At 38.9% G+C, this 61,822-nt stretch overlaps 4 protein-coding genes and 1 pseudogene across 10 annotated transcripts in view; 3 read left to right on the top strand and 2 right to left on the bottom strand.

Moving 5' to 3' along the window:
* The window catches only part of LOC127942606 (hepatocyte nuclear factor 6-like), a 14,577-nt gene extending 14,387 nt beyond the window's left edge, over positions 1 to 190 (bottom strand). Inside the window, exon 1 of the mRNA XM_052538431.1 lies at positions 1 to 190. This exon is cut by the window's left edge and continues 1,064 nt beyond it. The gene's annotated coding sequence lies outside the window, so the exon portion shown is untranslated.
* Positions 191 to 18,842: 18,652 nt separating this feature from the next.
* LOC127942591 (hepatocyte nuclear factor 3-beta-like) lies at positions 18,843 to 20,236 on the bottom strand (annotated as a pseudogene).
* Positions 20,237 to 23,636: 3,400 nt separating this feature from the next.
* On the top strand, positions 23,637 to 31,738 carry LOC127943248 (E3 SUMO-protein ligase PIAS4-A-like). Of its 3 annotated transcripts, none has more exons than XM_052539568.1 (11): positions 23,637 to 23,770; positions 25,152 to 25,533; positions 25,640 to 25,724; positions 26,583 to 26,624; positions 26,713 to 26,803; positions 27,392 to 27,520; positions 27,628 to 27,733; positions 27,992 to 28,065; positions 28,158 to 28,318; positions 28,393 to 28,544; positions 28,652 to 31,738. In XM_052539568.1, exons 1-11 carry the CDS (start codon positions 23,717 to 23,719, stop codon positions 28,918 to 28,920), a joined length of 1,545 nt encoding a protein of 514 aa, XP_052395528.1. In that variant the 5' UTR covers positions 23,637 to 23,716; the 3' UTR covers positions 28,921 to 31,738. The 3 variants fall into 3 exon arrangements, with proteins under 3 accessions (XP_052395528.1, XP_052395529.1, XP_052395527.1); XM_052539569.1 differs by lacking the exon at positions 23,637 to 23,770 and adding an exon at positions 23,822 to 23,910; XM_052539567.1 differs by lacking the exon at positions 23,637 to 23,770 and adding an exon at positions 24,852 to 24,986.
* Positions 31,739 to 32,810: 1,072 nt separating this feature from the next.
* Positions 32,811 to 41,045, top strand: LOC127942667 (dual specificity mitogen-activated protein kinase kinase 2). The gene is made up of 11 exons (XM_052538535.1): positions 32,811 to 33,354; positions 33,478 to 33,688; positions 33,783 to 33,929; positions 34,002 to 34,079; positions 35,081 to 35,132; positions 36,507 to 36,631; positions 36,828 to 37,041; positions 37,159 to 37,223; positions 37,343 to 37,404; positions 38,905 to 38,950; positions 39,406 to 41,045. The coding sequence occupies exons 1-11, from the start codon at positions 33,272 to 33,274 to the stop codon at positions 39,514 to 39,516; spliced, it is 1,194 nt and encodes a 397-aa protein (XP_052394495.1). The 5' UTR covers positions 32,811 to 33,271; the 3' UTR covers positions 39,517 to 41,045.
* A 147-nt stretch (positions 41,046 to 41,192) lies between these two features.
* LOC127942665 (zinc finger and BTB domain-containing protein 7A) lies at positions 41,193 to 61,233 on the top strand. 5 transcript variants are annotated; one of them, XM_052538531.1, is made up of 4 exons: positions 41,193 to 41,784; positions 49,707 to 50,243; positions 50,319 to 51,172; positions 54,669 to 61,233. In XM_052538531.1, exons 1-4 carry the CDS (start codon positions 41,776 to 41,778, stop codon positions 55,114 to 55,116), a joined length of 1,848 nt encoding a protein of 615 aa, XP_052394491.1. In that variant the 5' UTR covers positions 41,193 to 41,775; the 3' UTR covers positions 55,117 to 61,233. The 5 variants fall into 5 exon arrangements, with proteins under 5 accessions (XP_052394491.1, XP_052394492.1, XP_052394493.1 ...); XM_052538532.1 differs by lacking the exon at positions 41,193 to 41,784 and adding an exon at positions 42,319 to 42,491; XM_052538533.1 differs by lacking the exon at positions 41,193 to 41,784 and adding an exon at positions 42,521 to 43,658.
* Positions 61,234 to 61,822: the final 589 nt, after the last annotated feature.

The raw sequence follows: 61,822 nt of genomic DNA, 5'->3' as shown, positions 1-61,822 counted from the left end.
CCCTCTCTCTCTCTCTTTCCTTTCTCTCTCACACTCTCCTTTCCAATAAATTTTAAACGATCTCAAAGCCGCGCGCCATTGATCCCCGAGATCTTCAGTGTTAGTCAATCCAGCATTTCACCACGCACATGTACGTACGCCTGGTGTCTAAACGCTTGTATCTGTCGCTGTGGCGCGCGTCTTACTACTGACAGTCGAAGCTGACCGAGTGAGAGTGTTTGCCTCGTGACCGCGCAAATATATTAAGATGTGCTGTGCCTGTTTGCACGGGTGCGCGCACCGCACAGAATAAAGGTTCTTCGGTGATTCCTATAGGTTCAGCCAATAGCCTTTTCTTTCTATTCAGAAAAAATGCTTATTTATGGATTATGGGGTAATTTTATAAATAAATACATTTATATATCTATAAATGTTTCATTATACAAGTTCTTCAGCCTATTGGTTTTCTGGTGTGTTTCAAGCAGGCTATAGTTGTTTTCTAAAGAATAAAAATATCCTAGTGAAACTTCATCAACATGTAAAAGCCTTTTTAAAGGGTGTACACTCACTCTGCTTCACACTAGGGCTGACGTCACCAATACTTCTAATATTGGTGATTCACTTCTCACAATTCGTCCCTCTGCTGTAGTTAAGAGGCTGAATTCGAGTCTTTTACTTTCATGGGGTGACACCTGCACACTTTGACACTAGTGTTATTGTGAATTATTGGGGATTCCTTTATGGACATGATTCATCGGTTTCTCCTGATAAAGTTGCTTAACTTGGCGCCAGCGCGCGACATCTTAATGGTTAAATATTAATGGATTTCCCAAACCCAAAGTAGATAAGATAGTCAAATTCCTTTTGGACAACATGACATCACATGGGGTTAATCATATCATGTGTGTTAAACGTTTGAAAGTTTAACAAATGTAATTATCTGAACAAATAGCTATTTGCAGTTTTATTAGGCTTTATGTTGTGGCAGAAACGTATGTGATTTAATTATCGGCACCTTGAATAGCAGAAACAAAATGAACTTATAAAAACAGAAAGAAAAAAAAGGAAAAGGTCAGATTTCATATTCACTCAAGTTTAGGCTGCATACACTTCCATTAGACAAGTTTTGAGGAGATATTTCTGTTACCATGATGCTGCATGGATGAGGACAACATGGAAATGTATCACATTCCTTTTTTTACTTAGTTGTTCCATTTACATACAGGCCTAGCTTTGTGATTCACTAGACTTGAGCATGTATGTCTTTTCAGCCATTTAAATACTATAGGCCTGTTCCGTTTATAAAAACACATTCGGTTACTGCAAAAGTCGTGGGCTTTTGAAAATATACAGCCTATATATTTAATTGTTTCTTATTTTCGATATAATAGTTAACACTGCTAAAATTAATTTGATTAAATGGATACGACAATGCTTAGTTGTTATTGTTTTCCCCCCGACGATAACTTCCGGTTTACGCCTGTGATTAAATGCACTCAGTCATAGATCAATAAATTGATTATTCAAAATGGATTGGGCAATAAATGTAATATACGCCTATTTTCTCCCTCTCTTTCTTTCTCTCTCTAAGAATGGACTCGCAAAAGGAGAATCCCTATTGTCATTGACTATCATAGCATCACTCATTTATTTGACCATATTTATTGGCACCAATAAATAAAACGGAAGAAAAACATCGATATAGGCCTATTTTCGGTCGAATTTCATTGAATCTTATCGCTGGATGAGGAACAGCAAAATAGTTATATGTGTGTGTATACTAGAACCAAAACAACACTGCAACTAAATAAACTACTTTTATTAGTTTAACTTAGCTTAACTTCACTAGCTTCATTGCAAATATCCAGATAGACTGCTGTTTTATTATTGATCCTTGCAATCAGTGTTATTTAAAATAAATTTGGCCTCTCACAAATGCTGCAGCCTTGCAGATTTTTACTCATGATGCCTTCGTTATTTCTATTCTCATGAACTTAGAATGTGCTTTTATGTAAGCAGCTAGTTGGTATCTGACCATATGCAACATAATCCTTAATTTCAATGTTCATTGCATGCTATTTTTGGAGGCTATATTAATTCCAAACATCTAAATTAACTCAAGGGTCAATGATAGTATGGTATGTGGTGCCCGTTCATAGGCCTGCACGACAAAAAGGGTTCAGATATTTCTGGCTCATATATCAGGACACAACCACAATTGATTATTGCATTGATTTGTTCCTTGCTATTTACAAAATCATGCTCTGCTATGACAACATAATTGAATGCGGTTTAATGTAGAGATGAACGGTAACAGCTGATGCGTTTCCTAGTAAAAACATCGTACAGTCAGTATTATAATAAGTTTCCTGTATATCGTTACATTTAAGATACTGACAAAGTATACAATAGCCTATGGTATAAGCATAAGGTAAAAAAGGCTGTAATAATAAAGTTAGGAAAAAATGTCTATGTGGGGTTATCAGATTTAATTATACAAACGTGCCATACACATTGTGAGTGAGAATGAGCTACTTTTGATCATTTGATCCAAACTTTTTTCTTTATAAATATAAGGGGGAAAAGTATTTCAGTGATATTTCAGTAAGTGGACTATTTAAACTGTAAAAATGGTTTGACCAAATGCTGCACCTAGAAACACATTTGCCTTTGTTTTAAAATTACACGTTTTTATACTGTTTTTCTAATTGTAATTATTTGTGTGGGACTGCGTAGGTTGAGAGGTTGCTCATACTGCATATTTAAAATCTACCCAACAGATATGTAATTCTTTAGGGGATAAAGTTTTGCACTACTCTATAATAACAGTGTTTTGATTTTCTGAATAATGTCTAGGAGCCTATAATGTAACATTGTACTTGCTGCATAAATTATTAGAGAGCAGACCCTGATTTAATTTTCGCTCGAATATTCAAATGAGCTAGACGTACCCTGTGGCTCACATAGTATGAAATATTAAAGCTGTCGATATCCAAATAGAGACTAGGAAAAGCCATAGAGACTCAATATTTTATTTTGCATTTCTAAGGGTGTGAGTCTACAAACACAATTGCTTAATAATAAGTGTGTCCACTGGTTGCATTATAATGATGCATCTGTACATTTCATATCATAAAATCAACAAAAGCAATTTACACATTACATTTATGATGGAAAATTTGGTCAGAAATAAACTCTTGAAAATTAGTTATCACGGCCATAATGGCAAATTATTGTGATATTAATTTAAATTGCAGTAAGCCTTCCAATAATCATGACTATTTTTTTTTTTTAAATCGAATGACACCTATATTCAAAGAGCACACTTAACAAATAAAAGTACAACAGAAATGTTTACTCTCCGAACTTCAAACGAACACTTTATTTTTTTTTTCTGGAAGTTTTTTATTTATTTATTTATTTTATAATAAATTTCTTTAAATGAATTATGTGTATTGAATCAATTTATTTCCTTAAGTTTTGCATTTCAAACCTGTCATTCGATTGGGAAGCTGTTCATTTAATAGTGTGTACTGCTGATTAAATGGCTTAGGTTTAGTGTGCTTTAAAGGTTTAGGTAATCTTTCTATGGGTTTGATCAGTTTCTATCACAAAGTGTGACAAAGATAGACTCAAATTTGCTTGACTGCATTATTATTATCACTTAGCTGATCGATCACACCCTAAAGTAAATTTACTTGAATCGGTTTATTGGCAGAATTCAAGCAGTCCTGCTGAAACTGACCACTGCAGCATGGAGTTAGGTGAGACTTGAAATTTAGTTTCTTATCGGACAATAAAGTCTTCAAGATTTGGCTCTGTAATACCTCAAATCACTCCATCTTAAAACTTTGTTTTAAAAAATAATTGACGTTTTGATAGAATCATCGTTGAGGAAACACTTATATTACCTTAATACTTAAAACATGGAGCACAAAAGTAGAACTCAAGGACAAAATATTTAGTTGCAATGTCGTTTTAACTTAAATTATAAACAAGTTCTTTGGAACGTCATATTTTCTTGTAGTTTTATTTATTCTTAAAAAGATTATAATTTCTGTCCGAACAACTATTGCCTACGATATAGATATCACATATCTCTTGACATGATATATTCAGAAGCTGAATATATCGAATACATTATTTCAAATAAAAAAAACTATAGATTCTGCAGAATATATTAATAATTAGCTGTTTAGATAGGCTATATGAAAGTTCTTGTTGTTTGGAAATATATAGATTTCTATGTCTTTAAACCACCAAAACAAATGTTTTTGTAAAGAATTATAAATGAACATTTTTAAACGAACGTTAAATACATTCTGCGGTAAGATGAGTCTGTGAAGTCTCTCTTGCGATGATAAGAATATCCTCTTCTCAGACTGAGCCCTGCTCTGCACGTGGAACGGATTTTCAGTGTGTTCCGTGTATTTAGAGACCTGTGTATTTGAAAATGCTCTGAGAAAGAGGGCATGTGATCTATGGCTCTGGTCTCTGATCGATATATCCGCATTCTGATCGATTAGTATGGCAGAAATCTCAGGGACCCATATAAAGATTTCCATCAGAAAAACACTCCATTTCAGCCAAACGCGGCATTTAAAACCGTTTGTTATTAAACTTATATAGGCTATTTTAATCCACATTTTAGAAATGTGCTTTCTTTAACTATGTTTGTAATCATTTAAATAATGAATAATAAATATACTAAATAGTTTAGTTTAGAGTATTTATAAAAAACATTATTTATAGGCTATCTTACGTTTTGCTTTTACTGAGTTTCAGCTCCGAAAAGTCTGTTGTGGGCCAAATCCTCATCATAAGATCACTATTATAAGACTTCACGCACTCTTATTTTTTTTTATAAAATAGGTCACTTTACACTCACTTTGTGTTTTCCATATTAACAGAAATAAACTATTATTATTTTGTTATTGTTTTATTTCGCTTGTTCTTTTCCCATTAATATGGCTATATTATTTTAATATATAATATATAGGCTAGCTGCACACTGAATAATACAGATTCTAAAACACCCATGTCTTTGCTTTCTCAGTCTCACGGATAGCCAGCATCATTTAAATATGATCGATTTGCCTATCGATTATTGTAGGCTGTTTCACAGATGTCATATACTTTCCTTTTTTATCTGACCTCTAATTTTTCCGAATGAAAACTATTTTTACATTGTCCTAAGTCGGTAAACGCTGCAAGAAAAAAAGTAGTTCATATGCAACAAGTCTTTATGGTTGCACTGTATATTAATATTTATGCTACATTTTATTTGCAGTAATTTTTCATTTTTGCCACAGTAAGGTGTGTTGACAAATAATGTAATGTAATTTTGTATTAGACTTTTGCAACTGCTAAGGCCATGAAAAGAAACATCTCTCAGCGCAATTTATCTAATTTGATGGACGGTTGTAGCTCACTGAGTGAATGTCGACAATCCACAACACCACGCAATGCTGTCAAACACCTCAGCTCACTGCTTTTCACCTTAGTAGGTCTGTTTTAGTAACGATGAACTCTTCAACCAGAATTAATAATTAAGAAATTATAATTTTTATTGGCTATCATCAGTAATCGATCCTTAAAGTTAAATTAATTGAAACTGATAACTGCGACTGAAAATGTTTTAGTAGGGGCCTAGGCCTATTGATTGTTTATTAATATTTCACATTCTTGTCTGCACTTAAGATTTAAAATTACATTTTGCAGTCTCCATGCACCTGTTTGCGTTAGAAATGTAGGTAGTCTAACTTTGAAACAAGCTTGCTTGAACTATTTCATAATTTATAAATAAATATCCAAATTGAATTTCGGATCATCAAAAGCCGTATATCAATAAAAACAACACGTAGGCCTATATAGTTTTGTGGTTTTAAAATAATCCTATTCAATTATGCAAAGTCAACATACTGTATGTGTTGTGAATTGTTTTCATTTATAGCATGTAATAGCTATATTACTGCTGGTAGAGCAGTGAGTTTACAGTCATCAATATATGTGTAGCTACGTGTGTGTATTCGCGCACCTTCGGCTTTCAGTACAAGGCTTTAGAGAGAAATAGAGAGGGAAAAAACATTCCCAGCCTCCACAGCCGAGAAAGCACCGGTTGCTAGGCGACAGGCGAAGAAGAGATGGATTGAAAAGGCATACTCGATCAATTCCGGTGAGAGTGAGGGGGGAAAGGAGAAAGGAGAGAGTGACCCAGAGAAAGAGAGGGGGAGAAAGCAATTGCGGCCAAATTCATACTGCAATCTTTAAGCTGTCTCCGTTACTCCGTTAGCTACCTGCCGCCGCTAAAAACATTTACCGCCTCTATTTTCTGACTGACCTTAAAACTGTCCGTGCACCTGCCTCGAATAGGTTCCAACTGAGTTTTTTTTTTTTTTTTTTTTTTTTTACGTGCAATTCACAATTCACAGCCCGATTGGTCAGGTCCACACAGATGCCCGCTCCACCCCGCCGCACGCGCGCACGCGCTCACACCCGCAGTGTGTCTGCACAGAGCAGTGTTGAGTGTATCGACTCTGTATTGATCCTTCCACTCACCTCCCTGCAGTCAGCTCTTGTCCTACATAGCAGGGCCTGTCTGATTTCTCCATTAATGGCCCTTATCCAGCGCCAATCTTTATTTAAACTGAAAAGTAGGAATCAGCACCCTCCACCCCTACCCGTTGTCCAGTCTTTTTCTTTCTTTCTTTCTTTCTTTCTTTCTTTCTTTCTTTCTTTCTTTCTTATTGCTTTTTTTGCATTTTAGATTGCTCTAAAAAAAAATTTTCCGGCGGTTGCATTGAAGTTAAGGTCGAAGCGGTTTGCATGAGTTGAGTTTGAGTTGAAAAGCGATGACTTTCCTTATCCTTATCTTCCTCATGCAGAAACAAGCCATAAGCAATAAGACACTGGTTTCTATCTGTCCTGGCACACACAATTGGGATTAATTGATCTCCTAATACCGCAGATAAATCAATGTCTTCACCCACTCCCTTTATTTGTCCAATCATAGCAGGTGTCATTGGATCAACGGACCTCTTTAGCCAATAGGAGGTGGACTGAGCGCTGATTGACAGCGCTCAACGTTGGAAGTAGTCAATCAAATTGGCATTGGCAAGGGAGTTATATGGACTTAGCGCCCAAAATACTCTTCCTTGACACAAACTGTAGGCCTACCGGCAAATTATATGAAAACGTGAAGGAAAATCTATAGCCTAAAGACATACAATGTTAGACCAAATCAAAATGTTGAAAATAAAAAGTAGAGATTTTACCTGGTGCGGTTTTGAAGTGTTGCGTGAAAGAAAAAGCTGTTAGAAATTGTGTTTTTCTTGGTATTATTAAAGGCCAATATTTGGCTGAATCTTTTTTGGATAGTTAACACAGAATAAAAATTTGTCATTTCACACCCACATGTAGTTCCATCCAGGTTTTCGTTCTTTTTCAGAACACCAAAGAAGATATTTGAAGAATGTTTTAGTTTTGCTTATATGTTGTAAGTCAATGGGGTCCAAAAGTTTCATGCTACAAAAAAGATAAGTTTAAGTTTAATAAATTCATAAATATAAATTCTCAATCTTGCTCCTAAACCCCTATCATTTCTGTTCCTGGCCTATTTATCAGCATTAATATATGTAAATATATATTTTCAACATTTAGTTTTGCTTGGTTTTCATTGGCATCAATTTATATAGCCCATCTACCCCAAGGTCTGCACATCAACATGTACATACTGTGTATAATAGAGCTGTGCCCTGCATGATGTCCCAGTGACCCTCAAAGCTGACCAGCCGAAATCTCCAGTTTCTATTCTAGGGATCTTCTAGATGCTCTCTATCTCTTTGTTTTGCATCCTTTATTTTTTCCACTTCAGATTCCCTTCGTTTACCACAGTCATGATTTATCCAAACATTTTGTATCAAACACGGCTAAAAATATTCCCTTTCTTTCTCTAAATATTGATTTTGCCTGTAGCATTGTCTGTGCTGTGTGTGAGTGAGTGAGTCTTTGGATGTGTTTTATGGGGGTAAGGAAGGGGGGTGCCGACATTAAAGCAGAAAAGTGTGTTAAAATACAGTGTTTTTTCCATTTTTAATAAAATCCTTGAATCGCCAGACACCACACAGTCATCTTCATCAGCTTTGCTCCTCATGGCGTCCTCAATTCCTTGGAGTGATTTGACATGTGCTGAACTTTTACCAGACAATCCCATTCAAGTACACCATGAATTTAGCAAGTTAGTCATTTGCAAAAGCATATAATTTTTCTGCAACAATCGCAGGCTCTTTTGTCGTCAGGGCATAATGGAAATGGAGGGAACTGATCAATAGGTTATTGATTTTCATTGGATGCAGTTGGGGGAATTGAGAGAAAGCGAACGAGGTATAAAGAGAAAAGTGGTGGGGGCTGACTGTGAAATGCAGGTTTTTGAAATCTTCTCTTTAGAAGATGAATGCTTCTACTGGAAGCAGGTGATCTTGTTTGTTTCCTCATGCTTGCCTGTTTTGAAACCGCTCTGTTGCATTGTGGGATTGCCTGACTCACAGGACATAGTTTGCCTACTTAAACCGTGTTGCCAAAACAATCTGTTGGGTCTGCTGGGGCACCATGTCAAAGTCTACCAATATGAAATAATTTTTACATTTACATTTAGTCATTTAGCAGACACTTTTATCCAAAGCAACTTAAAAATGAGGACAATGGAAGCATTCAAAATCAACAAAAGCGCAATGATACAAAGTGCTATAACAAGTCTCCATTAGCTTAACACAGTACACGTAGCAAGGTTTTTTTTTAATAATATAATAATAAAAAAATCTGATAGAATAGAAAAACAATAGAGAAAGCTAGTGTCAGAGGTGTTTTTGCCTTTGTTAATTGTTTAATAAATGAAAAGAAAACAGAATGGAAAAAGATTAGAAAGGTAGTTTTAGTTTTTTTTTTTGTTGTTGTTGTTTAAGAAAACAAGCAGCAAATAAATAGAGTGCAAGACTAAAAGGGACAAGTGTTTTTTTTTTTTTTTTTTTTTTAAAGAATAGAATAAGAATAGTGAGTGCTAAAGTTAAAGGGTCAAATAAAGATGGAAGATATGTGTTTTTATATTCTTGAAGATGGCTAAGGACTCAGCTGCTTGGATTGAGTTGGGCAGGTCATTCCACCAGGAGGGACCATTTCATTTAAAAGTCCGTAAAAGTGATTTTGTGTTTCTTTGGGATGGCACAATCAAGCGATGTTCAGAGGGCACATAAGTCTGAAGTAATTAATTTAGGTAAAAGGGTGCAGAGCCAGTGGTGGTTTTATAAGTAAACATTACTGAATCAAGTTGTGTCGTGCATTCTTTTTGGCTCATTAAAGATGTATCTTGTTGCTGTGTGAAGCATGTTCCCGAAAGAAATGGCCTGATCTTCTTGATGTTGAATAAAGCAAATCTGCAGGACCGGACACTTTTAGAAATTTGGTCTGATAAACTCAGCTGACCATCAATCATAGCTCCAAGGTTTCTGTCTGTTTTTGAAGGAATTATGGTTGATGTGCTGGATGGTAAAAAAAATTCTGTCTTGGCAAGGTTGAGTTGAAGGTGATGGTCCTTAATCAAGCAAGAAATGTCTGTTAGACAAGCTGAGATGCGAGCAGCTATCATCGGAACATCAGGATGGAATGAGAGGTAGAGTTGAGTGTCATCAGCATAGCAGTGGTATGAAAAGCCATGTTTCTGAATGACAGAACCTTCTGATGCCACAGAAAGAGAAGAGAAGTGGTCCAAGAACTGAGCCCTGAGGCATCCCAGTAGTTAGATGTTACGGCTTGGATACCTCACCTCTCCAAAAGACTTTGAAGGACCTATCTGATAGGTAAGACTCAACCCACTGGAGTGCCTGGTTTCTGAGATGCCCTTTGCCAGTAGGGTTGACAGTAGGATCTGGTGGTTAACTGTGTCAAAAGCAGCGGACAGATCCAGCAAGATAAGTATTGAAGATTTGGAATACACTTTTGCAAATCTTAGGAATTCAACAACTGAGAGCAAGGCCGTCTCGGTTGAATGTCCACTTCTGAAACCAGACTGGTTGCTGTCAAGGAGGTTGTCTTGTGTGAGAAAGGTAGAGACTTGGTTGAACACAGTTCAAGAGTTTTTGCAATGAAAGAAAGAAAGGAAACCAGTCTATAGTTTGCTAAAAGAGATGGGTTAAGAGTGGGTTTCTTAAGTACTGGGGTTATACAATCCTGTCTAAATGTTGAGGGAAAAACACTAGTGTGAAGGTATATGTTAATGATGTGAGAGTTAGTGTAGGTACAACTGCAGGAGAAATGGGTTGAAGGAGATGACACGGCATAGGATAAAGCGGACAAGTAGTAGGATTATAAGAAAGGATGAGTTTGGAGACTTCTGCCTCAGAAAGTGAAGAGGATGTGAATGAGTTATGTCTGATGGTAAGATGTGCTTGACAGATTGTGGTGTGGAAAATTGTTCTCTGATGTTTTTAATTTTATTATTAAAAACGTGGCAAAGTCGTCAGCTAATAGAGTTGATGCAGGAAGGGGTAGGGGAGGACAGAGGAGCGAGGAAAATGTTTTACAAACCATACGAGTGAGATAAATTGTTAATTTTGTTATGGTAGTATGTCCTTTTAGTAGTGGACACATTAGCACAGAAGGAAGAGAGGAGTGACTGATACACATTAAGATCAGTAGGATTTCTGGATTTGCGCTTGGATTTTTCATGGAGAACATCATAACCAGGGGGCATCAAAATATGCAAACAGTTTAGGAGGAAGGCAGTGAAGATGATCATAGGAGAGCATAGCTTATGTCCAAAGATGACATGTGAAGGTGTATGTGTTGTGTCAGGAACCATGTTGAGGTTAAGAGTGAGGATGAAATGATCTTAGGTGTGCAGTGAAGTAACCAGTACATGATCAGTGGAGCGTCAGTTTTTGCTTGGAATTGCTCTGTTTAATTCTTCATTCTTCTTTCTAGACCATTAAAGGGTCGAATCACCCACAAAGGAACATTCACTAGCTCTTATGTTGTTTTCAACCTGTATGAATTACTACACAAAATAAGTTATTCTGAAAAATGCCTCTTTTTTTTCTTCTTCGTACAATAGGGACAATGGTGTCCAGTGTTGTTTTGGACCCCACTGACTTTCTTTTTTATAGACAAAACAGTCCTTTGATGTCTTTTGTTTTCCACATAAGAAAGAAATTCATACAGGCTTTGAACAACACGAAGGTGTGTAAATGTAGAGACGATATTCATTTTTATGTAAAATATCCTATATCCTATATCCAAGTATTTTTTTAGTCTAACTCATTGTAGGAAATGTGTCCACCTCACCAACTAACTCTAAAAAAATCATAAACACCTAAAATATAAAATCACAATCATTATTACACCTTTATCTCCGCATTTGATGGGGAGTTCCAACTGATTTTTCCTTGACTGCACTTTGCAGTGTTTGGGGTGCAGGCTATGTTATCTGAGCCGGTATCGCAGGCGGATGTGTGGTGATACGTGTGTATGGCGTGTTAATGCGTGAAGCTGGACTTGCATTGATCTCTGCACAGGATGTCAAACATTTTAGCAGCGATCTCGTCCTTGTTATTGCTCTCCACCGCCAGGCTGTTAATGCATAAAAAAATCATTTGTCCCAATGTTTTCCTCCCCATCTCAATTGGACGCCCAGAGCAACAGAAGAATACCTCGTTGTTGTACTCCACAAGCACTCCTCCCCCTCCCTTCTTTCTGTTCTCCTCATCCCTCATCCTTCCAATTTTGTGTCCATCTATCTTTATGACACCTGGTTTCATCTCCTTAATGTTTCCGGACTTGACAGTCTCCCTGGTCAAAAATTCTTAATTAAGCCTGCTGTGTGTATTTGCAGTTAGGCAAACTGCAACCTAACAGGGCTAATAAAAACATTTTTGAGAGAGGGAAAGCGAAGGAACCGAGCGAAGGTGTCGAGAACCGTCATCCACACCCCAACAACCCTATCTGTTCCTTCCTCTCTTTATCACTGTCAACCATTCCCTGCATCCTCGGATTTTCTACATCACAGCCCAGAGGAAGGAGGATTGATAAATATTGCGGGTCTACTTTTGCAGGTCTTTAATCTCGCTCCCTTTTTGTTTTGGCCTGCGGGACTCATCGATTAAAACATTGAATCAAAAATCCTGGAGACATAGATATGAAAGTTTTGTTTGCAAGCTTTTCACTCCTCCACGGTTGGTACTTACCCAGTCATTAGTCTCAGGTCGAGGAAGGGGGTTTCTTCAAATAAGTGTCCAGGACGTAGCCAGTATAGCTTTGCTGAAGTACTTGCTAAAAGATGAAGGTACCAGTATCTCAGTATATTAAAATGTTTTGGGCTCCAGCTACTCACCTAGAAGGCCATAGATGTTGACCTTTCAGAATAACTGGCTACATGGATCCGTAAATGCCACATTATCTCCAATGATATTTGACACATTAATTCCTTGTATCGCTTTTCAAAGCTTTCAAATTATTTTTGTCATAACCTTGAAAGACCACATTCTTTGAAGGAATTACACTGAAAAAAAAAGGTTTCGATCCATTTAACTTGGCACAATAATTCATGCTATTTCTCCTCAATTGAATCTTTATTTTCTTCATCAGTAATTGAAAGTGGCCAGAAAACTTAGTGACATTTCATTCTTTCAACCTAAAACAAATGACATAATTTTGTTTTTAATTTGACAGAATTAGTTATTCGTTTTAGTCTGTGACTTGTTTTAAATATACATGTTTTAGAATATTTGTATTTTAGAAAACTGCTAGAGGAAAGCATATAGTGTGAATCACAGCTGTACATGAGCTGACACCTTGTTGTCCATATGCCCATCACTTCTCTGAAGTGTGAGAAATCCATTTCTGTAGCATCAGACCTTTCTATGAGAGACCACCGGGCTCCTCACACCACTAGTAATAGTGTATGAGATCCATACCTTCAGCTGAACACCTCGTGGTATTGCTCGCTCATGTGAGAGAGTCGGCATTGGCCTTTACGGTCACAGCTTTCTCGACAGAGTGAGGAAGAACAAGAAACAGAGGTGTCACAGTGTCATATCGCAATGTCTAGGAAAAAGGGCTCTTGTGTGCCACGGCATGTCGTATTGCCATCGTGTTGAATGTGTGTGTGATTGCATGAGCCTCTTTAGTTGAGGGCACTGCAGCTAATCAGCCAAGAGGTCCTGTAGGGTGTTAGTCCTTGTGTTGGAGAGTCCTTCTTTCCTCTACAAGAGTCTTGACATCTCTTAACCTCTTAACCTGTTTCCCAGTTCATTCTTACCGAAATGGTGAACTGTTGTTGGTTAACTCTTCAGGCTGTGCAAAAGTGCCTTATTTTTAACAGCACAGTCCTTCGGTGTCATGTTTCCCAGTTATTTTACCTGTATGAAAGCAAAACAATATTTTGATTTGCTATAACATTGTTTTTATTTATTATTTTATTACTTGTTAAAAAGAATAAATAAAAACGATCAAAAATGAACCAAATGGAAACTGGGATAACAGACAACCACCGAATAACAATAGCAATAAACACAGCCGTTTTAATTAGATGGAGAGAATGATGAACAGGAAGTGGAAGGAAGGAAGTGAAGTGTCTATAAGTGGGGTCAGGAGCTTAGGGTTAGTGCTCCTATTAAAATTCCTTTTAAGAGTCCTTCAGAGATCTTATGTAATAACAGTGGGTTGACCTGAAGTTGTTAACCTGTATATGAGGGATGCTTCCTTTGAATATATATTTGACCTATGGTAATGAGAATGTAGAAATGCTGGTCAAGTTAAAGCTCTTTCTATGTCTTTTAGCGTGCAATAGAAATTCACCTTATTCACCAATTTACATAAAATATGATATAAATATTAAGTTCAGTTTTAAAGTATAAATAATTGCATAACTGCGAAAATGTAATCAGTTATTAAACAGCAAAAAAAAAATTGTTTCATGTTTTTGAAATGTTTTCAAATGTTTTTGTTTCTAAATCACCTGTTTTTATTCAAGTAAAAAAAAATCATATGACTAAATGAGCCTATCTATATTAGATTCAGCTGTTGTTTGCTACCTTTCACCTAAAATGTGTAGATGATGTTATGAAATGTTGAACTTATTATTATTGACTGTACCTCAAAAGGTGTTTTCAGCTCATATCTAACAGTATTAAATTTAAAACAAAAAAAGAGCAAGTAATACTAAGCAATACTAAAGCACAACATGTAAATTGCACTGCTGCCTTGCACTGTCATTGCTTTTATAATTAATTACAGCTGTAATAGGTGCAACAATGACACTGTAATGCAAAATAATTCAGAATATTCTTTAATAACTGTATTAACAGCAGATACCTGCATTAAATACTAACCATCGCCCAGGAACCTGGTGTCTTTGTTAGGGATACATCATTCTTTCTTCTCCTCCGGATCTACAAGCACTCAGCGTCCACCTTCACCTCTGCACCCCCTTTATCCTCCTCTATCTCTTTCTCTCCATCTTCTCTTAACTCATCTTCCCCCATCCTACCCTTCTATCAGTCCACGACCATTACGCTCATGAATCAATATTGACGACCCATCATTCGAAGGATGAATTACGGGACTGTGGATGGCTATTGTCATGTGACTGCCAGGTTTTACATTATGTTTCGGCCATTTAGTTCACGCCATTATTGCACGCCGACTTGAAATGAAGTCCTTTCAGTGTGAGGCTGAGGAAGGAGACGCATTACTATCTTTAAAAGCACTTCATTGCCGTTACTCTTCATCTGATAAAGAATGAGGTGTGAAAGAAATGAATAGGCCAGTTGGTGATACAAAGCAGATATCGTAGCTCTTAACAAGAAGTTTCATACAAACACTCACCCACAGGGAATATGATCGATGCTACGGTATCTGCATTCATGCATCCATCCTCCACACATTGTGAGTAATCAAATGCTCACAATGTTCGAATGAGATTTGTGTATTTGTAGGAAATAAAGGACAGTCTTCTAGTTGGATTTTCTGCAGAATTGAGGGAAAGTCTAAAAATGAAAAAATATGTGGGCTGGTAAGAGAGCCAATCACAGAAGTGCCTCCTTCGCCCTCTGGCCACTCCTGACCTCTTGACCCTGGCCATGACCCCTTAGGCCAAAGGTTACCCTTAGGGGTCAAAAAGGATCGCTGGCAGGCAGAACCAAATGTTTTCACCATGGAAACCACTGGAGATAGATGAAGATAGGGAGGTAGAGGTGCTTGCAGAGGTCCTCTTTGTTTCATTGTCCTGTGGTTTTGTTGGTTTGGGACCCGCCTGCTGGACAAAATAGTGGGGTTGAGGTTGAAAACTAAATCAGAAGGTCATTCGTTGCTGTTATAGGTTATAGGTTGCTGCTATAGGTAAATAACAAGAACAACAAAGTGCAGCAAAACGAACCTCTTTTTGGTAAAGCTGACACCGAAAGACTCGAAGTCAAACATATCCGCGACCACATTTCAGGTAAAAATAAGGTGAAGAAATGAATCCTGTGAGTAAAGGGTAAGTGAGATTATTGTGCCACCTAGTGGTTAGATTGTGTATAGATTGCTACAATAGTCTTCTCACATTTCTCCTGTCTTCCTCCACTAAAACTAGGCTAGGTGCCAACAACAGCACACACAAAGATACTTTCACCACAACTGTTATCTTTACATTTACATTTACATATAATCATTTAGCTGACGCTTTTATCCAAAGCGACTTGAAAACAATAGAAGCAGTCAGGTCAACAAGAGAACAACCAACAGTATACAAGTGCCATGACAAGTCTCAGTTAGTCTAGTACAGAACGCATTGCCAGGTGTTTATATATATATATATATATATATATATATATGAAAGATAAGACAATTCCTAGTATTAGTTGGTTAAGTGCTAGCGAAAAAGGTGAGTCTTCAGATGTTTCTTGAAAATGAGTAAAGACTGAGCTGTAAGAATTGAGATTGGCACAGTCCAGGAAAAGGTCCGTGAGAGTGATTTTGAACCTCTTTGGGATGACACCACGAGGCGTAATTCACTTGCAGAGCGCACTGGAGGGCACATAAGATTTAACCAGTGAGTTTAGGTAAGTTGGTGCCGTGCCAGTGGTCGTCTTTTAGTCAAGCATCAGCACCTTGAATTTGATGTGAGCGGGCTACTGGTAGCCAGTGCTACCTCATGAGGAGAGGAGTAACGTGAGCTTTTTTTAGCTCATTGAAGACAACCCTCGCTGCTGCAATCTGGATCAATTGCAGAGGATTGACAGTACATGCAGGAAGGCCTGGCAGGAGAGCATTACAATAGTCCAGTCTGGAGAGAACAAGAGCTTGGACAATAAGTTGGGTTGCTTGTTCAATCAAGAAGGGTCTAATCTTCCTAATGTTGTATAAGGCAAATCTGCAGGACCGGGTCGTTGTAGCAATATGGTCTGTGAAGCTTAACTGATGCTCCATCACAACTCCTAGGTTTCTAGCTGTCCTGGAAGGAGTTATGGCTGACGAGCCCAGCTGTATAGAGAAGTTGTGATGAATCAATGGGTTAGCTGGAACCACCAGGAGTTCTGTCTTAGTAAGGTTAAGCTGAAGGTGATGGCCGTTCATCCAGCTAAGGTCACTCAGACAGGCTGAAATGCGAGCAGCTACCGTCGGGTCATCTGGTTGGAATGAGAAGTAGAGTTGGGTGTCATCAGCATAGCAGTGATAAGAAAAGCCATGCCTCTGAATGACAGATCCTAATGACGTCATGTAGATGAAGAAGAAAAGTTGTCCAAGTACTGAGCCTTGAGGAACCCCAGTAGCAAGTTGTTGTGTTAGAAACATCACCCCTCCAAGACACACTGAAGGATCTATCGGAGAGGTAGGCCTTAACCCACAGGAGTGCGGTTCCAGAGATGCCCATCTTTCTGAGGGTGGACAGGAGAATCTGGTGATTAACGGTGTCAAAAGCTACATTTTCCCAACAATGATGTTTGTCAACATTCTGTTGTAATAAGTCTGGTATTCAAAAAAATAAATAAATAAGGGCATCAACACACCAAACACTGCTTCACAGCTTAATGCAGTTGAGGCTTTTTATTCCAATAAGAAAATGAAGTCAGTAACACATGCACATGGGACTTTATCAGAGATACAGTGTGTTGAGATGGGAATCAAACTGTGACAGCATTTGCACTGTAAACGTCATTGCCATTATGATGAAATGCAATCATTATAGCAATGATGATTTATCTTAATCATTTGTCAATACCGATTTGAAAAAGAGCAATGAAAACAGACGGATATTCACTCAAATCTTTGTGCATGTGTATAAAGTGGATGAAGAGAGAGAGAGAGAGAGAGTGCAAACTGCAACCTGTTCAAAAGCTTTTTTCTTATAAGCATAAGGCACACATATGCAAGAGAATTAATGTCCTAAAGCTGTCAAAGTGTCGATTCATGGGAATTACGCAAATTAATGCAACGAAAAGAAAGATTTTGTTCAGTAAATTTAATTAGATGGCTTTGTAAGGGTGATAATTGCTTAAAACTTAGCTTTTTTGGCTAGGTTCCCACTCCTGTCTTCTATAATTATGCTTAAAAACAATCATGCCTGTGTTTTTTTTTTGTTGACAAAAAATATTCTCATGGTATTTTTCCAGTAAAATATATAAAACCTTGATTTATAAATATAATAAATATATAATTGTATTAAATAATCGACAATTTATGACAAGTTTAAATAATATTGAAAAACAAATCTAAATATTTGAATATTTTATACATTTATAAGTTCTACATTTAATATATAAATATTTGTATTCTATATTTAAATATTATAATCTGTCAATATTTTATATATATATATATATATATATATATATATATATATATATATATATATATATATATATATATATATATATATATATATGTATGTATTTACAGCAACTTTCAGATAAATGTGCATACATTTTTTTCCAAGTGGGTCAGGGTTATATGAATGGCTACATACATAGTGGCTTCATTTCATCTTTTCGAAAGTGAAGTGGAACAAGACTGCTGTCTTCCTTATGCTGGTAGGAGTCAGAGACCGATTTTCAGAGGTGTCAAAAAGAATGTAAACTGAAATCATATTTTAGCCACTAATTATTCTGTCCAGATGACTCACATTAGCTCATGAGTGGCCACAGCCTTGAGGAATCTGTTCACTTTTTTACACTATGGGCAATGTGCTCCCAAAGAGATGCTTGCATGTTAACACACTAGGTGAGAAATTAATTGCAGTCTAAGATTTCACACTTTTTCTATATCTGTAACTCTCTGGTATTGTTCAATTGGGAGTCAAACTTGTGTTGTTCATGGTCAAAATTGACCTGACACCTCAAATGTCACTTTTTTCATTTTCATTTAAATTATATTGTTGCTATATTATAGTGTTCATGTAGCTCGACTGGTAGAGCGTTGCGTTAGCAAGCAAGCAAGCTAGTGCAAGGTTGGGGGTTCGATTCCCCGGGAACTCATAGGTAAAAATTGATAGCCTGAATGCACTGTAAGTCACTTTTTTTAAATAAAAGCATCTGCTAAATGCATACATTTAATATATGTATATATACAAAATTATTTTAATTTATTTTTTGAGAGAGAAATTTGTGGTACAATTTAATAATAGTGCAATAATTATGATAAAAAAAAATTCCATTGAAAATAATATAAAAACAATTATTTTCTAATACATTTCTATTAGTTTTTAATTATGGCAGTATTTCATATTAAAATAGACACAATGCCTTTAAAATCATTGGTATTAATATCATTATTATTATTATTTAGAAATCAACATTTTGCCACAATATTCCAAGTACTCAACCTGGAATGTTCCTTTAAGAGAAAAAAATTTAAAAAAAAAAAATGTAGATGTCCTCAACAATTTCGCACACAAGCTGGCTTACAAAGTATGTACAATTAAAATTCCAGCATTTGAACAACATGAAGAAATAATTTGATGGTAGATCCGGTCATATCAATCCATGAAGCGATGTCCTATGGTGTGTCTTAAGTGCAGCCCAGTTCTAGTACACTCTGGAAGATAAACAAATCAATGGATGTGCCGGTGGACAACACCAGCACAGTGTTCGTATCAGGCTGAGGCTTTGGTAATGCATGAGTAGCATGAAGGGCAGCTGCCCAGTGACTCTGCGGATCCTTATCCGGGCCCGTCGCCTGTGGTTGTCCCCATTAGAGAAGTCTTGAAAGTTGTCTGGATGAATAGCCCAGAAATGTCCCTTGCCATTGTCACTGCGACTGGCTTTGATGAAGCATTCATTCAAACAGAGATTGTGTCTGACACTGTTTCTCCAGTTCTTGTCCCGTTTAAAGAGAACCTAAATTATGACTGACCTGAAAGTAAAATATTTTGATTTCAAGGGAAACTCTACCCCAAAATGAAAATTTTGTCATTAATCACTTACACCATGTTGTTCCAAACCCATAAAAGCTTTGTTAGTCTTCGGAACACAATTTAAGATATTTTGGATGAAAACCAGGAGGCTTATGACTATTGCATAGACTGCCAAATAAATTACACTGTAAAGGTCCAGAAAAGTATGAAGAGCAACAATTTGTCTCCTCTGTGTCAGGCAGCATACACTCTTCTGTGTCAGCCATGCCACATGCACACCTGACCAAAATTTTGACGTCATGATTCTGAAATTTACTTTAAATCAAAACTTTTGGTTTTACAGATAAAAATCTTTGTCAAATTGTGAGAATCAAAATGGAATTGTAAAATCTGTGGTTTGACAGATAAAGATCCAAATATAAGGCTCTGACAGATTGAAAATTCATGATATTTGTTTTGGTTTGTGTGTGTGTGTTTCATGAAGGTACAATGCCTTGCTTTTGAAATAAGGATAGTGATCCATAATCCATTTGTAAATATCACACAGCAGGAGCTTCTTTTCATGTGAATCCAGGATGGCCATGGAAATGAGGGCAATGTAGGACTGCGCTGGCTTCTCGTCCATTCCTTCACTCTTAAGATTGGCCTTCTTGTGTTCTTCTTCACATCAGTTTTCTTCATTTTCAAGGTCCTCTGATTTTTCACTATTCTGTTCTGAGAGTGTTTCATTAACTGTGCATTGAAGACCTTCAGATGGGGATCCATTGTCCTCTGGTTCTGCTCTCTCATTGTTGCATCCCTTATTATACAACAGATATTCAATGGTGAATGGAAGCCCCAGTTTTCTTGACTGCTGCAGCATGCATTGTCCTCCATTTCTGTATTGTTCAGTTTTGGAATCTATCTCTTAGTGGGTTTTTTGGATCCAACTTTATAACATTTTGTCCTGGTTTGACTTTCTTTGTCTATCCTCGTGTGTTACGACTTTTCAAGAAGTGCTTGCAAAGATTATTCCAACAAACGATTAATTTCATAACAGATGTAACGTCAGTCTCTGAGGCATGTATGAATCGAGTAAAATGCATTCGTTAGGTTCTGTGTTTGTTCGATTAGCCACCCATTCGAAAAAACAACAGCACCACCAGTTGCGAATCTTCCTAGAAAGACTAGAAGGACTTCTCTCATAATAACCAGATTGTTAATGAGCACTTAATTTAAATACTCTGCATATTTAACCACGCAATTAGAAGCAAAGTGGGGTATAAGAGAGTTGGAGGCAGGGGGTCTAATTGAGGGGGATTATTTTTATTAAACCAAGCAAACCTTTTTAATTATGAGAGATTACACAGATTAAAGGGTTAGTTCACCCAAAAATCTAAATTATGTCATTAATAACTCATCCTCGTGTCGTTCCAAACCAGTAAGACCTACGTTCATCTTCGGAACACAGTTTAAGATATTTTAGATTTAGTCCGAGAGCTCTCAGTCCCTCCATTGAAACTGTGTGTACGGTATACTGTCCATGTCCAGAAAGGTAAGAAAAACATCATCAAAGTAGTCCATGTGACATCAGAGGGTCCGTTAGAATTTTTTGAAGCATTGAAAATACATTTTGGTCCAACAATAGCAGAAACTACAACTTTATTCATCATTGTCTTCTCTTCTGTGTCTGTTGTGAGAGAGTTCAAAACAAAGCAGTTTGTGATATCCGGTTCGTGAACGAATCATTCGATGTAACCGGATCTTTTTGAACCAGTTCACCATATCGAACTGAATCGTTTTAAACGGTTCACGTCTCCAATACGCATTAATCCACAAATGACTTAAGCTTTTTTAATGTGGCTGACACTCCCTCTGAGTTCAAACAAACCAATATGCCGGAGTAATTCATTTACTCAAACAGTACACTGACTGAACTCGTTCTTGAGTATATATAGTGTTCCTGTAGCTCTATTGGTAGAGCATTGCGTTATCAAGCGCAAGGTTGAGGGTTTGATTCCCCGGGAATACATGATAGGTAAGAATTGATAGCCTGAATGCACTGTAAGTTGCTTTGGATAAAAGTGTCTGCTAAATGCATAAATTTTATATAAATGTGCTGGAATCAAGGTTTAATTAAATGTTTTTTTTTATATATATATATATATTTTTTATACACATACAAATAAAGAAAAGACTCAAAGAGCTACACAGCTATTGGTTTTTCTTTTCAATGTATAATTTGTACGTGCCATTAACATATTTCTAACCCATAAAGACAATGTAGCTGACTGTTAATGTCAAGGTTATTCTAGAAAAATTTAATTATTTTACAAAGAAATATAAATGTTATATATTAATTTTATATCACTGTTTATTTTTTGAATGCTATTTCGGATTACATTTTGCTATAATTTGTTTCTTTAAATATATTTACATCTTCCATTTTGAATACTTGTTGCTTCTCTTCATCTTTTATGTCTTATTAAAGAATGTCTTCATCGTAATAAAAATAAACAGAATACTCTTTTTTATTTAAATGGGGTCGCTTTAACAGTGTTGTAAAAACAACTTAACCACTGATTTCTAGTTGTGTCCTCTTTTTTTTTTTAAGAACAAAGAAAGTATTTTTGCTTTGCAATGAAACAGCGTCTCCGCGACATGGCAGTGGCAGCAAGAATCAGTTACGTCTTCTTTCTTTGCGTAAACATTTGGGGCGTGTTATGCAAATCTTCCATAGACATGTGAGGCCGTGTTAAAATTAGGTGTTTTAGGGGGTTGTGGACAAGTCTTAACTTTTAAATAGAATATCTCTTTGGGTTTGGGACTTTAGTCTTTCCATCTTTAGGGATCTTATCTATTCACAAATTAGCTTGTAACATTCCCAAGAGAAAGGAAAACTTGAAATTTGCATCATATGACCTCTTTAAGTGTATGCACAATTCTTCTGGAAACAAAGAGCTATGGAAATATGTTGAAATTTGCTAAATTCAACAGAACAGATATTATAAAATGTTAAATTACAATTAATAGTTAATAATTAATAGTTAACCTGATTTTGTTACTTCATTGTTAGCTTGTGGTTGAGCAGATTGGATCATTTGATTGTCATCCTAAATTAGTTAATCTGTAAATTTCCTTAGTTGTTTTCCACTTCTTGAAACTTCAAACCATTTTAAAGAGACTTTTTGTTAGACTGGAGTGCCATCTTCTGCCAAAACAGGGAAGTTAACATGTGGTTTCCTCAAAGAAAGTGTTCCACCAATAATTAAAATCCTGTCATCTTTTAATGAGCTTTATGATGTTAAAAACAACTTTCTTTCTTCAGCGAAACACACAAACACAGACAAACACACACAAATATAGATGTAAACATACTCAGTCACAATTGACTTTCGTTGTTTGTTTTTCTATAAAATGAAAGTGAAAGGAATAACCCTGTAATTATACACACCTTCCCCATTTGTGTTTCCACAAAAGAAAGAATGTAATAGGAATTTGGAGCAACATGAGGGTGAATAAGTAAGGCTCAACTTGCTTATGAGATTTCAGTATGATTTGAGGATACATATCTGTACAGTTCCACCATGATAACGCTATTATTCTTGTTTTAATATAAGTATATTATACTCAACTTTGCTTGTTAAAGGAACAACGTACCAGTATATTTCCAATTTTGCCTTTGATGCTTTATTTTTACCTCAGAAAATTGACCTCAAACATTTTCTGCGTCCCCTCCCCCACCACATATAATAAAGAAAAACCCGGGTTGGAGTTTCCTGAGGATTGTGGATTCAGCTTCTTGTGGATTTTCCAGATGGGTTTACCCAACTGTCCTCAGTGAACAAATGTGTTCGTTGTATTACACTGAAAAGCACACTGTTAACGCGTGTGGATATGTGTGATAGTTGTTTTAGTGTGTGTTGTCATTTTATGACTTAAATTACACAAAGCATTCAGACCTCAATATCATGGTTTTTACAACTCATGAAGTGGATTCTGCCGCACGGAATGGATCGAACGGAGCCATGCGCTCCTTTTCCACTTGTCGCGGGAAACCCACCTCTCTCATCACATCTGAATGCAAAACGCAATGTGCTTTCGCTCTCACGCCAGACTATTAAAGTGGGCAAATCAGACTGTGAAGTTCAAGCCACGATGGGTAGGTTTACAAGCACCAGAGGCCTATCAGAAAAGGTAGACCTTGCTTTAAGTTCTCTTTTTTTGCACCGCACTGTCCCTTTTAAAGCTCGCCGTCACGCCTCTTCGCAAACGACCCCGCCTACTTATGGACAACCCGCAGTGCTGATTGGACACCGGCGGCGGTCAACGAACGCCTTCCCGTCTTCTCATTGGCCAGCCGTTGCCTTTCGCTTCATGCTCTCGCGGGGCTGCTCTGCGAAGATGGCGGCCGAACTGGTAGAAGCGATGGTGAGTAGATGAGATTTTTTTTAAAATAGTGAAAGTAAAAGGAGCCAGGCGAGTTCGAAGCGGTGCTTATTCAAACAACTTAAGTTAAATTTCATACTGTCGTATTTGGTGCTCATTCAGGACTTGTGGCAGTCTGTAAAGTGCGTTGGTAATATGTATAAGTGTGTGTCAATGGTTTTGTCTCAAAACCAAATTAGCTGTTTATATATTCAGCATATTTTGGCGCGATCTAACGTTAGATTCGAATTTTTGAAGGTTCTGAATGTGCATTTGATGTCCGAAACGCAGTTTGGTTAGACAGCTCACCAGGCTTTGAGACCAAAGCTAGTGTTTGTGTGTGTGTGCGCGCGCGCGAGGGCGCGCTGCCTGTGGTATGAATGATTAGACTGCACAATACAAAATAACAAAACAGTCTTTGCCTTTTCAAACCACACGTGCATTTCATCCATGTATCTCTAAACATCAACACACTTCCACACTTTTTGAAGTGCTGTAGGTTAGTGTAGGTGTATAGTCACTTGCACAAATGATGCATGTGGGTTTCTTGAAAAGATAAATAATTTTAATTTGTGCAAGACCGTTTTACTATTGAATAGCAGCAGCTGATCGCAGCCATGCTGATATTCAGTAGTCCAGCATGATTACGAACATGCTTGTTTTACCTGATTTGCAGAACTGCTTTTTGTGTAGTGTTTATATGGAGGGTGTCATTGGCCTGCAGAGGTTCAGTCATAGTAAACTGGAGACTGAGGTCATTTTGAAGCTTGAGGATTGTCTTGGCATTGAATTTTGAAAGTCAAAACAATATAAACAACTTTTGAAAAGTATTGTGTATTTTTAGTTATGAAATTTTAGTAGATGCTTATATTTTAATCAACTTTATGTGCACCTAATATACAGAAGATTAATATTTATTGTGAAAGTTACGTACGATAAACATTTTGATTTATGGCTGCTAATGTGTCTGTTTAGGCTGGGATTAGTAATCACATTTTTTTTACAGAGAAGTGTTTTAATCTCTTTTACAACAAATTGCGAAGACAACTGGCCAACCAATAATGGACCGAGTACTCTGCGGAGCAACAGTGAATAGCAAATGAAGAACACAGACTTGGCAGTCCTGTATTTGATGATTATTGACAGAATTTTCTGTGACGAGTGGTTAAGAAACAAAGTTGCGCAAAAGTCTGCTTTTCTATCAAATGAAAACTGGAAGGTATTTTAAAGACCAACATTTGAGCTGATGTGAACAGGTCCCTGGTTCTTGATTTGTTCTCTTTTGGAAATCGAACCGACAACAATTTGGTTGACAACCCAGATATTGAATTCTTTGTTGCATTTCCCCATTTCTCATTCTCATGGGCTGTTTTTGTCTCCCCAGAACATGGTGAAGAGTTTCCGTGTGTCTGATCTGCAGTCGCTGCTGGCCTCGATGGGCCGCAGCAAAAGTGGGTTGAAGCAGGATTTAGTTGGAAGAGCTCTTCGGCTTGTGCAGACCGAATACAGTCCGGAGCTTCTAAAGAACGTGCGACAGCTCTATGAGACACGGTTCCCCAAATCCACGGCCTGGCTTGGAGCTCGACGACCTGAGTCTGTGCCCGTAAACTATCCTGCCCTTAACTCCTCGCCTAGAGGCACGGCCCAGGGCACAGACTACCTCAACAGCATCCCCAAACCAGCTCCGCCTCCTGTGGCAGAAGTCAAATTGGTGCCCCTACCGTTCTACCACAACCTAGAAACACTGCTGCCACCCACAGAACTAAGTGAGTCCCCTTATTATGATTAAATAATAACCCAATTATAAAAGGTGTGTATAGCCAACAAGGAAGCCATTAAGTGAGCTAATTATGTTTTTGTCACTCTTTGCAGTCGCACAGAACAGCGAGAAGCTACAAGAAAGTCAATGTGTTTTTGAATTAACAACAAGTCAAGTGGAACAGATCCGGAATTCCAGGTAAGAAAAGTCACATTACTAACTGGTGGCTTTATTTAGCAATCAATCAATGACCACTAACAGAGCTGATGTTTAGGAAACAGGGTGTACACACTAGAGCTGTAATCAGAACCCAAGCTGACAGGTTTCGGCAAAAGCCTGACAAGTACATTTTGATTGACAGCTTTGTAAAAGCCAGAACTCGTTTACAGCCCGACATTATTCAAATGTGCGCACGCACATAGCTCTTTTGCCTTTTGTCAAGAATGTAGAAGATGTCTTCTGCGTGTCCCTGCGCTCACTGATGGTGCGTCATTATTCACTCATTATTCTCATTATAAACATGGTCAAAACCTTTCCACACCTCAGACTTCACTTTAGTTGCTGGTCCAACCAAAACCTAACCGCTCGTTTGCCTCACAAACCGGAGCACAAGCCTGAGCCCAGCCTGTGAAAAATGATATAAATTAAGCCCAAGATCTTCAGCTCTAGTTCACACACACACACACACATATATATATATATATATATATATATATATATATATATATATATATATATATATATATATATATATATACACACACACACACATGCAATTTGATGATTATAAAATGATCAGGCCTATATGGATTATAAATGTGTAAAAAAAAAAAAAAAAAAAAAGATTTTAACCGATGCCCAACTTTCAAATTTCAATGCAGCTTCCCATGGTTTTTTATTAATTATTTTGGCAACACTTATTTTTAGGTAATTGTGGTATTTCTAGATTATTTACTAGAAAAAAAGTCTAAACATTAATTTAAACTCTCAAAATACAAAAGAATATTAAGCATCTTCGATTGTTTACTTATAACATTTTTTCTTACACATACACAGTGAACTTCGCCCAGGGATGAAATCAGTTCAAGTTGTTCTCAGGTACGCCATTCAGCTAAATCATGTCTGTACATCAAGTTTTGGAGTCAGAGATGCATTTATTGCATGCTAACATATCCTGTTCTTCTAGAATCTGCTACACAGACTCTATCGGTGTTCAGGAGGACCAGTATCCTCCCAATATTGCTGTGAAAGTCAATCAGTCCTACTGTCATGTACCGGTAAGTGTTGTGTATTCGATTAGACTGAAAGAACAGGGAGTGTGTTGGTTTCACCACTCATGATGATCGGAAATCTAAATTGCTTTATATAAATAACTTTTTTAGCATTTTCTTAGCATTAGGGCTGCACGATATTGGGAAAAAAATGACATTGCGATATTTTATTTTTCTCCCTGTCTCTCTCGCGCGCGCTCTGCTCTGTTAAACTTGCATGTGTTTTTCAGTCTTGTCAATGATAAACTTTCACTCTATGATGGTTAAGCTGTGCAATTAATCCGCGAATCACATTCGTCAAGGGCCGGGGAGCAGCTGGCCTGCACAGTTAATGAATAACAGATCAACTACGACAGCCTACATCGCACATCCTGCGATGTGACTATCGTTGATTCGTACATCGTGATATCGATGCTTAAACGACACATCGTGCAGCCCTACTTAGCATCATATAAGCAAGACGCCAGCCTTATTTGAATAATTATACATTTTCTGAACGCGTCTGTTGTGTTTTAAAAGGTTCTCTTAGAATATTGTATAACTTGCTGCTGTAAATTATTAATTCACTTATGTACATTACTACTTTTTGTTCAGGGTTACTATCCCTCCAATAAACCGGGTGTTGAGCCACGGCGGCCCTGTCGACCCGTCAACATCACGCCCTGGTTACACCTCTCCACAGTCACTAACAGAGTCACCATCACATGGGGCAACTTTGGAAAGGTACAGAGACTTCATACGAAGGGCTGTTTTCTTATATCTGTATTTGTCAATGAGCATGTTAGATGAAGATGAGAGTGTTGTTACTGACCGCTGTGTTTCGGATGCAGCGGTACTCGGTGGCTGTGTACCTGGTGAGGGTGTTCACATCTGGAGAGCTCTTCAACCAGCTGAAGCATTGCTCAGTCGAGAGTGCTGATCGTTGTCGCGAACGCAGTAAGTTTCTCACCTTGGGCAAACACATTGCTTGATCAGTGGTTACAGTTGAAAAACTGGAAGTGTGCTGTATGGAACAGTAACAAAAAAAAGATTGCAATAATATATTGCGATATTACTATATTTTTACTTAAATGCAGCCTTAGCCTTCAGCCTTTTTCTTTCAAAAACATTGACAGACTTTAGAACAGTTGTGTGTGTAAATAAATACTTAACATCAATATTATACTGAAACATTTTTTGTTTGTATGTACACAGTTCAGGACAAGTTGCGCTTTGATCCTGAGAGTGAGATTGCCACTACGGGACTGCGAGTGTCCCTCATCTGTCCTGTAAGTGTCCTGTTTTTGTCTTCTGTGTTGACTCTTAGCTGTGGAACCATTGTAGCAATGTTGTAGATCTAATAAGTGTCTTTTCAATGCAGCTGGTAAAGATGAGGCTTGGAGTGCCATGTCGAGTGCTCACCTGTGCCCACCTGCAGTGTTTTGACGCTGTCTTTTTCCTGCAAATGAATGAAAAGAAACCCACGTGGACCTGCCCCGTATGTGATAAACCCGCTCCCTTTGAGCTTCTAACAATTGATGGGTAAGCACAGTTGATAAACTCCTCGCTTCTCGCAGGCTCAGGCAGTAAAACTCACCAAACGTGACCCATTTCAGGTTGCTGTCTGAGATCCTTAAAGAGACGCCGGAGGATGTGGAGGAGATTGAGTATTTAACTGACGGCTCATGGAGGCCAATCAGTGATGACAAAGAGAAGGAAAGAGAGCGGGAAAACAGCCGCACACCCGACTGTCCTGTGGTGGATATATGTAAGAAGGTTTCTTCCTTCTGAAATGTCCTTTTCAACACGTTTGTCTCGCATTATATTATATTTGAGCAAAAAGAAATATTTAATAGGAAATAACTCTCATCCAAGGTGTTCCTGAGGTGAACGGTCACTCCCCAGCACACAGCGGCACAAACCAGACCGGGAAGTCTGGATCGGGTGGTACATCGGCAGGATCCGGCAGCATCAGCGCCGGGTCGGGAGGCGGAGCCGTGGTGGATCTGACTCTGGATGACTCTTCGGAGGAAGAAGGAGGGGGCGGGGCTGAGGACAGCGAGGACACGGATGACAGCCAGGACAGCCCCGCCCCTAAAAGGGGCAGATATGATTATGACAAAGACCTGGTCACCGCATACTGAGACTGGCAGGACACTAAGACTTGTTTGGTTGGGGGGTGTAGATGGGATCTGAGCCTTGGAAATTCAAGAAACATGTCCCCGTGTCCTCTCTCAAATGCATACACACATGCACTCACACAGACATGTACACTCATGCGCTGCTGACCTCTGGAGCAGTCGGGCATCACATTGACAAACTTGTAGATGCCCCGTAAAGCCATTCCCAATCATTCACTGCAACTTAATACTGTATTCTCCCTTTAAAGACCATGGAAGAGTAACACCATCTTCAGTTCTACTCTATAGTCCTCGATTTCCTCGCCGCTTTGTGTTCTGACGGGTTTAAACATCCTGGGCTTTTAAGAGCTTGCCAGTTTTAGTTTTATTTGGAGCGGTTCAGGCCTTCGAAACATTGTGAGACAAGCCACAGTATCTCAAAAACGTTCATTCCCTTGGGTCGAGATCATACAACCTTTTACAATCTATTCAGAGGCATTTTCGGTTTGTCCTCCACATAAAATGTGTATGTTAGCTGTTTGTTTTACTGTGATTTGGAGACATTTCTGACAAATTTCCACCTCTCTCAAAAATATATATATATATTTTTTGTCCACAGAAGTTGACAAGCTACCTCAGTCTAACAGTGAACTTAACTAGACCAGAGGATTATTAGAAGGGTGTTAAATCCCTTATTTGAATTTTTTTTTGGTGTAGTTTTGTTTTCAGTCCCTTTTGTTTTTCAAGTGCAACAACACTGGAGAGGCAACATGCATTGCTCTTTATTTTGTGCTTGCCCATTTAGACATCATATTAAAAACAATTCTGACTCGAGCAATGAGTTTTCCGCTCCAATCTGTCACTCAACTAGTCTGTACTACTGACTGGATGTAGTGCGCAAATCGACACTCAGTTCAGAAAGAATTTTGACACCAATGGTCATTTTGAGATGCTTGTAAACGAGTAAATATTGTATGATAGCTAATGCAATAATGATAATGTATAATCTCTGATCATTTAATAGAAAATTGCAGGTCTCAATGTCATTTACTGCTTTCAGTCGTTTTAGTCCTAATTACACAAAGGCAGAATATTAAATCAGGTTGAGGAGAGGACAAAGAGTTGTTTTTGTTTTCTTCTAGACGTGTCTGTAGTAAATTATAATGTTTATTTAGCAGGGGAGGTGACGTTATTGGCTAAATTAAAAGTTACCTGAACTGAAAACCTGAAACTTTTTTCAGTTGACTTCACTTTACAATTGAATTTTTTTTTTCTTTTTTTTTTTTTTTTTTGGACGAATGGCTGATTGGTTTGAGCCCATTGTTTGGAGGTTGTTTGTGTTCATTACAGCCGGTTGAGGAGGTGTTGACATTTGTGTAATGTTTTGTTGACTTTGTGACAGGAGTGAATCCTAAAAATGTTCCTTTATTTCTTGTCAGAATGAGTATTTATTGATTTAACAGTTTTTGCCTCTTTTATTTGAATTAATTTTGCATTTCGCAGCAATTTCATGAATTTCCAGCATGTTGCTTTCTTTGTGGTGGTAGATAACGCTGTGTCCTCTCACGGCCTGCTGTTGAACGCGCACATTCAGCCATTTGCAACAGTCCAAACATAAGGGGCTTAGTCAGGACTATGCAGACTTGACCTAAACCTCGGCAGATTTAGACTCCCGCTAAATGACCAAACACAAATGGCACATCCAGATGGCTGATCTGTTGAGGAGGACTCAGGGATGAACGTGTTCTTCTTGTCTTTACATTTTCTTCTTAGTTAAACTTGACACTCGAACCAGGTTCCAGCATCGTGTACAATATTACCCTCATCATCACGTCACGTAAGGCAGTCTAGGTTTCTGATCTGGAAATTAAGATCTATTTTTTGTTGTCCTCTAAGGCTTCAGAGAAAATCGCTGTACTCTCTAGTGGTAATTTTAAAGTTTATTTTAATGAATTTTTTTCCCAACTAATCCTGAATTCTAACTTGAATACTCAGTACTGTATCCTATCTGTATTTGGGAATTTCTCAACATAAGAATATTGCCATGAAGGGTTAAATTACTTGTAAATTTAGATTCGTCAGCATGGTCTCCCATCTTCTCTACATGACAGTCCAATTTAATTCCCCCTTTATATATATATATATATATATATATATATATATATATATATATATATAATTTTTTTTTTTTTTTTTTTTAAAGAGTAATCAGTGCTGCAGTTGACGGTTTTCACATAATAAGCCCTTAATGTAGTATGTTCCCCTAAATTTGCCACATTTTTGTGATTCTTCACATTTAATTACGGTAAGGAACTTCTTAGACTTCTATCTTTAGATTCCTAGAACAAGGTATTAGATGTGGATAAAATGCAAATTTGCTTATAATGAAAAGATAAATGGATGGTGATTGATCACAGTATATTTCCAGCTCAGAGGTATAGATGGCCTCTGTGTAGCCAGGTGAGGTTGAAGTGGTTTTTTGGGGGGGAATGGAGGCATCCCATCTTATTACAGTGCTTAAGACAGCATGGGCAGTGGCTTGCAGTTCTTGATGTAAATGTTTTGTTTGTGTCTTTTATATGTTCATATTAAAAGCCAATAAAAAATATTTGATCAAGTTTTGAATTTCCTCCAGTGAGCAGGCAAAAACACATTTGTTATCGGCTACTCTCAACCCTTCCTGAGGATTTAAAATGCACATCCTTGACCTTCTATGAAGTAATCAAAGTGGGATTTGACAATAGGAGCCACTCATTTGTCCCTGTCTGAACTGAAATCGAACTGTAAAAGCTCTAACCCATGTCAATTATGTGTGCAATTAATTAAACGGATTTAAAATAAATGTCTTTCCAGTGATTTTTAAATCTTGGATTTAATGCCATGATTACTTAAAGAACGTGTTTCACAAGTACACCAATGTAAAATAAAATCCCCCCCCCCCAGATTACCATAACTACAGTTAATTTTAATATTTATAAGTACTTGTTATTTGGTAACTTGATACCATATTAGTGTACCAAATTATTTGCATTGGCTTTAAAAAAGCTTTGCTACTTTTAAATTATCACTACCTTTTCAGATATGAATATTTTACTGTAGTATGGTATAAAATCAGGCATAGCTGGGTACTGATTACAAAATTAAGTAATTGTAATTAGATTAAATTACATTTTAAAATACCTGTAATCACATTTGAATGTTCTTGGTTGGTTAATGGTCACATGACATACAGGTAAACAAATATATTTCCCATTTTAATAAGTGTATTATTTTAACTTGTTATTTTGAAATTATTTATTTAAAATTTACATTATTGTGATTTAAATAAATTATTTTATTATTATTATTAAACTTACAAACCTTTCATGAACCCCAGTTTGGAAAAAAACATTGACGTAATGTTTAATGTAGGATACTTCATGTTGTTAATAATAACAAATGAAATATATTTTATTTTTCTTTGTATTTTTTATCAATATGGTACAATATGATTCCTATTTAAATCAATGTGATAAAAAAAAGTAATCTAAAAGTAATATAAAAGTATTACCTGAAACGTGTAAAGGATTACGTTACTAACTACAATTTTTGTCACGTAATTTGAAATCAGTAAATTGACGGACTACAATTTGTCAGTAATCTACCCAGCTTTGTTGTCAAGCTATTGTTATTGTCAACATCACATCTTACCAGGGTTTATGAAGAAAGCTCATACAGCAGAAAATCAAGTATTACATTACAACAAATGTGACACGAGATGCGAAAATATTTCAGAAATGTGGCGGTAACTTCTCCTCGTGAATGTGACGGTTACTCAGTTCACCTCTAGATGTCGTTCTTACTCAAATAAGCGTTCATCTTTTTGTCAAAGCTCGCGAGAACTGGAGCGCTCTGACGAAAGATCTCGCGAGAGCTTCTGAACGCTTCCTCTTGGTTGGATAGTGGCTTCCTGGCCGGACTTTTTTCTCCCCTCCTTTTTTTTCTTGGGGGAAATTTCAACTTCTGTTTTCGCGGGTCTTACAGGCCAAAAAAATCTCGGACAGCGTTTCGGTCGCTCTGCTGTTTCGCGAACGACAAGGCCTGACTTGTCTTTTGCCGCCTTTTGTCTATGGGAGCGCTCGCGAGCCGGAGGCCGAGTCGAAGAGACATTCCAGCGATGAAATAAATTTCATGTTGTGCACTTTTGCGCCTGTGACACTCGCTCTTTCTACTTGACATCGAAATATTATGTGGTATAGCTTCTGGAAGCATGTCAGGGTGTTGAAATTAAGTGCTTACGAATCTCAAAAACTTTAGAAAGGCTTTGTGTAGCAAGTTGAAGGATTGGATGTCACCAGAGACAACCTGGTCTCACTGAAATAGATAACTGACAGGTATGGCACCAAAAAGAAGACCGGTCCCCTTGATTATAACTCCCACAGGAGAAGGACAGTCAACCACCATAGATGCAGCAGCAGAGTACGTATATAACGTTAGTTTGCTACATCTGACCCTTGTTTGGCTTACCTTCCTGCATACTCATGTCTTTCCTGCATAAGTAACGTTATGTCATACCTGGTCCTGTTTTTCCCCTCTCTTTAGGGCCAACCTGGAGGCCTTGCAGAGGAAGTTAGGGGAGTTAGACTTAGACGAACAGCAGAGGAAGCGTCTTGAGGCTTTCCTCACCCAGAAAGCCCAAGTGGGCGAGCTCAAAGATGAAGATTTTGACCCCATATGTGAACTCGGTGCAGGTAACGGCGGGGTGGTTCATAAAGTCCGTCACAAACCTTCAAGACTGGTCATGGCCAGGAAGGTAAGCGTTCAATGGACTCGTGCTCCTGCTGCTAGTTTGCTCATGGCAGGTAAAACATTCTGTTCAAAGGCTGAGCTTTCTGTGTTTTCCACAGCTTATTCATTTGGAAATCAAACCAGCCATCAGGAACCAGATTATACGAGAGCTGCAGGTCCTACATGAGTGCAACTCGCCATACATTGTAGGGTTTTACGGCGCCTTTTACAGCGATGGAGAAATCAGCATCTGTATGGAGCACATGGTGGGGGCAATGTTGTTGTTTAAGGTTTATAGCGAAAGTGTTACAGCACACCTGACATGTTTTTATCTGCAGGATGGAGGTTCTTTGGATCAAGTGCTGAAGGAAGCCAGAAGAATCCCGGAAGAAATTTTGGGCAAAGTTAGCATAGCTGTAAGTATTATCATCCTTCTCAAATTTATTTTAAAAAAGTTTAAAGATTGATGAAAAATCAACTGTACTGACACAGGGGAAATGTTAGGGTGCTACTTCTAGTTGAGGTTTGGAATGTGTTGACACTCAAACTCTGTTTTTGGCTGGGACTTTTGTTCAAAGTGTATTTGAGGTATTCATATTATCATTAGATATGTTCTCCTAAATTCGCTGCTTTTAACTAAATACTGGTGCGATTGCTGATCAAAACAAATCTGCTGTGAACAATATTCTTGTTATTATGCATGATTCACAAGTATTTTTTAAGTTACATTTGTTTTGTGCAGATGACCGTTATAGTTATGAACTTATGTTAGTTACCCTGTATGATCCTTTACCAATTTGGCTCTAAAGTGATTTCATAAGACCAACTGGTCATTCAGTCTTGTCAGTTTGAAAGTATTTCTAATAAAATTATCCATCTAGGTTGACTTTAATTAGAAGAATTAAGTTCTTTGTGATAGAAAAAAACAACAACTATAGGAATCCATTAAATCAAAAGTACATGAAACGTCTATAGGAATCAATTAAATGAAAATTACAGAGGGCAACCTGCTATTCTTCTTGTCTAAATGCAGAATCCAAAAAATAGTACACAACCTCCTTTTAAACATGTCTGGCACTGTTATGCACAGACCGCAAAATAATAAAGCTGTGACCACACCCACAGATGTGCAAACACCCTTTCAAGTCAGAGTCACCAAAACATGCACATTTTTCAACACGGATTTAACCTTAGCCTTCCAAATGAATAGGGTTGAACTTCTGTTTCACATTTATTCATGACAAAACGCAAACAATTTAGCACAAAGTCCAAACAAAGGTGCAGAGATCTGTTTATGTGTGTCCATACTGTTTATTGCACGTGTGAGCGAATGCATCTCAGCTTTCAGTAATCACAAAGCAGATACCACATACAGATAAACACTAATGATGATATCTATCTAACTCTCTTTCCACAGGTACTCAGAGGTCTGGCATATCTTCGGGAGAAACACCAAATAATGCACAGAGGTACACACAGAGCATCATTCCTTGTTAATATCTTAGAAAATGTATGTGTGCATAAGCATGCTGGATGGCAGCAGGAAGTACCCCATAATGCAGCTATTGAAATCACATAAGAAGCTTAAAAAATATTATTATAGATAGTTTTCAAAGGTTTTTACTGAAACTAACCAGAGACCTTCATGCAACTGCAAACTTGAGATTAAATGAAGCGAAACAGCTTCCCACAGACTTTCGCTCAGTTTGTGGCAGCACTTCACCTGGGGAAAATGTAGGCTATATAAAGAAAAGCAAACAGGATTATTGAAAATGCACACTCATTCTCTTCCAGCAGGAGGCACTTTAGGAGCGGCAAAAATAGCAGTTTCCCCGGTAACGGCTGTAATCAAAGCAGCACTCTGCTCATGAACACTAGTTTATCAGGCATGGTAGGAAGGATTAAATGAAAATGACAAACTTTTCTAAACACAGTCGGGGCTTATTTCAAAGATGCATTAATATAAAACACTGTGCTGCGTTTTGACTTTGAAACGTACAGAGCTCATATTTATACAACGAAGTCAAAGCATTTTGGAAAATCTGTTTGTGGTGGTCAGTGTTAATATTGTGGTGAGCCACCATATAAAAAAAAAAAAAAAATCAATGTATGGGAAACACTGGAAAGATATTGCAAAAATTATTAATAAAATAATTTCAATGCCAAATGTCAAGCTTCTATAATGAAATGTAAAATGCACTTGCAATTTTTTACAAGTACATCACAAGCTACCATACAAAAAAGCTTCAGTGTGGCATAACCAACATTTGAGCAGTAATACAATGTCTGAAGATGTAAAGTATCAGATTCTCTGTCGAGTTGTATGAGGGTCTGAAGGAGCCACACTGGGTTTAAAGGGTTAGACAGGGAGGGTCAGGCCTGTAGTTGTGCTGTTGTGGTAGGGAGCGCTCGCCTGCTTGTGAGGAGCTGTCGAGGAGCCCAGCTGGTAATTACAGCCTCTCGGATGTGATTACATGGCAGCCACACCCTGCAACCCCCTCCCTTTTTTTCCCTTTCCCACTCTCCCCCCTCTGTCCACTCCCAGTGGGTGTTAGGGCTGAAGGAGGGCCCATCATGTGTGGAATCGTTGCATGTCTGCACTGTTATTTACTCCTCGTGCCCTGTGTTTAAGAGGAGGGAAGTGGAAAGTGGATTGCATGTCTGTCCTTTCTGCTGCGACGGTGTTGTCGGAGATAGCTTTGCAGTAGAGCATCTTGCAAAATGTTTTTGATGGGCATGCCGGAAAAAAAGGCCTTTGAACAGGGATGAAAATCCAGGTGGTGCCGCTGGGATTTGGACCCTGGCCATCCATCTTACATGGTCTTTCTCTATGGTTCCTACAGACGTTAAGCCCTCTAACATCCTGGTGAACTCGCGCGGCGAGATCAAACTGTGCGACTTTGGCGTGAGTGGCCAACTCATCGACTCTATGGCCAACTCCTTCGTTGGAACACGGTCGTACATGTCGGTGAGTCACCCTCCCACTTCCCTCCCCAACCCCACAGTCCTTCACGTTCCAAGTCCTGTGCCGGTGCCCAGGATTCTTCCCTGTGGAGAGGAGGAAGTCGCTGCCAGGTTTTAGCCCACTCCTCCTGGCCACCTGCAGGGTGCGGCGCCCCACCCTAGTACAGCTTTGACTTGCTCTATGCTCTCTGCCTTGACAGCCGGAGAGACTCCAGGGCACACACTATTCAGTTCAGTCGGATGTGTGGAGCATGGGCCTATCACTAGTTGAGCTGGCTATTGGGCGCTACCCCATCCCCCCTCCCGATGCCAAGGAACTCGAGGCCATATTTGGCCGGCCAGTGATGGACACAAGTGGGGCAGAAGGCCACAGCATGTCTCCAAGATCCAGGCCTCCAGGACGACCGGTTAGCGGTAAGACGTGGTTTAATTTCCCCAAACATTAGCATTGGTTTTATGCACATTTGATCTTCTCTATATTCTGCACAATATGCGTGTTTTAGTTGAGTCTTGCAAATTGTTTTCCCCCAGGACACGGAATGGACAGCAGGCCAGCCATGGCTATATTTGAGCTACTGGACTACATTGTCAATGAGGTCAGAGAATTTGCTTAGCGTGCAACTTGCTTCTTTTTGCCTTTTATAGTATTTTTCTGTAGCAGTTTCACTTCAATTTCACCCCTTTTTCTGCTCCCCATCTGTCTCTACATCTGCAGCCACCTCCCAAGCTGCCTCATGGCGTCTTCACCACAGATTTTGAGGAGTTTGTGAAGAACTGGTGAGCTCCTGCTTGTTATCGCTGGTGTTTTTATTGTACAAATCTACGAAATCTTCAGTGATGAACAAAACGGCATCTGAGCTATGGCAAAGTTGGACCATGATAAAAGGGCCATAGTACAGGGGTGTTCATTCCAGCTCCTGAGGGCTAACCTGCCCCAACACACTTGCCTGGATGTTTCTGTTAATTCTGAAGACCTTGATTAGCTGTTTCGGGTGTGTTTAATTAGGATTGGTGCTAAACCCAACATAGTGGACCTCCAGGAACAGGATTGGACACCTCTCGTCTAGTACAGTTTAGGGAATGCAGATTTTGAATCTGGACTGCATTGTTCCCAGTTTCATTTTTTATTTAAATCTTCACTTATTGCATTTAAATGTACTTTAAATGTTTATAATCATACTAAAGCAATAACTTGTCCTTTTAAAATGTCGGTTTAGTTCTAACGGAAATCTACCAATTTGGTCAGATTAACTGATCTAGGTAATGTAATTATAGCTTAGATTTGCACGCTATATGCCGCTATGGCCCCGGTGTTGCTCCAAAAGAAAGAGGTGTGACATGCAACATTTGTTTAGTCCTTCAATAATTTGTTAAGTGGGACTGGTAGTTTAAGGGTGCTTTCACACCTGGCCCATTGTTTCCGAACCTTGTGCATTTCTCCCCTTATCCCGGTTCAATTGGGCATATGTGAACACGGCAATCGCACTTGGATCTGTGCCAAAACAATCGATCCAAGATCACCTGAACGAGGTGGTCTCGGCTCAATTGAAAGCAAAATCCGGCACCGTTTGATTGTAGTGAGAAAGCAATCCGATTCAACGAACCAGGCTGTATCTAATGTATAATGGGAAATTACGTAAATTCGGTGAAAAGCAGTAGATGGTCCCGGTGTCCCAATGTGCATACTATCCACTCTATTCGCCCTAAATGGTACTGAAAATTACTAATATTATATAGAATTCAGGATGGATGGTTTGCACATTGGGATGCAGGCAATATCTATGGGTGAGCACTTCTTCGCTATTCAAAATCAAAGCATGCTTTTTAATTTTTATAATTCAGACTTATTGCTCTTCTTCTTAGTAACTGTTAGGTGCATTTTAAAAATGTTTTCCCGATAAATCCTGGACTGCTGTGCAAAATGATAAATTAATATAATGGCATCTAAAAAAAAAAAAACACGTGACTTGTTTTATCAGTTTTGGTCCATTTAGAAACTTTGCCGTGTGCAAGCGAACCGCACCAAGAATAAAAAGCAACACTGAAACAATTGTAATCCCTGTTTAAGAACAAAGCATTTGATCTACAGGTGTGAAAGCACCCTAAAGACTACGCAAGGTAGCTTGATTATGCAAAAAAAAAAAGTAATTACTGTGCTGTCAAATAAAGGCTATAAAACAAAACCCTCAATACCTCCCTCTAGATTTCTGGCGTAATGTTTTATTGATTTCAAAATGTAATTTTGTCTTACTGATGATTTTTTTGTGTTTTTCACAGCCTCATTAAGAATCCTGCTGACAGAGCTGACCTTAAGATGCTAACGGTACGTACATTTCCCTGTAAGGTATCAGAAATATTAAAATTTTAGTTTTTATCACAACATCTAGACAGTGGAAGAACATGATAAACCTTAAAGAGTGAGAGCTGTTTGGAGTGACATAGCACTTTGCAATAAGGTTCATTAGTTAACATTAGTTAACTACTTAAGGTGAATAAATACTGTAATAAAATTATTGTTCATTGCTTATTCATGTTAGTTAATAAATTATTGTAAAGTGTTACCAACATATCCAGTGTGTCAGGTTTTAGCCATGTTAGGACAGCAATTAGCTGTAGTAACTTGAATTTATAGTTTTGACAGTAGATACTCATATCAGTAATATCACGATGCATTGTACAATATCATGCAATGCAATGTACTGCAAATCAAATTTAAATCTACTGTGTGGCATCAAAACCTGCTCATGGTGTAATTGATCATGTGATGTTCATTTACAGAGCCACACGTTCATCAAGCGGGCCGAGGTTGAGGAGGTGGATTTTGCTGGATGGTTGTGTAAAACCATGGGCCTCCACCAGCCCAGCACACCCACTCATAGTGCTGAATGAACGCTGGCACCCAGAGTAGTCACCCATGCCATCCTTGTCCTCCGCTTTACTTCTCTCCTTCCTGCCCTCACAGGCCTGTATGCTTGTAAGCCTCTGAGACACCGCTGTGCACTCTTTTGCTGTTCTCTGCTTGCTCTTCCCTTCCACTGCGGTGCATTCTGGGGCATTGTTTTATGAGAGCCCCTGGTGTTGGAACACAGTGATTTGAATGAATATGGAGAGTAGAGTCACTTAAGTGGAGTGGCTGTATTTTTAATAACTACATTATTCAGGAATGTCTAAATTAGTAAAGATCAGCAAGGTTTTGTTTGTGTAACAGCTATTTCACTAGTTTTATGATGTGTCTGTTTTCTTTTCATGGTTGGTTTATTAATTCATTATAATATGTTTTTTTTTTTTAAGCGCTATTCTTTGGCATTTATATGGATAGCTTGGTTCAATGGCAAGCATTTAATTGAGAATCAACTGCCATTTGCATCAGAAAAAGAAAAGAAAGAAAGCCAAAGAGAGCTACTGTGGATCATAGAGGTTGGTTTTTTACAAAGATGATTAAAAATGCACAATGGCCAAATCAGCAAAGCTCGAGTGCATACGTACAGGTGTTAAGCTTGTGCATTGCAGGTAGCACTACTAGTGCATGGTCAAGTAATCCATCATGTCAACCAATGGACATACTGTAAGTTTGCACACATTAGCAGAAAGAAAAATGTTAAATTAGAGTTCCTGTATCAGATGCCCTTTGTCCTACTTGCAGTGCCAGTGGAAAAGATTGAACATTTAGTATTCATTAATATTATTAGTATTCCCCTTTTTTTTTTTATACAAATCTTCATTTTTCAACTTAAAATCATCTTTAAAAGAGTATATTTGGGAAGAATTATTGTTTATAAATTATGATTCAATGTTCTTTTTATTTTTATGAAACCTGAAATCTTTTGATTTAGACATCAAGTTTGAATGCAACCAGGGTTGCACCTAGTGCAGTGCTTTTACAATAAGCCCAATGAATTTAAACACATCAAAGCTATTTCAACCAAGACCACAACCAGTACACTATTAGTCTGGTCTTCAGTCGCATATAAAATGCAAAGTAACGTCTCAGGCCACCATGTACAGTGCTATGCAGATCAAATGAACCTCAGCAGATATTGCTGTATTAGTAGGTCTTATAAATACACGGGTGTTAAAGATGGGCATTGTGAAGTGTGGCTAAAGCCCACTTGCTCTAAATAGCTTTGTTTTTCTCTCTCTCTTTCTCTAGTACTTCTCAGTAACATTGAAACTATTACACACTGGCATTCAGCTCCGACCAAGTGAATGCGTCGCCACTCTTATGTGTACAAAATATATGTACAGTCCAAATGGTACTGGTTTCAGTCTTAAAATAGCATTTTATTTTATTATTATTTTTTTGTTTGTTTGTTTGATTTGGACTAGTTTAGAGAAGAGGATATAAGTCATTTTATTACCAAATGGAATGTGTTGAATACAGTTCTAATATAAAAATAAAACTTATTTGTGAATGATTATTTGGCTGTAGTTGTTGTCAGTCTTAAGTTTAGATAATGTTTAAAGATTGTATTGCATTGTACTATATTTAATGTATATTGTTAAATAATAAGAGTGAACATTTCTTTACTTAATTAAAAACATGAGACACATAGAGATCTAGATAAAAATAGCTGTTAATTTTTGGTATATTTTAGCACACTGTAATAACATCCAGTACTGGGAGATACTTATGTTTTATTAATGCTGTATAATGTATTATTATTATTGCCAAAATTAAGCCAATGGTAATACAGCTAACATACTTTGCACATGTGAAAATATGGCATGTTTTGAAAAAAAATATATATATTTTTTAGTCCAATGCTTCAAGGAATATGCATTTATTAACTTGAAATGCAGTTGTGCACCTTTACAGGTTTTTTAAATTATAAGTCAATTTTAAGTGTCCCAATGATTCCGCCCTCGACGTCTGGTGTGTGTTCATTCATCATGCTTGTCTCCTACATAATACTTCAGCATTAAAGCACAACTCGTTGTCATACATAATTACGCTCCTATGCGTCCACTCCCTGCTTTACAGGAGAGTACTCGATTGTACAGTCACTCTCAGAGAGGTCATATACGGCTCCTCCTGTTTTTGAAAACTTTCAGTCCAGCAGCAGGTTAGCAGGTGAACGGGTCTCTTGAGCGGTGGAGGATAATCCATGTCTGTCCTGCTGGTCAACTGCATTCATTGCTTCTCTCAGCATGATTTTGGTGAGTATGGAAAATCACAGTACGCATTTAGTTGGTTACTTTTTTTTTTTTCACCGTTCATATTGTTTTGGTAGGTTTGGTTGCTACATATAAGGGAAGAATACCTGTCAAAAAGGTGAAGTGAATAGTGTTGTGGGGAGGGGGACATTGGCACTGCTGGCAGACCCTGAGTGTCCTGGAATGTGCCATGGCTTGTTCTGGGGTGGGACTCCATGACCTCAGGCAATGGGATGGGTGGGTGCGACTGCATTCGCACACACGGGAGAAAGAAGGACGGTTAACTCTCATTATTTGGCAAACACGCTCACCCAAAGTATACGTGCACTACCCCTGCAAACAAATACAGGCCAATTATACCAGCGATATCCTTGTGAACTCCACTGTTGTGGTAATGTCATGAGTGATGATGGTCCCTGTGACATGATAACAGCCTTTTATTGTATTCCCCAGAGAGAAACAGATGAGAGCAGCATGGGGGAATGGTGTTTCTTTAAGAGAGAGGGAGAGCAAGAGAGAGAGAGAGAAAGGGAGGGACCTTTTTGCCCTCCAGAAACCAGGAAGGGAATTGAGTTGATCTGCTAGTGCTTTGGTTAGCGCATACAGAGCTTTGAACAGCAGGGATAGCTAAGAGAGAGAGAGCTCCACAGAGGAGGAGAGAAGAAGAGTAAAGAGCTAACCCATAACAAGCACCGCCACGGCCATCGCAGGTGAGCTCATTTCCCCCTGCTTGTCCCCTGTGTCGTCTGCCCAGGGCCTATCGACTGAAGGGAGCAAGGCTGAGGAGGAAGGAATGAGGGAGGGGGACAGAGAGGAGAGAAAGAGAGAGTATGTGTGTAGGTAGGAGGGGGCTCCTGTGCCAGTGAGGAACTATTCCTATTTTACTTTGGTATTCCAAATAACTGCTTTGGTACACCTTCGGTTCACTGGCATTGCTTTGATACATTTTTTTTTCTTGTAGTTACAGTTGTTAACTTTTTTGTTGTTATTTTGGAGGCAGATCTCAAGGGGTGTTAAGACAAGTGTACAACGTAAAAGGAAGAAACCAAAAATAATTCCATAGGACAAGGTACAGTGCTAAGCACGGGGGTCCTCTTTTTTTATACCTTTGTTGTCATTCTTGAAGAAACAAACTCTGATAACTTGGGCACACACACCTTTGTTTTTTTTTCTTCGGTCTAAAATTGTGTTTACACTGGTTACTGTTATGATGGAATATTTTAGGTTAAAAAAAAGTCTAATTTGGGTCAAGAATGCTGAATATGTCAGAAAATGTAGTGTGATTAATATAAATGTAATGTACTGAAGTTCTACAGAGTTGTGTTTGGATCACTATGTCTGTTTTTATATGTACAAAGCTTGGCACTGCTCGTTGGCTGGTCTTTACTTTTAATACCTGGCATCCTGCTAGCAGCACACTGTAGTGTATAATTCAGCTCTGAATGCTTACGTTGAAGCAAGCTCTCAGATGTGGGGGTGGCAAGAGCTAACAGTTTGGGACTTGTAGTCCTTAGCAGTGGCCTAGAAGCAGGTGAAGTCATACTTAAGGACTGCGCTTCCCAGAGTGCCTTGCCCTTGGCCATTCAGGAAAGGGAACAGCCGGTAGCCTATCCTAGTGGGGAGGTGTGGTGATTGAGTAGCCGGCAAGCCTATCGCAGAGGGGGAAGTGAAGCCAGAGCAGTGGGCTGAAAATAGAGTGGGGGAGTTGGTAGGTGTCTGCCTGAGTGGGATCAGGCAAGGGCTTGCCTGTGTAACTAGGGCTACTCGGAAGTTTCCTGTCTGCAGTTGCTCCAGACCAGAGCCCTGCCCAGGCACGCAGGCAGGCAGGCAGAGGGAGACTGAGCTGACCCACAGGGAAACAAAATTCTGGCCGGCCGGTAAGAGCTCCAAATGCACTCTCACTCTCTCTGGTGTCTGAGACGGGAAAGGCAAGCTAGAAGAGAAATAGTGGAATATTTAAAGGGGAAAGAGAGGGACTTGGCTTGATTAAGTTCAGAGCGCTTGACCCACTTGCAGATGGCATAGAGATGGAAAACGGAGGCCTGCTGTATTAAGGTATGACTTGGTGAGCTTCTGTGCAGCGAGTTTCACTTTCCAAGCACTTTCTTAACTGAATGATGTCTTTGTTTTGCTTTCTTAATTTTGTTTGATCTGACTGTTCATCATTGTAATTTAGTATATTTTCAAGCAGATTCATTTAAGTTTTGGTCACAAAAGGTTGTTGACTGTGGGTTTAACACTTTGGCATCTCCGGTGGACTCTGGTGAAATTGCTTCAAATAAAGTGAAATTCACATCAAAGACATCCTGCTCATTGAAATCTCTAAGAACCTTGGACTTCTCTTGGCAGATCCCTTGTAGGCTTCTCTGCCCCCTCATTCTTTTAATAGTTGTGCCATAAGGCACATCAACATCATCTCCCTTAGCAAGGGTCTTTAACAGGGTATCATGACTTGTCAAATTAGAAGACTACATGTTTGTCCTGGACTCAAAGGAAGCTGCAGTCTCTTTCGTTCTCTCTCTCTCTTTTATTATTCAAAGATGTATGCAGATCATTTCCAACCCATACTTGTTCAACTCGTTTTCACTAGTGTGGGTATAGGGAGGACGCAAGGGGTATTTTTATTCACAGATGACGCCCACTGTCTGAATAATGCACAGACAAGGCTCGTCTCACTGGGGTGAGGTCGATCTTTATTGTCTTTGCTTGTTTAAGTGGCAAAGAGATTCTTACCCACCATAAACCAGTTAACCCTGTGTATAGTTAAATTACCTGACAGGGTCGTTTCAGGTAAGTATTTATAGCAGGAAATCTATGTGTGTAACTTCGTGCTGATACACATCATCCTATGTTTTTTCTTTTGATCTACGTGATGTGTTTAGTTCTGATTTCTTTGTCGTTTATGTTTACATCTGTGAAATTTTAGATTTTTTAGCTTTTTGGAAACTGACTAAATATTAGTTTTGTTTTCCTTTGTGTTTATTTAAAGTTTCAGTGGCTAGACACCCAGTGTGAATCAGTTAGGGCTGAAGGCAGTAGAAGTTACTAGCTACTGCTCGACCAAAAAGTATAATTCTAAGGCTAAAGTCATCTTTTAGCTCTTACAAAACACTTTGAATTGGCTCTCTAAACAAGGTTTAGTTTTATTACTTCTGGGGGACAGTGGACATTTGTGAAACATTTTTGAGGTGATCAAATTAAAGACTGATGTTGGGAGATGGGCTGCTGCAAGCTAGCGTCACTATCTGTAATCAGAGAGCTTATCTCATTATTCTCTCATTGCACTCTTTAAAAGGCCTTCTTCCACTTGTTCTTATCTGCTGAGAGTCTGTCGACATGATGAGTGAGGCCGGCTTCTTGGTTTCCTTGACAGTAATGTGGAATCCAATTGCTTTATGCTCTCGCCCCCATTCGCTATTGTGGAACTCGACCTCCAGCAGGTGGAGGAGTCCTTGACATACTTGCCTTAGTGCGATCGTTCAGAGATGTGCTGGGAGATGGAGCTGAAAAATAAAATCCTGGGTGGGTTGTCATGTCTTTTTGCCTCCTCAGCAGAGGCAGAAAAGGGAAGTGGAAGCTGTGGTGGACTGGTGGTGGATTGTGCAGTAAAGTGTCTGGGAGAGCTGGTCATCTGATAACAGAACGGGTTCTGTTACACCATCACCAGAGTCACGCAGGAAGTCTTCTTCCGCTCAACTGGCCAGGCTGCCGCAGCAACAGAAGAGCTCAAGACATGCACTTTTGCCTGAGCGCAAGGGCACTGGAAGGGCTGGTGTAGCGCTGCCGCCATTACTCAATTTTGTTTATGTTTCATTTGTTGGGCTTCTCGCTCTTTCCTTATTTCCTGACCCAGCCACAGTTTGTCCAAAAGAGTCTGAAGTCGTGGGCAGCTCAAAGAACGATGCAGGGAGTTAGGCATGGAAAAGTTTGGTCAAACTATGAGGGGGCGTCGTGGCATTTTCACACGTGAGCTTCATTCTTACATGGAATTCTAACAAAGATACTGCTGGTCTAGAAAGCTTGTATGCGTGTTGTTGCTTTTGAAGCTGGGTTTCTTGCCTTATCTGCTCTATATCTGATATACTTCTGTAACTAAGACCTTTAATATCTCACCATAAAGAGTAGGCAGTTTGCTTGTACTATTGACCCTATGACATAAGATCGATTTATTTATTTTTTCTTCCTCAAAGGAGGACGTAATTTTCCAGCAACGAAATGTAAAGGTACCAGCAACTAAAGTGAAATTTAAATAAAAAAAATTGCACTAGTGTGCACTTGTTTCAAGCAGCCTCACCCAATACCTTTTGGGGGGCATTGTGAATACAAGTCTAGATTTTTGGCAGTCTACTGACATATCTTCAGTGAAACGGCCCAGCACTACAACTCCAGTTTTATAAGTTGTTCACCCACTTCCTGCATGCTCTCTTTGCGACCAATCATGCTTTTCTAACCAATGCTGGCAGGAATGACTCATTTGCAGGGCCTTGCTCAAAATCCTGTTCTTCTTGGAACCAGTCAGCCCCTCTCTATACTGTTTACGATTATCCGGTAATATCCTCTCTGCCTTGACCTTGAACCCTGTCAACCTAGTGTAGTGACTCCACTTCCCTCCCTCATGAGGCAGGAGGAGCTAACACACGCTAGATTGTACATACATACTGAGTGGACATGCATGTCAGAGGGATGCCCTAAGTCACATGTTTGTCATTAATCCTCTCAAAAGATTCTTTCGAAGGACTCCAAAGCTCTCGTGAAATACACAGGTGTGACTGGCGAAGAAAGACATCGAAGTGTTCCGCAAAACACTGCTGCTTGTTTTGGTTTATGTGATTAAGTCAGTTTGTGTTCCTGAAATGTGTGGCGTGGGCTTGCCTAAGATGTTTCATTTTGTGGTGTCAGTTTTCGGTTCATATAATGAGCAAGTAAATTGAATGTTTGGTGTCCTTTGCTAGATTAGCATTTTTTGAAGAGTTAGTTGAGGAAAGTAGCAGCTGTATTCTAAGAACTTAATCACCAAACACATTAAATACCCATGATACAATTTGATTGACAGTTGTTACCTCATGATCCTTATAAAAAAGATTTTACTGTGTTTGGCGGTGTTATTTTCCACTGATTACACAATTCTGAACTATTTCTAAACTAGTTATACTGTCACCTTTCATACCAATAGTTGATGTGCTAGTTAAACTTCTAAACTGGTTTATTTTATACTTGCCCAGATGAATTATAACAATTCAAATACTCGTTAAGACAGTTTGTCTGAAATCTATTTTCGATAGCCTCACTTCACTTTGGCTGGGAGGGGCTGTTAGGGGAGGGTGGGGGCTGTGGAGGGATGAGCATTCGCAGTAACTTGTGGTTTGACTTGCAAAGTAGTTGAGGCCTGTGCGTGCGGCCAGCAGAAGAGGTCTGAAATGAGACGTTGGGGCCATTTCATGGCCCCTGTCACCCATAGCCATGAATAAGTGATGAAGAATGTTGGGAGCCCTGAGAAGGTGTCAGGATCAGGTTTGTTTGCACTGTTTCCTCTTTCTTTCAGCTTTGCCTTGGGTTTATTCAGGGACAGAGATGCTGCTTAACTGGTGCGTTGCTAACACCCACAAGCTGAAGTGCAGAGAGATGACTTTTGGTTTTGTGTCCCTTCTAAGAAACTCCCTTATGATAGCAAAACAACTCTTACTCTCTTTTTCGGAAAGGTTTTTTTTTTATTTCATAGGTTTCTTTCCAGTTGTGGCACAGGTTCTTTGTGCATCAAGGTAAATTGTTTGACCAAATTAAAAAAATTATTTCATTTATTGACCTTCAAGTAATTCCAAACCTGTATTTTTTTTTTTTTATGGACAAACTATCTCTTAAACATAATTTTTGAGTCAAACAAGTGTCCTTGATTTGTTAGTAACCATAACTGGAAAAAATTATTGTCTAACCCAACATCTAGCCGGGGTTCAACCTTAACTTATTCAAATTCTCTGCAATAAAACAATGTGTCAGAATGCTACTGTTAGTCAAGTAGATGGACGGTGGGGGGGTTATCAGAGCGATAACAGAAAACCACAGAGAAAAGTGTGTGGTGTCAAAGCTTGCCCTACAGGTGCCCATCATTTAGCTCACAGGTGATGAGAGAGACAGAGAGAAGGGCTTAAGACATTGGCTTATGGGCATTACCATCTAACTTAAACAAGTCAAGATGTGGTCCAGTGGGGGACTATTATTGGAATGCCTTCACTAAAGTGTGCTATATAGAATTGTGTAGTGCATATATGTCCTATATTGTCCTATACCCATCATGTTCCGACCCTAAACTGAAAAAATGAAAAAACTGAATACAAAAGGTGAGCCTGAATGTCATCCACATAATTAATGCAAGACAGGTAGTGGGGGTCAGATTTGCTGTTGTGTTTTACCTTCCCACTACCTCTCAATTGCTACACCAATAGTGACCTGACTTGGTGCCAGCTCTCAAGGTGTGGAGGAAGGCAGCTTTTTTCAAGCATGAGAGCGAGCGAGCAAGCAGCCAGGTTGAGCAGGTCTTGCATACATACCAAGGGGCTTGATCTGAAGGAATGTCATTTGAATGAATTGTTCTTATTGAGTATAGTTCCCCTGTGGCCTCACCCCCTGCTGGGTAACTCCGGCAGATGGAGGGGCGGTGGGTAGTTAGGCTGTTTGGTGTTCACGTGTGAGCATGTTTGCCAATGTACAAATCGAGAAAGGTTGCCTATCAAATCCCCACACCCCCCACCCTCTAATGAACTGTGGTTGATCATTTTAATCTCCCCCCACACGTGATCAAGGGGACAGGCCTTTCCTGAAACTTGGCACACAGTGCTGGGTGGGGTAACCGGCTCAGACCGGATTGACAACCTCCTATTTAATACTGTTCCCTTGCAGCCCTGCGTGTGTCCTACTACTCTTCTTTCTCTAGTGGATTTTTTTTTTTCCACTCGAGCCTTTAACCGGCAACCCCCCCTTCCACAGAAGCCAACTGACACGCAATTCAGTGCACATGGTGCCCAGCCCTACTGTATGTGCCATACACTCCCCACCCCAGCAAAGCTACACAGTACATATTCTCCTCTTTCACTGCCATCATGACAGCAGGCTTGCTACCCTCTGACATGCTGCTACATTTGAATTCAGTTAACACCCTAAACTGATTGCTGTAAACAAGAAAGTTGTTTAGATTGTTTTTAAAAGTCAGATTAAAGTCTCAATTCCCATAAATTGAAATCAAACAGCATATTTTGGATCGCATCAGAAGATGTACATAACCTAGATTGTTTGATTGTTATAAAGACCACTTTAAAGCAAAATTGTTTTGCACCATCAGTGCGCAGCAATTAAATAAGGTTAGGCAAACTTTTTTTAATAGTAAAAAAGAAACCGAGAAGGTGAACTGAACTAAAAGTTATGTTTTCTGTAATAGTACTTAAAACAAACCTTTCATCATATGCATAACTGATACCTTTTCTTCATTTTAATAATTACACCAATTCCCTATGGACTTTAAAATAAGTCTTGCAACCAGTACATTGTGCATTTACAGACATGGCTAGTTGTCATAATGTCCTTTTATAAATTGATGCTTTCATCTGTGGTTTGCATAATCTTGACCAGTGGTCTTATAGTAGCAACTATCTATTAGCCTCTCTGCTTCATTTGCATACAGGGCTTGGTCATTATAGCCTGGATGGAAATGCAAAGAGAAGGGACAACATAAATATGGTCTAAATATAAGGTGTCTAAAGTGTATTAAGCAGCAGCATGAATTGAGCTCTTCAGGTCATTTGTAGTAGGACTTTGAGGTATTTTTATGTACATTAATTTGCCTCAATTTTGTATCAATTATATTTCTTTTAATATCTGCCAGCCACTTTGTCACTTTATGATTAGTAACTGTTATTGTACCTCAAAATTCTTAGACAGGCAGACGGACAGACGGCAGGACGGACGAACGGGTGGCGGCTGCGATTGGCGGCTCGGCGGCAGGCTGGTGGAAAATGTCGTCGGGAGCAGGTGGGCGGGGAAGACGTGAGGGGAGGGCCTGTGGGGGTACAGGCGAGGTAGAGGAAGGACCAGTGGGCATCCCCTTCCCCGAGCACAGTGCTGACCTGCTGGGCAGTCTCAATCGCCAACGGCTAAGTGGGCTACTGTGTGATGTGCTAATAGTGGCTCAAGAGAGCGAATTCCCTGCCCACCGCTCCGTGTTGGCTTCCTGCAGCACCTACTTTCACAAGCTTTTCACCTCGGGCATGGCTGCTGACCGCCAGAAAGTTTATGCGCTGGACTTTGTGCGGCCTGAGGCACTGGCCGCCCTTTTGGACTTTGCCTACACGGCCACACTCACAGTCAGCCGCAACAGTGTGGTTGACATCTTAAGCGCCGCCCGTGTGTTGGAGATCTCACCCGTTCAAGACGTCTGCACACACTTGCTGGACACCAAAGTGCTCTCCCCGCCGGTGGGTAACGTGTGTTTTTTTCAACAATTAATGTTTTGGAGCGATATGATGATGTAGTTGCATTTCTTTTGGCAGGCGGGTAGTGAGCAAGAAGAAGAACAGGAAGAGGAGGAACTAGGAAAGAATGGAAAAGAGCAGAGCATCCGGCTGCGTGCCCGTGAGTACTTGGAGTTCTTCCAGAGGGGGGCGCATTGGGATAGCAGCTGCAGCACGCCAGAGCTCAGGGACCTGCCTGCACACCTGCACTTTAGCCATCGCAATGGTGCTGACAGCAATGGCACACCCATCGGCCCTGCTGACTACTACTCCTCACTGGCCCAAGCCCTATCACGGCCACCTCGTGAACGCGAAGACGAGATTGTGGATGAGGAGTGCCAGGATGGACCTTCAGTTCTAGCTCGAGGGAAAGGTGCACAGGCTGTGATGTCCATTTATGCGCCAACTCAGAATGGACATTACTACCTCCATCAGACAGAGCCCAAATCAGAGATAAAGGTGGAGGGGACAGGTGAGTGTGAGCCTGAACAAGGCCCAGCCAGTGCTTTGCTACAACAGATGATGGACTCCTTGGAGCGGAAAAGGGAACTGGCCACAAAAGGTGGTGGAGGTGAGGAGGATGGACCGGAGGGTGAAGAGCCGGATGTGGAGTTTTACTTGAAGTACTTTAACAGTGTGCAGCAGGAGGAAGCCACCAGTGCCCCCATGTCTCCAAGTTTGCTACCACTGTGGTCAGTAAGGGGCAACGGAGGTGGAAATCAAGCGACTGGAGGGGGAAACAGCAGTGAGAGGAAGATGCGGTCTAAGGCCTTTCAGAAGTGCCCTATCTGCTCCAAGGTCATCCAAGGCGCAGGCAAGCTTCCACGCCACATCCGTACACACACAGGAGAAAAGCCCTACGAGTGCGCCATCTGCAAAGTGCGATTCACCAGGTAAGCCTTTCTTTTTTTGTCATTTCGGGAAACATTTGAGTTCAATTTGTATTTTGTACATACACTTCAGCATCTTGTGTGCTATCATATTTAAATGGTCAGGTACTCAATACACTAACAAGAACAGAGTCAGCCATAAAGTTTTTTTATGTTGACAGAAAGGCTGTATGACAAAGTCCTGGAATTTTAACAAGGTGGGTCCAATAAAAGTGGGTTGTGGTAGCACAGCCTGGTCTACTGTTATCAGGGATGAGGCCGTTATAAAACTCTCCATACTGATATTGAAAGGGATTACAGAATGGTGGCCTATCTACATCAGTTAGTCAGCTGAACTTGTGACCCTGTGTGTTACGTTGATTTTTGCCCCTGGCTCATACAGCCCCTCTCTCAGACAATTGGCTGATGAAAAATACTTTGCACTATAATGCTGAATGTCTGTTGGCAAGTTGCTAGCATGGCTTACCCTGCACTTAAGGGCATGACCTATTCCATGAAACCATCACCTTAATGAATTAATCAGGAGACATGCATTGGAAATAGCTGCTATGTCAAAAATATCCAGTAACCTATTTGCATAGCGATGGATGTAAATTTGCCACCTATTGGGAAGGGGTACTGTAATCTTAATCCTGTTTGATCAGGGTTAAGAGTGCGCTTCACTCACACTGAAATAAATCAATCCTATCTTCTAAATAATTCATCTCTCTGTGCTCCACTCTGTTACATTGTGTGTGTGTGTGTGAGAGAGAGAGAAAACACATTTTCTCACAGGCGTGCATGTATAATTGTGCTCATAAGTTTACATACCCCTTGAAGAATATTCAAAATGTTAATAATTTTCACAAAATAAGAGAGATTATGAAAATCGCATGTTTTTTATTTTATTTAGTACTTTCATGAATAGGCTATTTAAAATAACAAATGTTTATATATAGTTCAAAAGACAAAATAATAACTTTTTAATAAATGTATAAAAGTGACCCCATTCAAAAGTTTACATTTATACTGTGTGTCATTTCCTGGATGATCTACAACTGTTTTGTGATAGGTGTTCATGAGTCCCTTGTTAGTCCTGAACAGTTCAACTGCCTGTTGTTTTTCAGAAAAATCATCCAGCTCATGCAAATTCCATTGTTTTCCAGCATCTTATGCATTTTGACCACCTTACAGCAGTGACTGTATGATTTTGAGATCCATCTATTCAAACTGGGGACAATTGAGGGACTCAAACTCAACTATTAAAAAATGAGAAAATATTTACTGATGCTCAAGAAAGGAAACACAATGTAAACGACATGATGATGATGTGTAAATGTTTCTTATTTTGATTAGAGATCATATTTTTTTCGTTTTGTACTGCATTTCAGAAGCTACATAATTACATATGCTTCCCAGAAGACAAAATAAAAATAAAATAAAATAAATATGAATCATGTTGCCTTCTTGACCATCAGTAAATGTTTTCACATTTTGTAATTATTATGTATGAGTCTCTAAATTGTCCTCAGTTTGAAAAGATGGATCTCAAAATCATAGAGTCAGGGTTCCGATATGATGCTGGAAAACCAAAAAAATTCACAGGAGCTGGAGGATTTTTTGGAAGAACAGCAGGCAGTTGAACTGTTCAGGACAAACAAGGTCCTCGTGAAAAACTAACACAAAACATAAAAACATCATGGATCATCCAGGAAATGACACACAGTATTAAGATTTAAGGGTATGTAAACTTTTGAATGGAGTAATTTTTGCACATTTGGTTATTATTTTGTCTTGTGGAGTATCTATAAACATTTGTTATGTGAAATGGCTTATTTAAGACGGTACTAAATAAAAACATAACATGCGATTTTCAGGATCCTTCTTATTTTGTGAAAATTCTGAACATCTTGCATATTCTGAAATGTAAACTATGTAAACTTATGTGCACAACTGTATATATCCGTATTTTGGTGAACGTATGTCAAAGTGGAAATTATGAGTGAAAGAATCTCCAGATATATTCAGAAATGTTTAATTACACAAGTAGGCAATAACGTGTGCACATGTCTGTGTTTACATTCTCGGGTGTGTGTCTGTCCATGGACGCGTGTGAGTGTGTATGTGTGTTCGGTAAGCCTCCAGTATTCTGGACGGGTCAACCACCCTAGTTTGTTTAGGTGTACTCTGCCCTGGTCACAAGCTTAGGGGGAGGGACGGAGAAGGGTAAGCTGAGAACAGAGTCTTAAGAGGGCCTTGTATTTGATACCACATTATAGCTCCCTTTATTGGTGCAAAACAATACACTTTGACAGTACGCTGTGTCTTGTTGAAGAAAGCCTACACTTCAGCCGTTCAGACCAGTTTGCCTTAGGTGGGGTGTCAGAAGTCAGACGTCAGAAATGTGTATACTGACCAACACAAAGGTTAGTTTTGTTAGATAAACATTTATAAACTATAAAGTGCAAAATTAGGTTATATAATTATTGTATTTTATACTTTGTTAATGGTGCTTTGAAGTGGTTGGAGGACAATTGAGGAAAGACATTAAAAAGTTAAACCACATTCTTCCAAACCTGTTCCTCAACCAAGCACACCTTTTGATTTTCGATCTTACACTGGTTTCTTCACATAAACTAAAATCTGTCCTCAGTTGAACTAACTGAAGATTCAAAAATGTTGCTCTTATAAAAGGCTCACCATTTTAAAGTGGCTATTTTGGGAAGCTTAGGGCCCACTATGCCTCTGAAGTAAACATTGAGCCCTTCAATGCCTCAAAAAGAAATTATGTTGATAAAGCTGTGAACTTTATGGCTCTTTTTCTCATTTGTCTTTGGGTGCTTTCAGCAGAGAAGAATGATAAATTAATTTAAATGTACTCTTAAAAGTAAAGATACAGAGGTCAGACTCCTTTTGTGATTACATGTTGCCCTTGATGTTCAAGAACAGACAGATATATGTATTTACATCCTTATATTTTTGTGTTTATATGTAGTTATATGTGTACATGTTTGCCTTTGCTAATGAGGCTAGTGTGGCTAACCTTACCTGCGTGTCTTGTAATTTTAACAAAGGCAGTAGTAGTTAGTGGCTCACTCCACTGCCATGAATGTTTTTTTTTTTTGGCACATCGAGTTATTTGGGAGTGGGCATTTTAAGGAATTAGAAGTTTATAAAGTGTATTAGGCATGTATTTATGTATCATTTTGTTAATTTTCTAACCTTGAATTCCTGTTGAGTCTGTCTTGTTAATTCGGTTGCACTTTATTTTAGAGTATGTGTACCAACCTGAAATTTCAGTGTACTTACCTAAGAAAGTACTGGATGATATAAGGTAATTACAGGGGCGGGGGGTAGGTTTAGGAGTAGGTTCAGGGTTCATAACGCAGTTATTGTAATTACTATAACAAGCACATAGTACGTGCAGAACAGGAATGTAAAATAAAGTGCTACTGTTCATTTAATTCACACAAACCCAAGGGTAACGGCTCATCATAAGTTTTTGTATGCTCTTTTTCAGGCAGGACAAGCTAAAGGTTCACATGCGCAAGCATACAGGAGAGAAGCCTTACCTGTGTACTCAGTGTGGTGCCGCCTTTGCCCACAACTACGACCTGAAGAATCACATGCGTGTGCACACGGGCTTGCGCCCCTACCAGTGCTCCAGCTGTTTTAAAACCTTCGTGCGCTCGGACCACCTCCACCGTCATCTCAAGAAAGACGGCTGCAACGGCATCCCTTCCCGTCGAGGCCGCAAGCCACGCATACGAGATACTGAGCTCCCGGAAGGTCCTATGGAACTTCATGGCCCAGAAGCAGACATTGAGAGAGGTCGGCGGCATCCGGACAGGGGCACTGGAACATCAGTCATGGAGGAAAATCACGGTAGTCACACGCACAGTCCGGCTGCTGATGGGGAAGGTAGTGAAGATTTGACCTCGGGACAAAGGAACTCTGTAACATCATGAATCAAACTTCATCAGAGAGGGCTTAACTCAAAAACAAGAGGAAGAATGAAACAGAAAAAAAAAAGAAAAGAAAAAAAAAACTTAAAACTACATGGTCCTCTTTAAAAAAACAAATCAGGGTGGCACGCAAATCTAACCTTCTAGTTTCTTTTTCCTCCTTTTTTAGCTTCTGCATTCCACATAGAGACCACCAAGTTACTGGTTGGTTGGAAGAGCGAAGAGCACTTAAAATCACTCACCCGTGCTGTCACCATCTTTCTGGGTCTTTTTCTTTGTGTTTTTGTAACATAATGGCATAGCCATGTGCGTACGAGAAAAAGCTACTATGCAGATTAAACAAGCTCCTCATCTCTGGGTTGCATCTACAAGGCCTTGTCTTAAAAAGTAAGGTGTCAAACACCAGGCTGACTGCTGCTTCAACAGGTTAGCTTTGAATGCTCTAAGATGTGATCAACGCAACCAATAGATCTCTTTTTCTAATGCAATGAGCAACATGTACATACACTATAAAAAAATTTATTGTCTAAAATTGCAATATATGCAATATTCTGATGCAGCACCTTTTTTCTAAATGGTCCAGAAAGAATTGGACAGGGGTTTGATTTAAAGTGTTACTTTCTCTATAAAATGTTTTTTGAGAGTTTATCTTTTCGCTGCGTTCTCTACAAGGGGAGATTTTGTTAATTTGTTTCTGGCAGAGAGAGGGTAAGACAAGGTTTGAGGTCCTGTGTTTCTAAAGCACTACCTTCATCTGATCGCCATTGGGCACAAACATGTTAAATCTAACCAGGCCTGCTTTTCCTTATTACCAGTCTTTCGTTATATTCTCTCTGATTTTGGGGATTGTCTTAATATTTTGTCATTAGATTTTTTTCTTGTCCTTTGAGTTGACTATTTTGGGTACTTGACACTTTATATTTGTATGCGTGTGTGTATATTAGTTTGTAATCTTATGAGACCCTTTATTAGACATATATTGTGGATAGATAGGGTAACATCTTCCTTCAGCTTCACTCCAGGTTTCTCACTGCATTAAGTTTGCAGGGGGAAATATGCTGTTTGATGTTTAAGAGCATTATAATTGAGAAACCCATTTTTTCCTAATGTGCATTTGATGGAACCCAGAAGTTTCAGTCTAAAGTATGAATTGTGATAAATGTGCTTCATTTCGAGACTTTCTGTTGGAGAGTGAAACTGTGTGCAACAGATGAGTGAGGGCACTGTTATACAAACGGCTGGTGAACAACTTAAGCAGGGAATTTTTTATTTGTTTGTTTGTTTTAGCGACAGAAGGAGAGATTAAGAGTGAAAACCTTTTTTTATGCATTTGCACAGCTTTACTAAAGATATCCAACATGGATAAAGAAATATCTATTTAAAAAGGCAGTTTAGGTTGGGGAGACACAAAGAGCTTATTTAATTTCTTTTACCAAGGGACCACAGAAAAAGAAATCTGAAACAACCTGAGTGATAAGATGAGCAATAAATTAGTGTCCAATTCCAAATAAGCACTCAGCTGTAGTAGAGTAAGAAGGAGGGAGTTTTTAGTGTGTGAAATGTGAGCATCATTAATGAATGCAATGTATATAGATACAAAATGGGATCAGTTATAAAAACTATCGCTTTTCTCACAATGCAAATGACTGGCTGAAGTTTTGGAAAAAAAAAGTGTCCTGAAAACGGCGACCTTTATTTTAAAGTAATATATGCTTCCTTGTGCTGGTGAAAAAGGGTGCAGCAACATCCTATGGCTACATCAGAGCAGGATGACTCACTGAGAGGGGCCTGGAGCATCAGCAGGCACTTTGTGGGCACGTTGAGACAGGCTCTCCCCAAAATCCAGCAGAGTGGGTGCTTTGGTTAAGTCAGGACTCTCATTTAAATACGGCATGTGTGAGGACGAGAAAAGGTTGGGCCGATGAAATGGCACATTTGAAAGAAACATCCTTGGCGCATGCTTTCTAAAAGCAGAATGTGATCCTTGCTAAATCTTTAAAGTGGATCTCAGTGTGTACAATGGCTGTGGTTACAGCTGTGGATGCACAGTTTTGATTCATGGTGAATTAGAAGATTTAATTTTGTGGCATCATTCCTTCTGCAGTGCTGTACCATTTATCGGCCTTTTGCACCTTAAGAAAGAAGCAAGATTTGAATGCACTTTGTTACTGAGAAGGGCACTTTCAAGTCAAAAGGAACACACACATATATATATATATATATATATATATATATATATATATATATATATATATATAATATGAAAGAATAATGATTAATTGCACTTAAAGCTGATTGAAATGTTATTTTGTCTTCATACAGAAGAGCGTAAGGTGTGGCAGCATCTACAGGGATTTATGACAATTATCTACAACCACATACTCCTTCTGTTTAGTTTCTGTCAGTGCATTGTGATATGCTGTGTTTCGCTGGTCAAGTGTAGTGGTCACTTTAAATTTGTTGTTGAAGGCCACACCCTAAGCAACGCAATACACTTTTGTGTGACTGGACGACCCGGCTGAATTAATCCTTCTGGAAATTCCAGTGTGTGATCTTTAGTTTTTCACACGCCAAACAGTTAATAATACAACACATGCCTGCAAGGGTGTGTGGTAGCACATTGACCTAGACCATCTCTTATCAACGGTTTCACTCAACGCCTGTGTTCATCCCATACGAAGTTCACGATACTTTTAGATTTGTTTGTATGTATTTGTATCCGGGATGTATTTGTACTTATGCCACGACCCAAATTTATTCTCCCTCGTTATAGAAGCAGAAGTTAGAGGTAAAATTGTTGCAGAAAAGCCTTGAGTTCCCTTTCTGTCTATTGTTTTTTTTTTTATATTGAGTGTGCGAGTTTAAAACTTGCAATTCTTTTATTTGTTTTATTGTAAAATGTATTGCTGCAGCTTGTTTGTTTTCTAGCAAAGATTGTGCTAGCTGTGTTTGTGGAGTTTAGGGTTAAATGGTGGTGGGTGGGAAGGGAAGGGAGGTACAAAGCCTGATAGCACTGGAAATGGTGCTTTAGCTAAAAAAAAGAGTTTTTGCACTAAAAGTCACTCATGTCCTTGTCCTTGGGGGAAGGGGGCTGGAGAACCGGGCAAGGCCTTTGAGTTTCTGTGAACAGAGTCTGTTTAATCTCCACTTCACTTCTTTATACTTACATCTGCAATTAACTCTTTGAAAACCAAAGATGGGAAAGACTAGGAAGACTATTCTTGGCCATTAGAAGAAAGAGGTGAATCTTACATTTTCAACAACAGCATAAACAAAACCATTTCCTAGATGAGTGTAGGTCAAGAGTCCAAAGCAACTTGAACAGAAATAAGCAGCTTGAGGAAAGACACCGTATTCATGGAATGGCTTATTTCCAATGGTTAACAGGATCAAACCCTAAGCATCTGTCTGTGTAGCAGTTTGGTGGAGTTATTAGAGGTCTTTGTGAGTTCGCACAGACTCATTGGCTTGATCTGGAGGTCCAAAAAGAGTCAGGAGAAGAGTCTTGAAGCTTGACACATGGAGAAGGATTTTGGAGAGAATGTGCCTTAACTTAAAAGGAGATTGGGAGGATTGTTTAAAAGATGGCTTCCATTCCAGCTTCAGAAACGATTCTTAAATAGTTGTTGGTTGAAATCTATGTTCTATTGTGGACATTTCTTAGAACCAAAAGGTTGCATAAGATCTTTGTCCAGAGATTGTCTAATACACCTCAATTTCTAATTACAACTAGTTAAAATTTTCTCCAGGTAAAAAGTTGATTGCAGTGAGGAGATTCTGTCTTTTTCCATTTAGCGCTGTTTATTGCTTCCGCGCCAATCTTGACTCCACTGACAGACACTACAGCGAGAACATGTCTCAAAAACATTTCCATGACTTTAAGAGCACGATGTATGTAATATCCAAACATTAATCTATTTGTGTCTTTATTTGTTTAATTTATTGGACAAGATGTCAAAAAAACATTAAAGATTACAATGATAGTGATAACCGTGATAATCATGGAGTATAACCTTACAATTTTAGATGTTCTGGCTGGGCCGAAGCACAACTAGCTGAGGATGACATAATTCATGGCTAGATTTGCAGAGTTGTTCTCACCTGATCCTCTGCTGTTTGATGCCCAGCTGGCATGTTGCACAAGGAGCGGTTCATGGGCGGTGGGTACTAGTTTGCACAGGTTGGGGAGGGTGGGTAGCATTTTTGTGCAGTTTGGGCAGAGGAACTATGTCTTACAAGGGGAGTTTGGAGAGCCTTGTCAGGTATTGCTGTGCCATTCTGTATACCTAAGGAATTTATAGCCATCTACGACTTTGACTGCATCAGCTGGTTATGTTTCACTGATCGAGGAGATGTTCTGGAGAGCAGATGTCAGAGTTTGTGGTGGGAGGCAGGGGGATTTGGGGATTATGGGCCATTGTTTATGCTTCTCAGGTTAAATAATCACTGCAGTCCATGTCCATTTTTGTTGTTTGGTTTAAGCTCAAATTTTGCCTTCTGTGTAATCAAAGCTTTATTGTACTGAGAGTACAACCGAATATATATTAAAGAGTTATGAAGATGATATCGAAAAGCCAACAACCCATGTGACCACAACACCCTCAGTTTTGTTTTGTCTAATAATTGTACATTATTTTATGGTGTAGAAAACACCTTTTATTTCTTTTTTTTTTTTTTATTTTAACATTCTAAAAAGGTGAGTGTTGTAATGTCTCAGAATGAGGCCAAGACAGCAGTGAATTGTGGGATTGAGACATCAGGTCTGAGGTCTTCAACAAGATGCATTCCATCACTTCCTCTTAATAGCTGTTAGAACGAACAGATGTAGGTAGATGGAAAAGAGGTGGTTTCTTAAGTCTTAAAGTACTTTCTTAAAGGTTTTTCTCTTTTCATCTACCCAGAATGTGCAGGGAAGAATGTGTGTTGAGCTTCAAAAAGCCATCAAGCTGATAGCAGTTCTGTGATTGTAACAAAAAAGCACTTTGCGAAAGGCCATCCAGAATATTGTGTGCTGTCTCCTTTGATTATTACTGTTGTTGTTATTGTTGTTTTTTCATCTTGTTAATGCAATTTTTTTGTTATCTCATTGTGGGTGTTATGACTTATTTAAATGCAAAAACTACATGAAAAGAAAAGAAACTTGAACGTGATATATTTGGGTTGAAGTCCATTTGAACTGCCGCCCCGTACCACACACATCTCTGGAAAACACACGAAACAAGGAATGCATATGTTCAAGTTGTCATACATGTTTTCTTTTAACAGTTTTGTACCTTTAAACCCAAATCTCATTACAAAGGACTTCACATTTGCTTAAAGGACATTTCTTCCTGGATTTCCATTGTTCTGCCATATGCTTCATAGACAAATACAAAATTTATAAGAGAGTAAATCTAGGTTATTGGTATTGTTAGGGCATAACTATGCCAAACAATGTCCACTAAAAGGCTGCAGATATGCAACTTGCAACCCTGTCCAACGCAGTCAGGTTTGTTCAATTATACAACTTTCCGGCGTACGGACAAAATATGATATCTCTAAGTACTTTCCTTCTCTGTTGTTAGACAGTAAAATATTTTCCATAATGTTTTTGCATAAAGTTTAAGAGTTTATAAGGGACTCACTATATACTCTATTCCGAGCTAACATCTCTTCACATTTCTTGCATCAAATCTATATGTTTAATTCATTATGTGGGTATTCAGCTGAATGGACACAAGCTCTGCACAGAAAACAATAATACATTTTCAGGCTTTGGGGGCACTTTTGAACACTTACGTTGACTTTGGGGCGGCAGAAAATTTCCAATGTCTCAGGCTTGGACAGCAGAACCCCCTTTTTTTCGTTAATTCTGTAGTTCCTTTCCATTGTCTGTCAGTGTGTGTTGAAGCTATTGAGATGTACAGGAGAATTTGGGAGAATTTGCACTTTTGGCGATGAAAAGAATTTGTATTGTATATGAGACCACTAAATCTACATCGTCTAAATCATACAATTCCATGTTGTTTTCCATTTTCATTTTATTCTTTTTCTGTTTCATTTTATTTTTACAAAATATATCCAAAAATGTCTGACCTTTTAAGAAATAAGACATTTCTATTAAAAACAGAATGTTTACAACTTCCCTGTCTTTGTATGCCATATTTTTTTTCAAAAGGAACAAGTATTTAATACAGGTTTAATATGTCTATGGATATGTATATGATTGAAATGAAAAGGAAGCTGTCTTACCCCTGCTGGAATAACACTTTTTAAAACTTGTCAGTTTCGTAAGATGGTCTTCCAGCCTGGCCAAACTGAAATTTAGTTAAGAGGCCAGCTGAAAAGTGCCCAAAATCCCTATAAAACTCAGCCAAATGACTAGCCTTACCAGACTGAAAGACCAATTGTTGAAAAGTTTTTTTCTTTCTTTCATTATTTTATAAGTTTTTTGCAATTTCAGAGTAAACAAAATTGTACTTTATCTTTTTTCTTGGATCTTTTGTTTAAACTATGATCTTGAACTTAATAGTGACACCTATCAGTGTGGATGCAACATCACACAAAAACTTAAGTTTTAGCTTGCCGAGGCTGTATTTTCAGACATATTGGTTTTAATTATTCCTCAAATTAAAGTGTCTGATAATAGGGAGGTTACCCAGATAAAGTTAGCACTATTTGGCAGGTCATGTGATCTCAACTTGCTATTCCCCATAAGATTACTCTTACA

Source organism: Carassius gibelio, chromosome A22 (assembly GCF_023724105.1).
Source record: "Carassius gibelio isolate Cgi1373 ecotype wild population from Czech Republic chromosome A22, carGib1.2-hapl.c, whole genome shotgun sequence".
NCBI lineage: Eukaryota > Metazoa > Chordata > Actinopteri > Cypriniformes > Cyprinidae > Carassius > Carassius gibelio.
Note: the sequence above shows the minus strand (reverse complement) of the source record. Positions and strands in the feature narration are given on the sequence as shown.

Coding starts and splice junctions, on each gene's coding strand:
- LOC127942665 (XM_052538530.1), top strand. CDS start 47,260: ATGTTGGGAGCCCTGAGAAGGTGTCAGGATCAG. Junction 47,293..49,706: donor TGAGAAGGTGTCAGGATCAG/GTTTGTTTGCAC, acceptor CAAAATTCTTAG/ACAGGCAGACGGACAGACGG. Junction 50,244..50,318: donor CCAAAGTGCTCTCCCCGCCG/GTGGGTAACGTG, acceptor TTCTTTTGGCAG/GCGGGTAGTGAGCAAGAAGA.
- LOC127942667 (XM_052538535.1), top strand. CDS start 33,272: ATGGCACCAAAAAGAAGACCGGTCCCCTTGATTATAACTCCCACAGGA. Junction 33,930..34,001: donor GCATCTGTATGGAGCACATG/GTGGGGGCAATG, acceptor TTTTATCTGCAG/GATGGAGGTTCTTTGGATCA. Junction 37,405..38,904: donor GAGGAGTTTGTGAAGAACTG/GTGAGCTCCTGC, acceptor TGTTTTTCACAG/CCTCATTAAGAATCCTGCTG.
- LOC127943248 (XM_052539567.1), top strand. CDS start 24,867: ATGAAGAACACAGACTTGGCAGTCCTGTATTTGATGATTATTGACAGA. Junction 25,534..25,639: donor GCTGCCACCCACAGAACTAA/GTGAGTCCCCTT, acceptor CACTCTTTGCAG/TCGCACAGAACAGCGAGAAG. Junction 25,725..26,582: donor GAACAGATCCGGAATTCCAG/GTAAGAAAAGTC, acceptor ACACATACACAG/TGAACTTCGCCCAGGGATGA.